Source organism: Monodon monoceros, unplaced genomic scaffold (assembly GCF_005190385.1).
Source record: "Monodon monoceros isolate NGI ecotype Baffin Bay Population unplaced genomic scaffold, NGI_Narwhal_1 Super_Scaffold_13, whole genome shotgun sequence".
Lineage (NCBI taxonomy): Eukaryota > Metazoa > Chordata > Mammalia > Artiodactyla > Monodontidae > Monodon > Monodon monoceros.
In genome coordinates, this window is record NW_021703769.1 from 80,221,203 (window position 1) to 80,289,968 (window position 68,766).

Consider the following 68,766-nt stretch of genomic DNA (forward strand, 5'->3'; position numbering starts at 1 on the left):
TTTTCAAGTGGCTCTTTGGTGACCACACCATCTTCCTGGATTATTAATACAACAAGAGAGCCTGGCTGCACCTCGGCCACCATCCCTGCACATTCAGGATGATCCATCAGGATTCTATTGACAAGAGGGCTCCTGAGGGAGAGACAGGATATGGAGGGGATGGTGATGGCGCACTAAGGAGTACTGATTCAGGCTGATTCCTGTCCTGCCCTCAGATAGTCCTGCATTAGACAGCAAGTTAGACAGATTCTAGACCAAGGAATGGCCCCCTATCTCTGGAGAGGCTGCAAGTCCAAGATCAATGGGTGTAAAGAGGAGAAAGCAGCCTGATAGCCAAGTGGGCCCCACCTCTTTATCCACCAGTGTTGTGGCACACACAGTACACAGGACTCCAAAAAGATGGTATGAGGTTTTTCTATGGGGCAAAGTGGGGTCGGAGCAGATGGCTTCCTGCTTTTTGACAAGTAGGGAATTTATAATGGGTACGAGGACCTGGCAAGGAGGAGGCTTATATTAGAGGTCAGTGTCATCTGTGAGCCCGCACCCCATTCCTTATGAGAGAAACCTGAGGATTGAGGGTCTGGAAATTACATGGCCTCATTGTCATTATTCTGACCCAGGTCCTGGGATTGCTTGGCCTGGAAAACCATGAATTACGTAAAAAACAAAATCTGAAAGATTCTTAAACTCAACAGAAACACAAGACATTTAAGCTGTGCTTGTGTTTCTCACTTTAAGTCCTTCTGCAGAAAGTGATACCCACCTTTCACCAACTCTTTCCCTCCCTCTGACTTGAAAGTCCCCAGGGCTCCTGGACAACAGCCTGAGAGGGTGGAAGTCTCATTGGTAAAATGCAATAAGTCCCAACTATGTCACCTGCCTTCTTTTGTTTCCTTGGGGACTTGTCATGCAGCATGAAACTTCTACCATCATAGTTCGTCATCTTTGGGTTCAGACTTTCTCCAGGAGACACCTGTTAAAATCCATAGCTGCCACTGGTAAGTAAAATGCATGAATACATCTATTCATTCGTGTCAAGTGGGTGAATGTCAGGTGCAGGTATTGTGCTGGGGTGTGGGCTAGAAGCCATACAGTCTCCTTCCTTGAGAGCAGCTTCCAAGTGGAGGGAGTGAGACACACAACCATGCTTAGTATGTGGCATACCTCTGGAATCTCTGAAAAAAAAATGGAGCCCTACAGAGAGGTAGTGAAGGAGGGAAGTGGCTGCAAGCTTGAATACCGACAAAGGACATACCTGGGAAACTGGAAGATGATCCCCAGGAAAAGTAGGATAGAAAGTCCCAGAAACTCTGATACATTTCTGCCCTCTTTCGGTACCTTCTCTGGGCGCTGTTAAGTAGGGTCGTGTTACAGCCCCCAGGTTACAGATGTAGAGACTGAGGCTTAGCGACTGCAGGTGGCTTCCCAACAGCTGTTGATCAAAACCTGTCACATGTATGCTAACATGAAGGTAGACTGGCAAGTCTTCTGCACTGAGATGCCAGTATGCAGTGTTTGCTGTTTCGTGATGAGGGTCACTATGGGAAATAGTGAGACCCGAGGCTGCAGCAGCGACTTGGTTACAATCTGGCTCCTATCTCCATGGCTACCCCTGCCCAGGAGCTCCCCCATGGGTCTCCAGAACCAAGGACTCTATCTCACCTCACCAGGAGTAAAGACAGGTGCAGGTCATGAGGACACTAAGGGTCTTGTGTGTAGGATCAGCCTATGTTCCCAACTGAGAGGAACATAAAATACATCCCACATGGGATGATTGGGGTGTTGTCTGATAACTACTGACAACTTAATTCACTCAACTAAACCCACAGCCTTTCTTATTCTTCTTGAGAACAAAACCATTTATAGAAACTATATGATTTCATCTTCCTCCAAAACACACACTTGGCTATGATGATTTTCTCACTAAGCCTTATATGACCATCACCTGCCCTATTCACCGCAGGGCCGGTCCAGCTGGTTGGAATCTATCCCAATGGCGATAGGCTAGTCATTTCCTGGGAATAAAATGTAGCCAGCACCACGTCCTAACCAATACAAATAGCCTTGCTCTGCAAGGGGAAGTAATAGAAGGCACGATCTTTGTGCCCCTTCATTCACAGCCAGGAAGACCTAACAGGAAGCGACGTATATACTAAGATTGTGAAGGAAGACATGTGTGCCTGAAGGTCACCCCACACCCCGTGTCTCTCATCTAGTCGTTTGTGTGCTAATGGGCTCGTCATGTACTTTCAAAGCTCTTTTCTCAATGCCTAGGGCACGAATATGACTAAAATCCAGACAGTGTTCAGGTTGAAGACAGAGACAAATAGGTAGTTATAGTACAGCCAAGGTAAACTAATTACACAAGTTTCAGAAACAGTGTCTTCATCAACTATAAATGGCTTATCTTCTCAGTCCTTAGCAATGAGCTGGAGTTGAAAATCAAATAACACTCAGGGAGGCGTTAGGCTCACTAATAGGTGAACAGGGTGTCAGGGACTCAGTGATGCAAGAGGCACTGTCAGTCTGCTATTCCTGTCCTTTTATATTGTTTGCCTAGGTGGCTCCTCTTCTGGGAAGCCTGTCCTGATGTCCACTGGCTGAAAGAATTGCCCACCATATGGGGAGGCGGTGTTGCTCTGGAGTGATTTGTGTGTTAGACTCAAATTTCACAGGTCACAACCTGGAGCGTACAAACAATGAAAGCAAGATTTTGTGTTTGTATTGTATCTCTGCTCCCATGCCCTCATTCTTCTCAGTAGGGCAATGGCATTGAGCATGCCATTTCAGGGTAACAGGTGATAGCTAAGTTTTGGTGGCTTGGGGAGGTGAGTAGACAACTTTTCAGGGTCTCCTAGTATCAAGGGTGGGGAGATAGTGACAGGATATTCTGTCCTGGCCTTAGAGGAGATGGGCACCTCACCCCAGTGTCACTGCATGTTGGTTGGGATCCATGCTTGCTGTGTTCAGGCCACATGCCAAGCCCTGATTATAAAAAAGTCAAAATCTTTGCTCTCATGAAGCCTACACTTAAAGGGGAGAGAGACATAAACAAATAACTTCTCAAATAAGTATTGAGTTACATATCAGGACATGTATTATGACGTAGAAGAACCCCTTGCTTAAGCTCCCTTACCATTGATATAGTTGACTTTTCTTTCTTTCCTTAAACTCTGTTCTCCTTGAAAGATATGAAGGCAACAGAATAAGCAGGACTTGATGCATTGGAAGTGTGTGACCTTGGGCATCCCTGGGTCTGTTTCCTCATCTGTCTGTGATGGAAATTGACCAGAATTCATCTAAAAGGAACTTATTTCAGCCACGTGGTCCCTTCACTGCCTGCCTCTCTCAGCCTCTGTGTCTGTGGAGGATTTTCTAAACATTCCCTCCATTATTCTTCCTCCCTTATAGGTCATTGAGGGTCCCCAAGTCCCCCAGCCCAGTCAGGAACCAAGGGTTCTTGAGGGCAAGATGGAGAGCCAAGATGGAATAGGATGGACCTGGGAGAAGACAACCAACCATTTAGGTCTTGAGCTCTAAATTCTAGAGTGGTTTCTCAACTGGGGCTGCAGAGAGGGGCATACACACACACACACACACACACACACACACACACACCACACACCCACGCATAGAGCAAGACCTAACCTCAGGCAAGGAGAGCTAACAATTCTTTTTTTTTTTAATTTTTATTTTTTAACATCTTTATTGGGGTATAATTGCTTTACAATGGTGTGTTAGTTTCTGCTTTATAACAAAGTGAATCAGTTATACATATACATATGTTCCCATATCTCTTCCCTCTTGAGTGTTGTAAGTACTCAGCCTTCATTAAGTGATTCAGTTCCCCCCCCCACCCCGACAAGCCCATGAGGTAGGTGTTGTTATGATCTCTCTTTTACAAATGAGCAAGCTGGGACATGACCACTCAAGGATGCATCACTAATTACTCACAGAGTTGGGGTTCAAATTTAGATTATCTAGCTTTAGAGCCCAAGGTCTTAAATTAAACCAGGCTCAGCCTTGCCCAAGAATTTAATGGGAGCCTATCACTAAAACCCGGATCTTCCAAGAGGGTGGTGACCAGTGCTCTGCCCCAAACCAGAGACAAGGTGATGTCCCCTTGCAAGCCCATCGATGAGAGCTGGGGTGAGGTAGGAGAATACTTTTTAAGACCCACACACACTGCACCATAGAGAAAGCCCCTCCCCCATGCCCCGAAGCAGAAGCACTTCCATAGACTTCACAGCAAAGGGAAGAAGAGGAGGACATCCTCAGGGCTGCTCACTTTCTACTCCATCCTGGAGGGTCTCTTTCCTGATAAACTAGCCACTAACATCTCTACCACCCTGTACACCGTATAAAGTTCTTTCATGTCTCTCTTAATTGATCTTCGTGAAGACTCTGTGAGATAAGCAGTATTGGGATTATTTAATTCCCCCTTGACAGATGTGGAAATAGAAGCTCAGGGTGGAGAAAAGTCCTGCCCAAGCAATTAAACCATGAATCCAGATCACAGAGCCAGATCTTGCGATTCTAAATTGTGCCTATGGCTTGTTTGCTTAGATTCAAGGGGCCTCCTGAAATAACTTTGCAGGTTATGTCATCTTCCCATGGGATAAATATTTCCTGCCACACATCCCATCATGCTTCCACTCTTGTTCCAAATGCTGCACAGCTGGTTGCGACTACAAAAACGATATGCACATCCTTCTACCTGTTACTAAGTTGGGTATTCACTGCACTTTTGGTGTCAGCAGTTAGAGGATGTAGCAAATGGTTCAGACATGTCACAATCAGAATCATTTGGGTTTCCAGGAGAGCAGAAAGTAAAAAGTGATGAAAAGGAGTAAAAGAGGAATCAGAGAACAGAGGCAAATATCGGACAACCATATGGAAAGGAATGAACGAAATAGGAAGTGTAAGATGAAGGAGAAAAACGAGGGTCTTGGGGCATGTTGGAAAAGAAAGGAAAAGCATTGGTCTCTCCTCATTGCTGCAGTAACTTCCTAACAAGTTTTGCTTGACTCTGTGCTGGCCTCATCCAGGGAATTCCCTTCTTAAGCCACCCGACAGAGCCTGGTAAAACACAGATCTTGTAACATTCCTCTGTGGTTCAAATCCCTACAAACACTCCCATCATCCCCAAGATAAAGTCTAAGTGCCTCAGGGTAGTATCTGAAGACTCTTCTTCATCTGGCCAAGAGTGGCTTCTTCAGACTTGTCTTGATCCCATCTCCTCATGCATTTGGCCAGAAGGAGAGAAGGGGAGAGGGCATCTCAGTATGTGAGAGTGGCCCACCTTACCATCATTATCATTGTTGAGTATGCTTCTCATTTCTTGGTTGAAAAAGACAGGGTCTAAATCAAGCCAACTTTCTTACTGCTAATAAAGGAGTGATCAGATCCCAGGCCAAGACAAGGATCCTCTGCTTCTAGGGTCAATGTCTCACCCTGGTCTGGTCAACAGGGGGCTGGAAAGCGTGCAAGGCCTCTGGAAAGAGCTTTTGGGCTTTGCAGGCACCATAGTGACCTGTCTTGTACTTGATAGGGTACAGTCCTGGGATTTGAAAATTTTAACTGAGGTAACACTCATATGGCACAAAATTAACCATTTTAAAGTGAACAATTTAGTGTCGTTTAGCACATGCAAAATGTTGTGCTACCTACACCACTATCTAGTTCCAGAATATTTCCATTTACACCAAAATCAAATTTGCGCCCATTAAGCACACACTCTCCACTCTCCTCCCCCCAGGCCCTGATAACCACCAATGTACGTTCTAGATGTTTCATATAAATGGATTCATGTAATATGTGGCCTTTTGTGTCTGGATTCTTTCATTCACGTTTTCAAAGTTCATCCCTCTTGCACCATGCATCAGTACTTCACTCCTTTGATGGCTGAATACTATTCTATTTGTTTATGAAAAAATTAATTAACAGTCAATCTAGGGCTTCCCTGGTGGCACAGTGGTTAAGAATCTGCCTGCCCATGCAGGGGACATGGGTTCGAGCCCTGGTCTGGAAGATCCCACATGCCACAGAGCAACTAAGCCCATGCGCCACAACTACTGAGCCTGCGCTCTAGAGCCCGTGCTCCGCAACAAGAGAAGCCTGCACACTGCAAGGAAGAGTAGCCCCTGCTCACTGCAACTAAAGAACACCAGTGCAGGAAGGAAGACCCAATGCAGCCAAAAATAAATAAATAAATAAATAAAAATTAAAAGTTCCCTTAAAAAAAATAGTCAATCTAAGAAAGAAATAGAAAATTTTATTCGAGCCAATCTGAGGATTATAACCTGGGAGACAATCTTTCAGACAGCTTTGAGGACCGTTCCAACCATTAGAAGTCAAAGCACAGTTATGTAAGTTTTTGAGTCAAAGGGTTATACATCAGGGCTTCCCTGGTGGCACAGTGGTTGAGAGTCCGCCTGCCGATGCAGGGGACACAGGTTCGTGCCCCGGTCCGGGAAGATCCCACATGCCGCGGAGCGGCTGGGCCCGTGAGCCATGGCCGCTGAGCCTGCGCTTCCGGAGCCTGTGCTCCGCAACGGGAGAGGCCACAGCAGTGAGAGGCCCACGTACCGCAAAAAAAAAAAAAAAAAAAAGGGGTTATACATCAAATGACATACTGACAGTTTACACAAGCCAGATCTGCACATTGCAACCCCTTACAAGACTAAAAGGATTGTTATCTCTAAGGAGTTATCTTGCTGGCACCAGAGAAAATTGCTCTTGACGATGAAGCAGGCATTCCTGTGTCTTCTAAGGAGGTCTGGTTAATGCACATGCACAATGCACTCTAAAGGGGGAGCGTGGCCCAAATGGCAGAGAGGGAATTTTTTAAGATTTTTTTTTCTTTTGATGTGGACCGCTTTTAAAGTCTTTATTGAATTTGTTACAATACTGCTTCTGTTTTCTGTTTTGGTTTTTTAGCCTCAAGGCATGTGGGATCTTAGCTCCCCAGCAGGGATCCAACCCACACCCCCTACATTGGAAGGCAAAGTCTTAACCACTGGACCACCAGGGAAGTCCCGGCAGACAGGGAATTTTTTTTTTTTTTTTTTTGGCGGTTCGTGGGCCTCTCACTGTCGTGGCCTCTCCCGTTGCGGAGCACAGGCTCCGGACGCGCAGGCTCAGCGGCCATGGCTCACGGGCCCAGCCGCTCCGCGGCATGTGGGATCTTCCCGGACCGGGGCACGAACCCGTGTCCCCTGCATCGGCTGGCAGACTCTCAACCACTGTGCCACCAGGGAAGCCCCCAGAGAGGGAAGTTAATGTATGAAAAATTTTTTTCTTGTCTTGCCTTAAAAATAAGTTTGTTTCATCATATTGTATACAACATATACAACCATTTGTTTATCCATTCATCCGTGGATTTTCCTTGTTTCCAACCTTTTGCTTTTGTGGATAGTGTGGCAACGAACATGAAGATACATGTACTGGTTTTGAGAAACTGTTTCCAATCCTGTCATCTCCCCAGGAGTGCAGTTGCTGGGTCATATGGTAATTCTATGCTTTCCTTGCTGAGGAGTGGCCAAACATTTTCCATGATTGTTGCACCACTTTACAACCCCACCAGCAATGAATGAGCCGTCCAATTTCTACACATTCTCACCAACACTTGCTTTTTACCTTATTTTTTATAGCCATCCTAGTGGCTGTGATGCAGTAACATTTCTGAAATTTTGACTTTTTGTAACCACAAAATCAAAACGTCCAAATGGTTAAGAATCTGTACGAATTTGCCAGGGATAGAGGGGGAAAGCGGGGAGGAAAGGGTATGGATGGGAACCTGCCCCAGGAGGTCCCTTAGCTTCCTATGGACTCCAGGGACATCTATGCTCCTATTGTGTAGACAGCTGGCTAGTAGGGATCCACAAAATGTGGCTGATATCAGGTGCTGGGTGAGTTATTTAAACCCTCTCAACCTCAGTTGCCTAATCTATAAAATGAGCATTCATAATTATGTCTTTCCCTCCTCAAGGAGCCCAGATCAGACCAGACCCTGGTCCCTGACCTGAAGGTTTTGGGGCCTGATCTGCAAGTCGGCTTCCTGGTGGCTTTGAGTGAAGAGAACATGTGACCTTGTCTGTCAGATACCTGACCCTCAGCAGACCCTCTAGAAACGGTCACTCTTGTGAGCTCGTAAACTGTTCAACTAGTGCTAAAAAGGACAAGAATTATAGCGTAATCACAAATTATGGAATGTATCTTCTGTCAGCAAGAGGAGGAGACATGAGCTGAAGCTGTAGTGAAAAATCATTAAAATGTTGGGAGTTTGCTGAACGTGAACTCTTCATTTCTTTCCTCCTTGTTGTGTTTAAATGGCTCCTCTTACCACCTGCTGTGTGTGGAGACACTGAGTCATAAATGTCCAGGACATTAGTTCCTGGATTCTAACTGGGGCTGGGGGTGTCTGTCCAGCTGTGTGAGCTCAGGGCCCAGAGCAGGACCTCCAGCCCCACTTCGCCCCACCTCTGTAGGACCTCAAAGTCCCCTGGGGTGATGTCCCTCCCACTCTCCTCCTCCTACCCTGGGGCAAAAATTGTTTCTGAAAAGTTTCCAAACTTGAGTCCATTGCTGGCCGAGCAAAGACAGATCCCAAGGGAAAAAATAAACAAACAAGAAGAATCAAGAGAGTTCATTCCCTCCTTACAGACACGGTGTATTCATGAAATTCAGCCAGGACTTCCAGGCAGTTACCAGATCCCGCACCCTGAGCTGCACGTTCCTCCCCCAGGTACTGGGAGTATCCGCTGCTACTGATTAAAGGCTGCCCTGCTCTCTAGAGAATCTCCCGGGGCCAAATTGAAGCCACTTCACCTGGGAGCTTGTGCCTCCTGGGGGATAAGAAGACCAGTCTATGATGGGGTACAAAAGGCTGGCCTGTGCCTCCAAGTGGGATCTGCTCTATTACAAATGTCTTTCAGGCTTCCTATGGAATCAATCTCCACAGAGAGCACATCTTCACCCAGCTTTTCCCCTTGCCCACCCAGATCCCCTCATTCCCTTCCCCTGAGATCACTCTCTCAGTAAACTATTTGTGCCAGAGCCCTCAGGCCCTGCTTTTACGGAACCAGACCTAAGACGGTGGCTGAGCCCGAGCTAATGTGTGCACAGTGGCATTCAGCTGAGGGGCATAGAAGCACTGAAATTCAGCCCAAACTCTGTGGGCCAAGCAATGCAAGGAATGGAGGGGCTTGTCTGATTTGCCCAAAGCCACCGATTAGTCTAGACTCAGTCCTGGACGGACGGTCCTGGGATTTTAAACTCAGGGGCTCCAGCTTCAGAGCCACTCCTCGGTCATGGTCACGGTCACAGTGTAGTGCTACCTCCTTAGAAAAAAAACAAGACAAAGAAAACTAAGGTGAGAGAGGGGGAGAGCTGTATAAGCCAAAAGGTACCCTTGTGACCACCACCCTAAACAAACTAACTTACCGAAGTGTCTGTTGAAAGAACCATTTTCCTGACCCATCTCAAAGCAAGTTGCCAACCTCATATTTCACACCCCCTGAGTCTCACGCAGACGACGACATCTCTACATGACCACAATATGACCTCCAAGTCAGGAGGTTAACGCTGACACATTACTGCCATCTAACCTCAGAGCCCCCAGTTCCCCACCTGTTCCAACAATGTCCTTGTAACAGAAGGATCCAGCCCTCGAGGTGTGTTTAGATGTCACCCCTCTGTGGTCTCCTTCTGGAACATTTTCAGTCTATCTTTGGTTTTCATGACATTGACTCTTTCGAAGATTCCAAACCAGTTACAGACAAGGAGGAGAATGTTCCTCCGTTTGGATTTGCCTGACTCTTTTCAGGATTTCCTTCAGGTTTGCCTTCTCCGCAGGAATATCACACAGGTGAGGTGAGCTGTTCTCACTGGGTCCCATCGGGTGAAGCACGATCAAGTCATCCCATCCCTGATGCTGCTCTCTGATGAGGAAAGGGCTGTCTGCCAGGTTCCTCCACTCTGAAGTTACCCCTTCTGCTCTACAATTAATGGGTATTCTGAGCAGCACTACTTTGAAGCTATGTAAGTTTCCTCGTCAAATTGCAATTTATCCATTAATTTATTTACATATATCTGTATGTACTCATGTTTTCCTATTTTCTTGAATGGCTTAACAGCTCTTACTATCCTTATTTATTATGATGCTCAAATGGTCTCTGATTTGGGCAGTGGAAGCCCCTCAGGCTGGCTTCTGGGTCCTTTGGACACATCCCCCTCAATGTTTACAGTTCCTTGCTTTCTAGCCCAAGACAGTCCATTGTCGTCATGTACTTTCCCAGCCCTGGAATCAGCCATTTCTCTAAGGAGCCCAATTCCTTTCAGTGGAAAATGATATTTATAATCCAAGATCTGGGCACAAGGTATGCTTATTGCTATTAGGGTGTTACTGTTTCTACACTATATCAGTGGAAAGCAATAGGTGTTATGTGTTTTTGTAGCTACACAAACACACACACATACCTATCTATCTATATCTGTAACTCTCTGTCATCTATCTATCATCTATTTATCTATCTAACTATCTATCTATCTGTCTATATCATCCAGCCTGCTATCATCTACCTACATAGAAAAGCATGGATTTAATATGACCCTGCAATCCCACTTCTAGGCATATATCTGGAGAAAAACATGGCCCAAAAGGATACATACACCCCAGTGCTCATTGCATCACTATTTACAATAGCCAGGACATGGAAGCAACCTATTTCCATTGACAGAGGAATGGATAAAAAAGATGTGGTACATATATACAACGGAATATTACTCAGTCATTAAAAAGAATGAAATAATGCCATTTGCAGCAACATGGATGGACCTAGAGATTGTCATACTGAGTGAAGTAAGTCAGACAGAGAAAGAGAAATATCGTATGATAACCCTTATATGCAGACTCTAAGAAGAAATGATACAAATGAACCTATTTACAAAACAGAAACAGACTCACAGACTTAGAGAACAAGCTTATCATTACGGGGCGGGGGGATAGTCAGGGAGTTTGGGATTGACATGTACACACTGCTGTGTTTAAAATGGATAACAAACAATGACCTACTGTATAGCACAGGGAACTCTGCTCACTGTTATGTGGCAGCCTGGATGGGAGGGCAGTTTGGGGGAGAATGGATACATTATATATACGGCTGAGTCCCTTTGCTGTGCACCTGAAACTATCACAACATTGTTTTGTTTTGCTTTGTTTTGTTTTTATATATTTATTTACTTAATTATTATTTTTATTTTTGGCTGTGTTGGGTCTTCGTTGCTGTGTGGGCTTTCTCTAGTTGTGGCAAGCGGGGGCTACTCTTTGTTGCCGTGTGTGGGCTCCTCACTGTGGTGGCTTCTCTTGTTGCAGAGCACGGGGTCTAGGTGCGCGGTCTTCAGTAGTTGTGGCTTGCGGGCTCTAGAGCTCAGGCTCAGTAGTTGTGGTGCACAGGCTTAGTTGTCCTGTGCATGTGGGATCTTCCCAGACTGGGGCTCGAACCCATGTCCCCTGCATTGGCAGGCGGATTCTTAACCACTGCATCACCAGGGAAGCCCTCACAACATTGTTGATCAGCTATACTCCAATATAAAATAAAAAGTTAAAAAAGAAAAGCATGGATTTACACTGATACATTCAGTTTCAATCGCTGACTCCACGGGGTTTATTCTGGTTTTCTCCCTCTCTGAATCAGTGACTCTCTTCTCCAACAGTGAGAATTCTGCCTTCCACCATCCTTTATATATTTACTTACTTGATCACCCCCTCCTTTATGTACCCAAATCCATGATCCATCCCTTTCCACTCATGATGCCCCCTCCCCTTACCCTACTTGGGTTCTCCACACCCTAGTTAGTCTCTGGCTGCTGTTACAGGCCACCCCTATGAGTGGGTATTTTGGGTTCCCACACCCATGCCGGGCTGCCATCCCTGTGGACACCCTCTATTCCCTACTTTGCCTCTGACTTGGAGTCACTGTGAACCCTTCTCTGCTCCTGCCCTGCAGTGTGAGGCTGCCCACATTCTGTCCCCCACTTACTGGTTTACGGCTGGATTATCCAGGAGGGCAAGGCAGGGGAAGGAAAAGGGAGGGAAGGGGGAGAAAAGGGAAAGGAAGAGCCCTGTACCCTTCTGATACCAAATGAAACTGACCAGTGCTTGTAGCCTTTCTGCCCAATCAACTGACCAATCAGCCACCTTTATTCCATGTTCATTGCATTAAGACAGTTGGGAGTCGAGGATGGAATACAAACAGGTATGAAAACATACATGCTCCGGGACTTCCCTGGTGGCGCAGTGGTTAAGAACCCGCCTGCCAATGCAGGGGACACGGGTTCAAGCCCTGGGTCCGGGAAGATCCCACATGACATGGAGCAACTAAGCCCGTGCGCCACAACTACTGAGCCTGCGCTCTAGAGCCCACGAGCCACAACTACTGAGCCTGCATTCTGCAACTACTGAGCCCGCGTTCTGCAGCTACTGAAGCCCGTTCACCTAGAGCCCATGCTCTGCAACAAGAGAAGCCAACGCAATGAGAAGCCCGCGCACCGCAAGGAAGAGTAGCCCCCGCTCGCCGCAACTAGAGAAAGCCCGCGCGCAGCAAAGAAGATCGAACACAACCAAAACTAACTAAATTAATTAATTAATTTTAAAAAAGAAACAAAACATATGTGCTCCAAAAAAGGTAGATTTAAACTATAAAGGTAGATTTAAAAGGCAGATTTCTAAGCACTGGGAAAAGTCACAGTCAATGAACTCTTACCTACTTAATATGTCAACCTGGAGTTTTTAAAAGGCCCCACCCACCAGGGATTGTGATGGTCAAAAGCATTTAGTCCCTGAGTCTCTCTGATTCTGCTGTATACATTCCCCCTAATGTGCACAAAGGCATCAGATTATACTTTTGTAAAGAGATATTTATTGACTTGCTCAATGTAATATTTAATTTAGAATATCCAAAATAAAGTCTGTGACATAAATGTCACTACTTCAGTCACCACAATCATTCTTATTTTCATTAGAATTTGTTGAGAAATTTTCATTCTGATCAGTGCTCAGGAGGAGTAGATGGTACTAACTACCATCAGGAAGTGGATGGAGATGGTCCTAGGAGAGCCCATGAAGTTGAGTATCCGGCACCTACTTGTCACCTCCTTTATATGACGCAATATATAACACTCCACATAGACAATGAGAAAGCTAAATGATTGGGCAGAATACCTAATCATCCATCAAGGGCAGTAGGTGAAGCCTATCTTCATTTAATGGTTTTATCACAAAGTAAGTAAAGTCTCAGGTGTTCCTGGATACAGCTTCCTTGAAGATCAAAGCCCATGTCCTTCGAGAAAGTCAGGCTCCGCTTACGGTCGCATCTCTTGACACAACCTTTAGAACAACAGGTTTTTCCAACTGCGTAAGTCCTTGAGTGAGCACTTTCAGGGGGATCTGCAACATTTAAACAAACACATGAGAACCGATTGATGGAGCCCCACCAACAAAAAAAAGCAAAGTAGACGAGATACATTATGGACAATAATGCTTTAAAAACATGTAAAAGCTACTTTTAGCATCATGTATATTTGATTTTTTTAAACTACCGATTCAGTATGTTCGATAGATAGCGGGACAGATATAGGGACAGCCAGGATGTCTATATTTTCTTGATTGAATGTTAATGGTTTGTGTCTTTCAGAGAACTGGTCTATTTAACGCATATTATAAAACATACGGGAATACAGTTGTTCACGGTATTCCCTTTTCATATCCCATCAGAATTCAACTTCCATTTTTATTGCAATATAGTTGACTTACAGCAGTGCATAAATTTAAGGTGTACAGCAAAATGATTTGACTTACATATATCATAAAATTATTACCACAGTTTTGTTAACATTCATCATCCCATATAGATAGGAAAGGAAAAAAATAAATATTATTTTCCCTTTGTGAGAACTCTTAGGACCCACTCTCTTATACCATACAGAAATATTAACAATAGTCATTATGTTTTGCATTATAGCCCTAGTACTTATTTATAACTGGAAGTTTGTACCTTTTGCACACCTTCATTCAATTTTCCCTACCTATCTTTGATTCTTTATATTTATTCTATAAGCTGTGTTAAGAGGGATGGTGAAAGAATTCATCCATCATTCATTCTGCAAAATATCTATTGAGCACCTATTCTGTACCAGGCTTGATACAAAATCAGGTTGGCCTGTGTTCTTTATTGATTTAAATTTTAAGCAAAAATACTGAGTTTTAAAAGCATAACAGATTCTTAGGCATTATGGCAAATTTCTCGGAAAAGGATATAGAGGTAATTTTGTGTATGTTGGAACTTACAAGGTAATCCTGAATAGGTATTACAATTTTAATTGTAAGCACGTTCCTCAACTTCTAAAGCGTCCAATCACCTCTCCCAGTAGAATCCACCCAGTTTCATGATGGGAAGAGGTCGTTGTGAAGCATTATGTCTGTTTCTTAACACCTCCTGGCTCCAAGTGTAGTGCAAATGGTGAACTTCTGATGACCACAGTGTTTGTTCCAGTACTTTTAGCCCCTTTCTCACCTTTAGCGCCTTTCAGAGTTGGGGGAACCAACAGTGACCTTCTAATCTCAGTTGACTGAAGGGCAAGCAAATTGTCGTGGAGGGAGAAGCCCCAGCCTGTGGATGCCTGGGTGGAGCTTCAGGGAGCATCTGCCCTTCCCAGGTGTGCCAGAGGCCCCCTTTCTCTCAGGGCTGAGTCCCCTGTCTGTACACACCTACAGTACGGACACACAGACTCCCACAAGTAAAATGGAAACATTCTCTATCCTCCTCTTCCCTGAGAAAGCCTACCCAAGGGGAGGAGCTGCTTACTAAATGTGTGACTCCTAGAAATAAGCCTTATTACAGGGCCGTGCTTGAGATGAATGAACAATGGCAACTGTTCTTTGTGTTCCTCAGAGGAGAGATTCCAGATCTTTCTATATATGTAACACCTTGTATTTTAAAATTTCATATGACATACATATATTTCCCCTGCAGACAAATAGACACACACACACTAAGCATGTACTTACATGTCATTTTTTTTATATTTTAAAAGTTCAAACTGAACATAATTTGTGTCCCAGAACTCTAACTCAACTGAAAGTCACTCTGCAAGCATTTACCGGATGACTGCAAGGCAGCATTGGGAGTTTATTAAAGAAATAAAATGAGGAGCTAGAGTTAAGGGTATTCTTAGGGGCAAAGAAAACATAAGAACCAAACTGGATGGTTCCATGGCAAAGTGTTAAGTTAGGTGGTAGGATCCATGATGCCAGCCTGTGGTAACTGATAACAGAGCAGAGGAGAGAGTGGGCTTTGGACTGGGTGGGGAAGGCTTCATGGAGGGGCTTGGGATTGAACTAGAGCTTGAAGGGGGAAGAATAGAATGGGGGTGGGGAAGAGCACACATAGAGTTATTATTAGAATGTAAAGGGAGCCCATCGTGATGGCAGCAGGACCCCTGGAAGGTGAGGGGGCTGTGGGAGTCCTTCACATCTGGCAGAAATGCTTTCCATCAGGGGGTCTCACTGTGGCTGCACAGGAGAATCAGTGGGGCCTCTTTGAATGCCACACTCCAGGTGAATTATTTTAGAAAGTCTGAGATGACTTAGGCATCAGGGCTTTTTTAAAGCTCCCCATCAATTTCATTATACAAGCAGAGGCTGAGAACCACTGCCAGGAGAGCTTCTGTAAGCTCTGGTGGAGAAGAGCATCACTGAAGAGCCATGACTTTTCAGTGTGTGCTCTCATGACTGTGCACACACTTCCCTTCATTCCAGTGGACTTGAATGTGGGCCACAGACTTAGCCCTCCATGGATATTGACAATTAAAGATTTCAGATGGCTCCAAACAGATTCTCTGGCTAATAGAATAAATTATTCTTTGAATTGATAACATGCTTAGATATATAGAGACCCATCAGTTAAAAAAAAGAACTCCCAATAAAATGTTATTCATGCAGAAAATTAACTACTGACCTGTGTTTCTTTACAAGGTTTGAAGGAGAAGTTCTGCAGGACTCTGACGAGAGCAAGTTTCATGTTCATGATAACAAATCTCATGCCAATGCAGTTTCGGGGTCCAATTCCAAAAGGCAGGTATGTATAAGGATTTATGCTCTCCTTGTTCTTCTTACTGAACCTGTAACCATAAAAGTAGATGAAACAAATTAATGAAACAGAAAAACCACAAGAGCTCCAGACCTGAGGTTTAAACTTAACTCTTGGACCAGCAGCATAAGAGATACCTGTGAGGTCTAGTCATTGAATCCTGCTGTGGTTATTTTGTGTGACAATGGATCCTTCCCATTCCTCTGACTCTACAGGAGCTTTCAGTCCTGTTGAGGAGGTGAGATAAATGCTGTTTAAAGAAAATTTATCTTTAAACACTAAAATTACATTCAGGGTGGTGAGATGTTCACGCTCTGAATCGCAGTTAGGAAATGAGACTGGCTGAAGGAAACATGGGTTCCCATCTCCACGCACACTTATGTGGGTCACATGCTCATGGGGGAAGGAAGCTGGAGAAACGTCTCTGAGTATTTAAATTGTTATTTTTCAATTGTTTTCCTCTCCTTGCCCTTCCAATTCCCTTGTGCCATTCTCTGTCTCTCTGTCTTTCTCTCCCACACAGGGGATGCTTAGGTCAGAATATGTACATGGGCATATGACTCTACTCCAGAATAATCACTGACATCCTTGTCTATCTGTTCCACTAGCCTATAAATTCCTTGATGGTTAGACCTCTGTTCTATTCAAATTTGACTCCTCGATATTTGAATATGTCAAGGAAAAAATGTATATTTGGGGAAAGTGATAATGGCATTGCAGTTATGTATATTTTAAAGAGGCCCTATTTTGCAAAACATTTTGTAATATTTACAGACAATGTGACTTAAAATAACATGGAGAAGGGCAGCAGTGGCATGTGGATGGGACAGAGACATGGGCTGATGGTTGTTAAGCAGGGAATGTGCACATACAGGTACACTGAAAGCATTTCAGGTGGCTCCACCCCCGTTTCTCGCGCTTCAGCTAGGCCCGCGCTTTCTGTGCATCACCTCAGGGAGCGCTCGCCTAGTGAAGAAGCTCAGGGTAAGGCAGGACTGACAGCAAGTTGACGCCGGGAAGGAGACCCCAAAGAGGCCACAGCTGCAGGAGGGCAGGGTCTGGGCTGCCGTTGGCCTTCCCCGAGGGCTTCAACTGGGCCCTTCAGGCCGCCCGCCTAACGGACCCCACCCTGCCTCACTGACCCAGTTGCCCTCTTGCCAGAATGAGCTGAAGTCTGAAAATTGCTCAGCAGGACCAGGCATAGCACGGGGCTCTTCTCTTGTGGTTTCACTTGCCAGTGACCACTATCTTGATAATTCTGTGTGGCTAACAGGGTCTTGGTGCTCCGGCCAGGTGTCAGGCCTGTGCCTCTGAGGTGGGACGGCCGAGTTCAGGACACTGGTCCACCGGAGACCTCCCGGCTCCACGTAATATCAAATGGTGAAAGCTCTCCCAGAGATCTCCATCTCAATGCTAAGACCCAGCTCCACTCAACGACCAGCAAGCTACAGCACTGGACACCCTATGCCAAACAACTAGCAAGACAGGAACACAACCCCACCCATTAGCAGAGAGGCTGCCTAAAATCATAATAAGGTCACAGACACCCCAAAACACACCACCAGATGCAGTCCTGCTCACCAGAAAGACAAGATCCAGCCTCATCCACCAGAACACAGGCACTAGTCCCCTCCACCAGGAAGCCTACACAAACCACTGAACCAACCATAGCCACTGGGGGCAGACACCAAAAACAATGGGAACTATGAACCTGCAGCCTGCGAAAGGGGACTCCAAACACAGTAAGTTAAGCAAAATGAGAAGACAGAGAAACACACAGTAGATGAAGGAGCAAGGGAAAACCCCACCAGACCAAACAAATGAAGAGGAAATAGGCAGTCTACCTGAAAAATAATTCGAGTAATGACAGTAAAGACGATACAAAATCTTGGAAATAGAATGGAGAAAATACAAGAAATGTTTAACAAGGACCTGGAAGACCTAAAGAGCAAACAAACAATGATGAACAGCACAATAAACGAAATTAAAAATTCTCTAGAAGGAATCAATAGCAGAATAACTGAGGCAGAAGAACGGATAAGTGACCTGGAAGATAAAATAGTGGAAATAACTACTGCAGAGCAGAATAAAGAAAAAAGAATGAAAAGAATTGAGGACAGTCTCAGAGACCTCTGGGACAATATTAAACACACCAACATTCGAATTATAGGGGTCCCAGAAGAAGAAGAGAAAAAGAAAGGGACTGAGAAAATATTTGAAGAGATTATAGTTGAAAACTTCCCTAATATGGGAAAGGAAATACTTAATCAAGTCCAGGAAGCACAGAGAGTCCCATATAGGATAAATCCAAGGAGAAACACGCCAAGACATAAATTAATCTAACTATCAAGTATTAAATACAAAGAAAAGATATTAAAAGCAGGAAGGGAAACACAACAAATAACATACAAGGGAATCCCCATAAGGTTAACAGTTGATCTTTCAGCAGAAACTCTACAAACCAGAAGGGAGTGGCAGACATATTTAAAGTGATGAAAGGGAAAAACCTACAACCAAGATTACTCTACCCAGCAAGGATCTCATTCACATTCGATGGAGAAATTAAAAGCTTTACAGACAAGCAAAAGCTAAGAGAATTCAGCACCACAAAACCAGCTTTACAACAAATGCTAAAGGAACTTCTCCAGGCAGGAAACACAAGAGAAGGAAAAGACCTACAATAACAAACCCAAAACAATTAAGAAAATGGTAATAGGAACATACATATTGATAATTTACCTTAAATGTAAATGGATTAAATGCTCCCACCAAAAGACATAGACTGGCTGAATGGATACAAAAACAAGAACCATATATATGTTGTCTACAAGGGACCCATTTCAGACCTAGGGACACATACAGACTGAAAGTGAGGGGATGGAAAAAGATATTGCATGGAAATGGAAATCAAAAGAAAGCTGGAGTAGCAATTCTCATATTAGACAAAATAGACTTTAAAATAAAGACTATAATAAGAGACAAAGAAGGACACTACATAATGATCAAGGGATCAATCCAAGAGGAAGATATAACAATTGTAAATATTTATGCACCCAACATAGGAGCACCTCAATACATAAAGCAAATGCTAACAGCCATAAAAGGGGAAATCGACAGTAACACAATCAGAGTAGGGGACTCTAACACCCACTTTCACCAATGGACAGATCATCCAAAATGAAAATAAACAAGCTTTAAATGATACATTAAACAAGACGGACTGAATTGATATTTAAAGGACATTCCATCCAAAAACAACAGAATACATGTTCTTCTCAAGTGCTCATGGAACATTCTCCAGGATAGATCATATCTTGGGTCACAAATCAAGCCCTGGTAAATTTAAGAAAATTGAAATTGTATCAAGTATCTTTTCTGACCACAACACTATGAGACTAGATATCAATTACAGGAAAAAAATCTGTAAAAAATACAAACACATGGAGGCTAAACAATACACTACTTAATAACCAAGAGATCACAGAAGAAATCAAAGAGGAAATCAAAAAATACCTAGAAACAAATGAAAATGAAAACACGACGACCCAAAACCTATGGGATGCAGCAAAAGCAGTTCTAAGAGGGAAGTTTACAGCTATACAATCCTTCCTCAAGAAACAAGAAAAATCTCAAATAAACAACCTAATCTTACACCTAAAGCAATTAGAGAAAGAAGAACAAAAAAACCCCAAAGTTAGCAGAAGGAAAGAAATCATAAAGATCAGATCAGAAATAAATGAAAAAGAGCTGAAGGAAACAATAGCAAAGAGCAATAAAACTAAAAGCTGGGGCTTCCCTGGTGGCGTAGTGGTTGAGAATCTGCCTGCTAATACAGGGGACAGGGGTTCGAGCCCTGGTCTGGGAGGATATCATATGCTGCGGAGCAGCTAGGCCCGTGAGCCACAACTACTGAGCCTGCGCATCTGGAGCCTATGCTCCGCAACAAGAGAGGCCGCGATAGTGAGAGGCCCATGCACCGCGATGAAGAGTGGTCCCTGCTTGCCACAACTAGAGAAAGCCCTCGCACAGAAACGAAGACCCAACACAGCAAAAATAAATAAGTAAATTACTAAAAAAAAACCCTCCTACCCCCAATATCTTCTTAAAACAAAAAAACAAACTAAAAGCTGGTTCTTTGAGAAGATAAACAAAATTGATAAACCATTAGCCAGACTCATCAAGAATAAAAGGGAGAAGACTCAAATCAATAGAATTAGAAATGAAAAAGGAGAAGTAACAACTGACAGTGCAAAAATACAAAGGATCATGAGAGATTACTACAAGCAACTATATGCCAATAAAACGGACAACCTGGAAGAAATGGACAAATTCTTAGAAAAGCACAACTCTCCGAGACTGAACCAGGAAGAAATAGAAAATATAAACATACCAATCACAAGCACTGAAATTGAGACTGTGATTAAAAATCTTCCAACAAACAAAAGCCCAGGACCAGATGGCTTCACAGGTGAATTCTATCAAACATTTAGAGAAGAGCTAACACCTATCCTTCTCAAACTCTTCCAAAATATAGCAGAGGGGGGGTTCACTCCCAAACTCATTCTACAAGGCCACCATCACCCTGATACCAAAACCAGACAAAGATGTCACAAAGAAAGAAAACTATAGGCCAATATCACTGATGCACATAGATGCAAAAATGCTCAACAAAATACTAGCAAACAGAATCCAACAGCACATTAAAAAGATCATACATCATGCTCAAGTGGGGTTTATCTCAGGGATGCAAGGATTCTTCAGTATATGCAAATCAATCAATGTGATACACTATATTAACAAATTGAAGGATAAAAACCATATGATCATCTCAATAGATGCAGAAAAAGCTTTTGACAAAATTCAACATCCATTTATGATAAAAACCCTCCAGAAGGTAGGCATAGAGGGAACTTACCTCAACATAATCAAGGCCATACATGACAAACCCACAGCCAACATCATTCTCAATGGTGAAAAACTGAAACCATTTCCACTAAGATCAGGAACAAGACAAGGCTGCCACTCTCACCACTATTATTCAACATAGTTTTCAAAGTTTTAGCCACAGCAATCAGAGAAGAAAAAGAAATAAAAAGAGTCCAAATCGGAAAAGAAGAAGTAAAGCTGTCACCATTTGCAGATGACATGATACTATACATAGACAATCCTAAAGACTTTATCAGAAAACTACTATAGCCAGTCAATGAATTTGGTAAAGTTGCAGGATACAAAATTAATGAACAGAAATCTCTTGCATTCCTATACACTAATGATGAAAAATCTGAAAGAGAAATTAAGGAAACACTCCTGTTTACCATTGCAACAAAAAGAATAAAATACCTAGGAATAAGCCTACCTAAGGAGACAAAAGACCTGTATGCAGAAAACTATAAGACACTGATGAAAGAAATTAAAGACGATACAAACAGATGGAGAGGTATACCATGTTCTTGGATTAGTAGAATCAACATTGTGAAAATGACTATACTACCCAAAGCAATCTACAGATTCAATGCAATCCCTATCAAACTACCAATGGCATCCTTCACAGAACTAGAACAAAAATTTTCACAATTTGTATGGAAATACAAAAGACCCCAAATAGCCAAAGCAATCTTGAGAACGAAAAACGGAGCTGGAGGAATCAGGCTCCCTGACTTCAGACTATACTACAAAGCTACAGTAATCAAGTCGGTATGGTACTGGCACAAAAACAGAAACATAGATCAATGGAACAGGTTAGAAACCCCAGAGATAAACCCACGCACCTATGGTCAACTAATCTATGACAAAGGAGGCAAGGATATACAATGGAGAAAAGACAGCCTCTTCAATAGGTGGGGCTGGGAAAACTGGACAGCTACATGTAAAAGAATGAAATTAGAACACTCCCTAACACTATACACAAAAATAAACTCAAAATGGATTAAAGACCTAAATGTAAGGCCAGACACGATCAAACTCTTAGAGGAAAACATAGGCAGAATACTCTATGACATCAATCACAGCAAGATCCTTTTTGACCCACTTCCTAGAGTAATGGAAATAAAAACAAAAATAAACAAATGGGACCTAATGAAACTTAAAAGCTTTTGCACAGCAAAGGAAACCATAAACAAGACGAAAAGACAACCCTCAGAATGGGAGAAAATATTTGCAAATGAAGCAAGTGACAAAGGATTAATCTCCAAAATTTACAAGCAGCTCATGCAGCTCAATGTCAAAAAAACAAACAACCCAATCCAAAAATGGGCAGAAGACCTAAATAGACATTTCTCCAAAGAAGATATACAGATTACCAAGAGACACATGAAAGAATGCTCAACATCACTAATCATTAGAGAAATGCAAATCAAAATTACAATGAGGTATCACCTCACACCAGTCAGAATGGCCATCATCAAAAAATCTAGAAACCATAAATGCTGGAGAGGGTGTGGAGAAAAGGGAACCCTCTTGCACTGCTGGTGGGAATGTGAATTGATACAGCCACTATGGAGAACAGTACGGAGGCTCCTTAAAAAACTAAAAATAGAACTCCCATACGACCCAGCAATCCCACTACTGGGCATATACCCAGAGAAAACCATAATTCAAAAAGAGTCATGTACCACAATGTTCATTGCAGCTCTATTTACAATATCCAGGACATGGAAGCAACCTAAGCATGCATCAATAGATGAATGGATAAAGAAGATGTGGCACATATATACAATGGAATATTACTCAGCCATAAAAAGAAACAACATTGAGTCATTTGTAGTGAGGTGGATGGACCTAGAGTCTGTCATACAGAGTGAAGTAAGTCAGGAAGAGAAAAACAAATACCGTATGCTAACACATATATATGGAATCTAAAAAAAAACAATAATGGTTATGAAGAACCTAGGGGCAGGACAGGAATAAAGACGCAGATGTAGAGAATGGACCTGAGGACACGGGGAGGGGGAAGGGTAAGCTGGGACAAAGTGAGAGAGTGGCATGGACTTATACACACTACCAAATGTAAAATAGATAGCTAGTGGGAAGCAGCCGCATAGCACAGGGAGATCAGCTCGGTGCTTTGTGACCACGAAGAGGGGTGGGATAGGGAGGATGGGAGGGAGATGCAAGAGGGGGGAGATATGGGGATATGTGTATACGTAGAGCTGATTCACTTTGTTATAAAACAGAAACTAACATACGATTGTAAAGCAATTATACTCCAATAAAGATGTTAAAAAATTTTTTAAAATAAAGGATTTAAAAGGCTTGTGCCTATAGAATATTCCTGTGTACGTGTCAAATCACACATACTTGTGAATATTTTTAAAATTCTCCATAATGGGCTTTTTTCCTAACCTTTGGATTTCTCACTGGCTGGCCCAGCCCCTCACCCACAGGTGAGCATTTATTCTCTGCTTGATGACTGAATGAATCAAAGGGAAGTACAGTGAGTGGTCTCTGGTTCCAGGTTCGTGAAGCTGCAGGACAGGGAGCTACTGAGCTTGGAGGAACTGCAGAGGTTCCCTGGCCCAGAAAACAGAGGACTTGGTCCACTCTGACTCTTCTGTCAATAAGTGCTATGTGTCACCATTGTGCTAGCACTCGGGACTCCATGGCAAACGAAACAACTCTTGGCCATCAGGGAGCTGATAGGGTGTAATAAAGGTCTAGATCTCAGCTACTGGCCTAAAAAGTTCATTCCAAATTTTGCTTACCATACACTAAATAGGAGAGCATTAACTCTTTCCACGGTCCAAGCTGTGCCCAAACCAGATCTTGGCTCTGAATTCCCAGAAGAGGATGCTCAAGACCCATCCAAGGAGGAAATCTCAGACATGTAGAGAACAGATGACTTCACTTTGAAAAGTCATCAAATACTGAGGTAGAAGGGACCTGACCCAGGTGTGCAGCCACAGACAGAACCAGGGCACCTGTGTGCACCTCCGTCCTCAGTGAGGCTGCTTGAACCATCAGGGATGAGACCTCTAGGTCCCAGCCTGCACTCTCACAATAATGCTAGAGGAAATGTAGCCAATGTTTAAAAATATGGAATGTGGGAACATGGGGTGAATTCAGAGAGCTAAGAGAGAACAGAGAGAAAGGCTTAAAGGGAATAAAAAGACAGTGGTTAGGTAAATTATGGCATATGCATATAAACATATACACATAGAATGTTGTTTATACTTTACTGTTAAATAAAGAAGTTCAAAACCAAATAAAGTATAATACCATCCTGTTTTTAAAATCTATATATGCATAGAAAAATGTCCATAAGGACATATATGACATTATAAATGAGGCCTATCTTAAGGTATTAGGAATGTAGACAGCTATAATTTTCTTTTTCTAGTCTATACTTTGTATAATTTTGACTCACATAATGAACACCCTTAAACAGAAAAATCTTCCAACAATAAAAAGATATACAAATAAATTATTGCATGATCACCCACTTGTCAACTATAATAAGAGTTGTCAAAATACGCAAGCACCAAAAAGAATCAGGGCGGGTGTCCTTTCCTCAGGGTCTTGTACCTTTCAGGACGGAACTCCTCAGGCTCTGGCCAGAGCTCTGCGTCATTGTGAAGAACGAAGAGTGGCACCACCACTGCTGTCCCTTTGGGAATGAACACTCCATTGACTTCCACATCCTTCTTACAGACCCTCTCAATTCTACCAGCAATTGGGAATATTCTGAGAGTTTCATTCAACACCATGTCAAGATACTCCATCTGTACCAGAGCCTCATAGGTGGGAGGCGCCTGGGAAGAGAAAAAGAGATTTTGATAAATTAAGATTTCGGATCAACCTTCAACTCCATCTGTGTAGTCCTATTGAAATGTTAGGAGCTCCGGGGAATCATTTAAATTGGTAGAGGACCTTAGCATTTATAGACATTTTAATATCTATCATGTGCTTTGACCTGCTCAATGGCCCACAGAGGTGTGTAGAGTAGTTATGACTATGGGCGATGTTAGGACAATGCCCTAAACAGGGCCTGAAATCCCGCACGTTATCATCTAGTGTATTTTCTTTCTCATGAGAACAAACGTGACCAATAGACTATGACCCTTAGTCTTAAGTGAAATAGGCCAAAGTCACTGTTTCCTTTTGAAAGTGAGGCCACACATCTGTACCAAGGAAAGAAATGTATAAAAGAGCAAATCCCCTGCTCAATATAAAGGTTTTTAGTTGAAAACTCCTGACTGCTAATTCTTTTCATTATACATATAAAGTTTGGAATCACTATATTATATGAAAACTCTATAAATAATTTGGGGAGAAACGAGTTCCTTTCTAAACCAAATACAAAAACAAAGAGCAAGATTGGGTGCTACAAGGAACACAATTTCAGATCCAGGGAAAGTTACAAGAGGATGAGAACCCTACCCTCAGCCACAGCCTCTGTTGCTGGAACAGTCTCCTATTGTCCCTTCAGGGGTGACTGTAAGGTCTGAAGGTCTAAACAAGCCACTCCAGCCCCAGAGGCCAGCTCTCCTCACACCACAAAGAATTCCACTTTTGGCAGAGATCTGAGACCAGTGGGGGTGACACGTGGCTGTCACGTGGGGTTATGTTTAAGGGGCAACATTGTAGAGGGTAAGAGTTGGCTCAGGAGACAGACACCCTGGCACATAGGTTGGCGTTTTCACCACTAGGTACACGACTAGTATGTGAAAGTATTTCATCTCTCTGTCGCTCAGGTTTCTGAAACGTTACATGGAGATAATTAGAGTTGACACTTCATAGGCTTGTGTGGCAGACACACACACTGCTCACCCAGTATCCACGTAGTCCCTGTATTTCCCAGCCCACTTGAAGTTACAGGAAACCAGCTTTGCCAATGGACTGTGAACTGAGGCGATTATGTCAGTTCGGGGACAAATCATTTGAAAAGCCAGTGAGCAACGCTCGAGTCCCTTATTCCCCAGACAACAGGAAGTCCTCATGTTCCAGATAAGGTAGCTACAGGAAGGTGGAGCCTCTTAGCCTGTATCCCCGAGTAACGCTGTGGAGCAGAGCTGCCCTCTCCCATCCTCCACTAACAATCCATGTTGGTCATGTAGATATGGGTTAGAAGTAAACCTCTGCTCTGTAAAGCCACTGAGATTTGAGGGCTAACCTGTTACTGAGGCATAACCTAGCTTCTCCTGACTTATACAGAATCTTATGAAGGTTAGATTCATTTATAACTAGAAAGTACTTAGATAGACATATGTCGTAAGAAGCAAATGTTAGCCAATAGTGTTGTTATTATAAGTATTATTATAAAAAGGGGAGGACACAATGCTTTAGCTAGCCTGTCTCTTAGTGACCTTTTCACCTTATTGCATCAAAAGAATCCCAATATGAGATTTACCAGAGAAGACAGATCATCTCTAACTTAGGTAGGCACTACAATCTATCCTTATCTTGTATTTGAAGGACTCAGGATTCTGAACGGTGATAAAACTTGTCTAAAACCACAGCCAGGACTCAAACTCACGTCCTCTGTTTCCTACTTTAAGCCCTTTGTTGTCACAAGGCTCCTCCTAGTCTGCAGTGTACCCAGGGCGGTAGACTGAATTAATGGTCCCAGTTCTCCAGTCCTTCCTGGGTCCATGCCCTTTGTCATCTAACGCAGTGGTGCCTCCCATTCTGACTCAGGTTGACCAGGTGACTCACTCTGAACCAGTGGAAAGTTGGCTAAGTGTGGTGCTTGCAGAAATTTGAAAGTCACCCACATGATTGGGCTTCCTGCTCGTGCCATCTGCCATTGCCCTGAGAAGCAGACATGTGGAGTATGAGACACATGTGGAGCACGTGTGGAGCTGAGTCACCCTAACTGCATAGCCAAGGCCAGCCTACATCAGCCAACACCCAGAACCAAGGAAGTCCAGCCATATCAACAGATAACTATGCAGACACTGGAGCAATAAATGCTTACTGTTAGGTGCCACTGAGGTACTGTGATTTTTACATGGCATACTGTAATGTATGATATGCCAGTACCAGCATTTTTTCCACAGTACCTATATTCCTGTGTGTACCACACATAACCTATGTTTTCCCCTTTGTTTTGTACGCTTTAGATCCTTCCTAAATAGCACAGGTTAAAGATTTGAGGCTCATGCTTTCTGCAAATATATTCTAAGAAGTGATGAGGAGGCATTCTTGCTAAGGCTTCACCTTCCCCCTCTCTCTCCAGGTATCATCACTCACGTTATTGGGGAAAGTTGCATCAACCTCCTCCTGCAGCTTTTGTTGGACGTCAGGGTGAGTGGCCAATTCATATATAGCGAAGGAAAGACAACTGCTAGTGGTCTCGTAGCCAGCAAAAATAAAGATGATACTTTGGGCCATGAGTTCTGTGTCAGACAGAGCTAAAAGGAGAGGAGAGACATTTTAGATAAACCACATCAATATAAAACATCACAGTTTAGATGAAATCCAAATGAAGCTGCCACATCCCTAGCGGGAAAATGTAAAAGCAGCTGAAAATTAAACTGGCAGTGCTTTGTGTTCTCATGTCTTCCTTAAAGAGCCAGAAAAAAGCAAGAATTGTCTGAATCCAGCTTTCCCCAGTGCCTATACTCTCCTCGGCCCCTGCTGCTGACTACGCCACCTCCCTCACGGCACAGCTGGGTAATTTCAAGAGACAGCAATTTTGTCTAACTTACACAGTACTATTAGTATGTCCCTTGGAGAATCCTACAAGTGCTTTAGCTGTAATTAATATGGGGTAACATTCTCTTCCAGAATAATTTAAATTATTCTAGCTAAAGTAAAACTTGATTCTTTGGCAGATTTTACAAGACTAAGGCTATATTATAGGGAAAATGAAGTTATCTTTTATCTAAACATGTTTGTGGGAACTTAAGAGAACAATATAAGGCTGTTTCTACTCAAAGTGTGTTGATGGACCTCGAGCATCACGAACATCTGGGAACTTATGAGAAATTCAGAGTCTTCAATCCTAAACTAGAACTACAGAATCAGAACTTTCACGATATGTGATGACTTGCGAGCAAAACCTGGCCTGAGAAGCATGGATTATACATTTGACAGGCATCAGGCAATGGAAGACCTGGGGCATAAGTCTTCTCTGGGGGATCTCAGATATGTACAGAAACTACAGAGATTGACTAAAAGCTAAAAGAGTTGTGATTGACCCTAGTCTAATCAATGGCATTAAAGTAGCAGAAGGAAGAATGTGTCCCTAGAAGGGTATTAGTCAGCATGCAATATAGAAAAATAGGGTCCAGGGAGTGGAATTAGCAATGCTTATTCAATCATGGCCTGAATGTCATCTTCTCAGTACACGCCCCCTCTCTTTGCTCTCCTTTAGCCTCACTAAACAGCCCATGTAATTATAAATAGGTCTCTCTTTTTATTTTCTCCCAAGAGACCAAGCGTGATCAGGCTCTTATCTATTTGATGGGACTGAAGTAGGACCTTTAGTTACTTAGAGCGCTCAGATCAATGTGGTACCTGCCCCAACCAAGCAATTCACACACACACACACACACACACACACACACACACAAACAATACAAAATGTGTGTGAAAAAGATCTACACATAGTTTTAGATATATTTATAGTGGTGTGCTGGCGTCAGCTCGTCCCTGCTCAAGAACAATTTTTTTAAAATTCAAGAATTTTGCGAGATGGTTGTCAAACCATTCATAGCTTGAAATTAACCACATGGGAGTATTCATGTCATGGAATAAACTAAAGATCAGGGCCTTCTTGTTTGAAAGAACAAGGCTGTTTATATCACTGTTTATGGGTGATACAGAAATCCTTATGTTCATCAGTCTTGTAGAAATATATTTGATGTTCTTAACTTTGTCCATTGAGAGGATCTAGAAGCAAAGAAACCCTAGTAGCTATGAGCATTCCTAAGATCCCAGATTTTGATTTCTAAATACCATTTCTCACTAAAGGGAACCAGAGTTCCTTGGGAAAAAATGGCTGATTCCAGGGCTACTCAGGGGAAATAAAAGAGAAACCTGGACTGTCTTACATCAGAAAGTGAGGAAGTTCCCAAAAAATGATAGATTAAAGAATAATGGATACTCTGTGTGCTGTAATGGTGGATATAGCTCATTATACCTTTGTCAAAAACCCATGGAATGTACAAAACCAAGAATGAACCCTAAGGTCAACTATAGACATTGGGTGATAATAATGTATTAATGTACGTTCATTGATTGTAACAAGTGCACAACTCTGGTATCATCTTTTGATAGTGGGGAAGCTGTGTGTAGTTGGGGTAGGATGTATATACTGGAAATCTCTGTACTTTCCACTCAATTTCGCTGTGAACCTAGCTGCTCTAAACAATAGTCCGTTAAAAAAAAAAAAAAGATTTAAAAAGAAGAAAGAAGAAAAGAAAAGAAAATACAAGATCGCACTTGAAAAAGCTCCAGTGGACAAAACTGAAAGAACCTGAAAATCAAAATGAAGAATGATGTAAGAGAGTAACTTAGTTATACATGAGATCATGCTGATATAAATAAACAAATAAATGATTGGGGGAGAATGGAGAGCTCTCCCTACAAAAGAACATCAATTCATAAATACAGAAGAATGATGGAATTAGAAAGTCATCATATTGCAACCACCATAGTAACAATGGTTTCAGTCAAAAACCATCCATGGATGGTAAAACTAGTGGGTGACAATTTGAAGAGGAACACTATATTTCCAGTCTCAAAGGTTTCTCCCACCAGCTGCTTGTTAATGACAAAGGAAAAAATGGAACTTTACAGTAGACTAAGCTAGTGAACACAACTTTAACCAAGTGTTCCAAGTTAAGGTCATCAACACTGGGGCAATGTTCCTCCTGATGGGATGAAGCCTTGATGCAAATTTCCAGGCAGAGGTTCTGACTCACTGGGTCCAGAGGAGCCTGAGAATTGACATTGGAAACAAGCTCCCCAGAGGTTCGGCTGTAGGTGATCCACAGACCATGACTGACTGATGGGCATGACATCCTTGTTATACTTGCCCTTCGAGCTCTGAACAAGGTTGTGCCTGCGTACTTCTAGAAAGTACCTCTGGCTACCATTTCTGTCTGACCACGTGTCTTCCTTCAACTTGGCAGAAATCCCCAGCTGCCTGGAAAACTTCCTGCACATTTTCAGAACCACCCCCTAGCTCTGCGCCCCACCGACAGCGGCCCCTCGGAAGCTCTCCCTGGTTACCTTTACGGGTGTCCACATCTTTGGAATTCTGAGAGTTAATCATCAGCTGAAGAAGATCCACTCGGTGCTGGAAACAGAAAGAGAAATGTCAATGGCGGAAAGTCACCTGTGAAGCCAGAAATAAATCAGGAGTGCACATTTCACACCTCTTTCCTGAGAATATGGCCCCTTAAAGAGCAGAAGGCTGACGAGTACTGACTAAGTCCTCAGTGACCAAAACATCCACCTACAAATCTTAGAGAGCATGATGTTTCCCTGAGAGAAACCCAGCCATCACGCCCATCTGCTTTTTGGTCCTCACTCTCTCTGATCTTTGGTTTCTCTGGCTTTTGAAACAGCTTCTTAACTAAAGAGTTATCTGCTCTCTCTCCTGTCATACCTGTTTGCTTAGGAAAAGATCCATGACATCAGTCCCTGTTTTCCCTCCAACTTTAATCCTTTTTATTTATTTATTTATTTATACAGCAGGTTCTTTTTAGTTATCAGTTATCCATTTTATAGATATTAGTGTATATATGTCAATCCCAATCTCCCAATTCATCACACCACACCTGTGAAGCCATCTGGTCCTGGGCTTTTGTTTGTTGGAAGATTTTTAATCACAGTCTCGATTTCAGTGCTTGTGATTGGTATGTTTATATTTTCTATTTCTTCCTGGTTCAGTCTCGGAAAGTTGTGCTTTTCTAAGAATTTGTCCATTCCTTTCAGGTTGTCCATTTTATTGGCTACAGTTGCTTGTAGTAATCTCTCATGATCCTTTGTGTTTCTGCAGTGTCAGTTGTTACTTCTCCTTTTTCATTTCTAATTCTATTGATTTGAGTCTTCTCCCCTTTTTTTTTTTTTTTTGCGGTACGCGGGCCTCTGACCGTTGCCGCCTCTCCCCTTGCGGAGCACAGGCTCCAGACGTGCAGGCTCAGCAGCCATGGCTCACGGGCCTAGCCGCTCCGCGGCATGTGGGATCTTCCTGCACTGAGGCAGGAACCCATGTCCCCTGCATTGGCAGGCAGACTCTCAACCACTGTGCCACCAGGGAAGCCCGAGTCTCCTCCCTTTTTTTCTTGATGAGTCTGGCTAATGGTTTATCAATTTTGTTTATCTTCTCAAAGAACCAGCTTTTAGTTTTATTGGTCTTTGCTATTGTTTCCTTCATCTCTTTTTCATTTATTTCTGATCTGATCTTTATGATTTCTTTCCTTCTGCTAACTTTGGGGTTTTTTTTGTTCTTCTTTCTCTAATTGCTTTAGGTGTAAGGTTAGGTTGTTTATTTGAGACATTTCTTGTTTTTGAGGTAGGCTTGTATAGCTATAAACTTCCCTCTTAGAACTGCTTTTGCTGCATCCCGTAGGTTTTGGATTGTCGTGTTTTCGTAGTCATTTGTCTCTAGGTATTTTTTGATTTCCCTTTGATTTCTTCAGTGATCTCTTGGTTATTAAGTAGTGTATTGTTTAGCCTCCATGTGTTTATGTTTTTTACGTTATTTTCCCTATAATTGATTTCTAATCTCATAGCATTGTGGTCAGAAAAGATGCTTGATATGATTTCAATTTTCTTAAATTTACTGAGGCTTGATTTCTGACCCAAGATGTAATCTATCCTGGAGAATGTTCCATGTGCACTTGAGAAGAAAGTGTAATCTGCTGGTTTTGGATGGAATGTCCTACAAATATCAATTAAATCTATCTGGTCTATTGTGTCATTTAAATCTTGTGTTTCCTTATTAATTTTCTGTTTGGATGATCTGTCCATTGGTGTAAGTGAGGTGTTAAAGTCCCCCACTATTATTGTGTTACTGTCGATTTCCTCTTTTATAACTGTTAGCAGTTGCCTTATGTATGGAGGTGCTCCTATGTTGGGTGCATATATATTTATAATTGTTATATCTTCTTCTTGGATTGATCCCTTGATCATTATGTAGTATCTTTCCTTGTCTCTTGTAACATTCTTTATTTTAAAGTCCATTTTATCTGATATGAGTATTGCTACTCCAGCTTTCTTTTGATTTCCATTTGCATGGAATATCTTTTTCCATCCCCTCACTTTCAGTTTGTATGTGTCCCTAGGTCTGAAGTGGGTCTCTTGTAGACAGCATGTATATGGGTCTTGTTTTTGTATCCATTCACTGAGCCTGTGTCTTTTGGTTGGAGCATTTAATCCATTCACGTTTAAGGTAAATTATCAATATGTATGTTCCTATTACCATTTTCTTAATTGTTATGGGTTTGTTTTTGTAGGTCCTTTTCTTCTCTTGTGTTTCCCACTTAGAGAAGTTCCTGTAGCATTTGTTGTAGAGCTGGTTTGGTGGTGCTGAATTTTCTTAGCTTTTGCTTGTCTGTAAAGCTTTTGATTTCTCCATCGAATCTGAATGAGATCTTTGCCAGGTAGAGTAATCTTGGTTGTAGGTTCTTCCCTTTCATCACTTTAAATATATCATGCCACTCCCTTCTGGCTTATAGAGTTTTTGCTGAGAAATCAGCTGTTAACCTTATGCAGTTCCCTTGTATGTTATTTGTCATTTTTCCCTTGTTGCTTTCAATAATTTTTCTTTGTCTTTAATTTTTGTCAACTTGATTACTATGTGTCTCAGCATGTTTCTCCTTGGGTTATCCTGTATGGGACTCTGCACTTCCTGGACTTGGGGGCTAATTCCTTTCCCATGTTAGGGAAGTTTTCAACTTATAATCTCTTCAAATATTTTCTCAGGTCATTTCTCTCTCTCTTCTCCTTCTGGGACCCCTATAATGCAAATGTTGTCCCACAGGTCTCTTAGGCTGTCTTCATTTCTTTTCATTCTTTTTTCTTTATTCTGTTCCGTGGCAGTGAATTCCACCATTCTGTCTTCCAGACCACTTATCTGTTCTTCTGCCTCAATTATTCTGCTATTGATTCCTTCTAGTGTAGTTTTTATTTCAGTTATTGTATTGTTCATCTCTGTTTGTTTGTTCTTTAATTCTTCTAGGTGTTTGTTCTTTAATTCTTCTAGGTTTTTGTTAAACATTTCTTGCATCTTCTTGATCTTTGCCTCCATTCTTTTTCCGAGGCCCTGGATCATCTTCACTATCATTATTCTGAATTCTTTTTCTGGAAGGTTGCCTATCTCCACTTCATTTGGTTGTTTTTCTGGGGTTTTATCTTGTTCCTTCATCTGGTACACAGCACTCTGCCTTTTCATCTTGTCTATCTTTTTGTGAATGTAGTTTTTGTTCCACAGGCTGCAGGATTGTAGTTCTTCTTGCTTCTGCTGTCTGCCCTCTGGTGGATGAGGCTGTCTAAGAGGCTTGTCTCCAACTTTAATTCTTAATGAATGATCACATAAATTAATCCCCTGATATCTGCAGAGTTCATCGGCAGCTTTTGTAGAAGCATCTTCAAGCCCTTCACCCTTCCAGAATGCTACACATTCTTCAGTGACATCCTGAGTACCCAGCCCTGTCCCCTGACCTGCAGACATACTTGTGCTGACCTCCAGCCCTCATGAAGGCAGAGCTGGGTTAACCCACTTGTGGCTTCATTGGCCAGAGAAGACTCCTGCCCACTCCAACTATGAGTGAGCTCAACTTTTAAAATGACTACACTGCATCAGGTGGCTGACAGGGCCTTCCATTGGACAACCTGTGAAATAGGAAGCTTGGAACTGAAGTGATTCTTTGCCAAGCTAATATTTGGTGAAATACCAGTGAAATCATTTTTAATCAGTAACTTTTATCCCTTAACCATTTATTGAAGAAAAGTGGTAAACTCCTTATCTCATTAATATTTATGCAGTGACATACTAATTGGCATGCCTATTATTATATTTAAATATTGCTCTCTGGCTCATACTCTTATTTCCTTCCCCAACTTCCTCCTTATTCATTCCCCCCAAATTTTATAGTCCTCCTATTCTAAACTCTTTAGTTTTCTACCTATCTTTAAAAAATGTAGAGATATGCATAAGAAATATGCGTACAGCTCAATAAATTATCAAAAAGTGAGCCCCCTCATGTAACCACCACCAGACTTTACCGTTTGTTTATCTTTGAGGCGACTCTCTTTCATCCTTTTTACAGACTTCGCCAAAAAATTCACAGAATTTTTTGGAAACAGAGTAATATTTAATACTTCAAAGACTGGGGTGAGGAATGGAAATAATACTGTAGGGAAAAAGATAAAAGGAAGCACAGCGAAAATGCAAAGTTTACTTGGCGCAATCATAATTTGCTCTACCAATCAAAAAAGTAAAACCACCAGGATACTCAATCATGACCCACTGCCTCTATGACCTTTGCTCAGACTTCGAAGCCAATGACTGAGCAAGGCCAAGTCCACATATAGGGGCTATCGCTGCAGCAGTGAGATCAGTGGCCTCTTCTGCATCTTTGGATTGACTAAAGGAACTGGATTACATTCTGGGACCTCATGGCCTTTAATTCTTGGACTAGCATCTCTTTGGATAAACCAGACTGTAATCTGTTGCTTCAATTAATTGTGCAGTTTAAAAAATAATAATCATGATAGAAATAATATGGTGCGTGTCTTTCCACCATAATGGAATGTAATTAGAAATCAATAACAGAAAGAAAATTGGGGAACACACAAATATGTGGAAATTAAATAACACACACTTAAATACCCAATAGGTTGTAGAAGATATCAAAAGGCAATCAGAAATTACTTTTAGATGAATAAAAATGAAGATACAATATACCAAAACTGATGGGATGGAACAAAAGTGGTGTTCAGAGAGATATTTATGGCTATATGTTTAGATATTAAAAGAACAGAGATCTCAAATCAAGAAGCTAAATTTCCACCTTAATACACTGAAAAGAGAAGAGCAAACAAAACACAAAGTGAGCAGAAGGTAGAAAATAGTAAAGATAAGTGAAGAAACTATAATGAACACGAGAATAAAAAACAATGGAGAAAATCAGTGAAAACAAAAGCTGATGTTTTGAAAAGGTTTTTTAGATAGATTGGCCAAGAAAATAAGAGAAAACACTCAAATTTTTAGCATCAGAAATTGCTACTGACATTTTAAAAATGAAAATGACTATAAAGAAATCTACATATACTCAATAACTTGTAATAACCTATAGGAAAAGAATCTGAAAAAGAATACATATACAGGGACTTCCCTGGTGGCGCAGTGGTTAAGAAACTGCCTGCCAATGCAGGGGACACGGGTTTGATCCCTGGTCTGGGAAGATCCCACATGCCTCAGAGCAACTAAGCCCCTGTGCCACAACTACTGAGCCTGCGCTCTAGAGCCCGCGAGCCACAACTACTGAAGCCCGTGCGCCTAGAGCCTGTGCTCCACAACAAAAGAAACCACCACAGTGAGAAGCCCGCACACCACAGTGAAGAGTAGCCCCCACTCGCCACAGCTAGAGAAAGCCCGCGCGTGGCAACGAAGACCCATTGCAGCCAAAAATTAATTAATTAATTAATTAATTTTAAAAAAAGAATACATATACGTGTGTGTGTCTGCATAGCTGAATCACTTTGCTGTACACTTGAAACTAACACAACATTGTAAATTAACTTTATTTCAATACGAAAAAGTAATCTATGAACAACAGTATGGCAATAAATTAGACAATTTAGATAAAATGGATGGATTCTTAGAAAGACACAAACTATAGAAACTGACTTAAAAAGAAACAGACAATCTGATATACCTATAAGAAGTACAAAGTTTTAGTTAGTAATCAAGAAACCACCCACAGTTTGGCAAAGAAAAGCTCATGTCTAGATGGTTTCAATGGTGAATACTACCAAATATTTAAAGAATTAACACCATTTTTTTAAACAAACTCTTCCAGAAATTGGAAGATGTTGGAACACTTCCAAATTGTATGAATCTGTACTAAAACCAGGCAAATCGGATAAGATGGTTCCTTGAGACACCAGTCCACCATCTTCCTGGTCTACTGGCTTTCCTAATAAAGTCACTATACCTTGCTTCAATCAGTCAATCAATCAATCAATCAATCAAACCAGCACAAGCAAAGAAAGCTACAGACCAACATACCTTATACCATGGGTGCACAAATCCTCAACAGAATACTAGCAAACTGAATCTAGCAACATATAAAATGTGATACACACCATAACCAAGTGGGGTTTATCCCAGGAATACAAAGTGTTATAATAAACCATGTCCAAGGAATAAAAAACAATGACCACATGATCATCTAATAGATGCATAAAAAGCATGTGACAAAACCCAACACTCTCTTGTGATAAAAATACTCAACAAACAGGAACAGAAGGGAATTTCCTCAACTTTAGAAAAGGCATCTATGAAAAACTAAGCTAACACTATACTTAATAATGAAAGACTGCATGCTTCCCCTAAGCTTAAACTTTCCCTAAGTTTAAGAACAAGACTAGGAAAATCATAAAGACAGAAAGTAGGCTGGTGGTTACCAGGGGCTGGGGGCAAGCAATAACAGGGAGTTATTGTTTAATGGGTATAGAGCTTCAGTTTCACAAGATGAAAACAGTTATGGGGATGGACAGAGGTGATTTTTATACAACGATGTGAACGTATTTGATACCGCTGAACTGCACACTTAAAAAATGGTTAAGGTGGAAAAAAAATGTTTATCATGAAATATATCAAATACAAAGTGTAAATAAAATACATATGTATAATTTAAAGAAGAAAAAAAAAGAACAAGACTAGGAAGCCTCTCTCATCACTTCCACTCCACACTGTACTAGAGGTTCTAGCCAGGGTAATTAGGCAACAAAAGGAAATAAAATGCATATGTATAGGAAATGAAGTAAAACTCCTCCACCATCAGATAACATGATCTTGTATATAAAAAATCCTAAATAATCCACTAACATCCTATTAGAACTAATACACAATTTCAACAGGGTTTCAGGAAACAAGGTCAACATACAAAATCAATTCTATTTCTATACACTGTAATAAATAACCCAAAAGTGAAATTAAGAAAATAACTCTATTTATAATAACATAAAAAAAGAATATTTAGGGCTTCCCTGGTGGTGCAGTGGTTGAGAGTCCGCCTGCCGATGCAGGGGACACAGGTTCGTGCCCCGGTCCAGGAAGATCCCACATGCCGCGGAGCGGCTGGGCCCATGAGCCATGGCCGCTAAGCCTGCGCGTCTGGAGCCTGTGCTCCACAATGGGAGAGGCCACAACAGTGAGAAGCCCGCGTACCGCAAAAAAAATAAATAATAATAATATTTAGGAATAAGTCAACAAAAGAAGTGCAAAACATCTACCCTGAAAACTGCAATACTGTTGAAATAAAGAAAATCTAAGTAAATGAAAAACATCCCATGTACATGTATAAGAATACTAAACATTGTCAAGACAGCAACTCTACAGATTTAACTCATTCCCTATCAGAATTCTGGCTGGCTTCTTTGTAGAAACTGAAAAGCTGAATTTAAAATTCATATGCAATTGCCAGGGGCACAGAAGAGCCAAAACAATCTCGAAAAAAAAAAAAAAAAGAATAAAGTTGTAGGACTCCTACTGCTGATTTCAAAACTTATCATAAATCTATAATAATCAAGGCAATGTCATACTGGCATAAGAATGGACATATAGATAAATAGAATAAAATTTAGACTCTGGAAATAAATCCACTTGTCTATGGTAAACTGCATGTTGAGAAGGGTTACAAGACCATTCAATGGAGACAAAATAGTCTTTAATAAAAGGTTCTGGGATAACTGGATAGCTACATGCAAAAGAATGAAATAGACCCTTACCTTACACCATATACAAAAATAAACTCAAAATAAATCAAAGACCTAAACATATGAGCTAAAACTGTACAACTCTTAGAAGAAAACCAATGAATGGGTAGCTCTTCATGACTTCAGATTTGGCAATGGATTCTTAGACATGACACCAAAAGCACAGGGAAAAAAAGGAAAATAAAGAATTTGTGCATGATGAAAATAAAAAATTTTTCACTTTAAAGCAAACTAGCAAGAAAGTGAAGAGACGCCTACAGAAAGGAAAAAAAAAAACTTTCCAAATCATGTCTGATAAGGGACTCTTACCTAGAATATATAAAGAACACTTACAACTCAACAACGGAAGTATTGAATATAATCCAACTATAAATGGGCAAAATATTTGGATAGACATTTATCTAAAAAAGACTGTGGGGTAACAGTTTGGCAGTTACTTATAAGTTAAACACAGTTACTATATAACTCAGCAATTTCACCTCTGACTACATACCCAAAGAATTGAAAACAGGTATTTAAACGAAAACTTGTACATGAATGGGCATAGCAGCACTGTTCGTAATAGCCGAAAGCTGGAAATGACCCAAGTGTCTGTCAACTGATGAATGGATAAACAAAATGCAGAATGTCCATATAATGGGATATTATTTGGCCATACAAAGAAATGAAGTACTGATATATGCTACAATTTAGATTACCCTTGAAAACATCATGATAAGTGAAAGAAGCCAGCCACAAAAGCCCACATATATGATTCCATCTATACGAAGTGTCCAGAATAAGCAAATCTATAGAGGTAGGAAGTAGATTAGTGGTTGCTTAGGGCTAAGAGGAGTGAGAGGTTATAGTTAGGTACAGGGCTTGTGAGTTGACAAAAATGTACAACAATTGACTGTAGTGATGGTTGCACATATCTCTGAATGTACTAAAACCCTTTTTTTTTCAACCTTGCTGAGTTATAGTTGAGATACAGTACTGTATTAGTTTGGGTACAGCATAATGACTTAACATACGTATATTGTGAAATTAACCCCATAAGTTTAGTTAACATTCCTCACCTCATATAGTTACAAAAAAATATCTTCCCTTGTGATGAGAACTTTTACGATCTACTTTCTTAGTAATGTACAAATATATCATACAGCAGTGTTAACTATACTCACATTGTACATTACACTTTCAGTACTTTTTATGTTACAACTGAATATTTACACCTTTTGACCACTTTTATCCAATTCTCTCACCACTCAACCCACACCTCTGGTAACCAAAAATCTGATCTTGTTTTTCTATGAGTTTGGTTTCCTTCTTCTTCTTCTTCCTTTTTTTAGTTTAGTTTTTTTTTTATTCTACATATAAGTATTTGCCTTTCTCTGTTTGACTTATTTCACTTAACGTAATACCCTCTAGGTCCTTCCACTTTGTTGCAAATGGCAGGATTTTCTTCCTCTTCTGGGTGAATAATATTCAATTGTGTATGTGTGTGTGTGTATATGTGTGTGTGTATATATATATGTATATATATATATATATATATATATATATATATATATATGGAGACTCAAGTCCTAGAAGAACCTGGCTTTCTCATATATACATATAAGTATATATACCTATATATACACACATATATATGTGTGTATATGTACACACACGCACATACAATATCCAGTTGTGTATACTGAATGTTGTATATATTTTGCCTGTCCATTTCATCTGTTGATGGATAGGTAGGATGTAAAAACCAATGAATTATACATTTTACAGTGGTGCATTATATGGCATGTGAATTGTATCTCAATAAAGCTATTATTTAAAAAAGAAAGATAGAGCTTCCCTGGTGGCACAGTGGTTAAGAATGCACCTGCCAATGCAGGGGACATGGGTTTGAGCCCTGGTCCAGGAAGATCCCACATGCTGTGGAGCAACTAAGTCCGTGTGCCACAACTACTGAGCCCACGAGCCACAACTACTGAGCCCATGTGCTACAACTACTGAAGCCCACACACCTAGAGCCCGTGCTCCACAACAAGAGAAGACACCACAATGAGAAGCCAGCGCACCACAACAAAGAGTAGCCCCCGCTTGCCACAACTAGAGAAAGCCTGTGTGCAGCAATGAAGACCCAATTCAGCCAAAAATAAATAAATAAATAAATAAATAGTTTAAAAAAAAAAAAGAAAGATAAAGGAAGAACGGTGGAGAGGGAGGAAAGGAGGGAGAGAAGGAGGGATGGAAGAAGGAATAAAGAAAAAGGAATAAAGTAGTCTACATACTTATTGAGAAAATTAATGGAGAGAGGAGATTAAATTTTAAGATCTTCTTGCTATATTCCACAAAGGGATCTTGTGGGTTGTTGAGGGAATCAATGTTCACTCCAAATGCTGTGCCAGTAATCACATCCATGCTGTAGGCCCCAAAGAAGCTGAGTAGAGAAAGATATGAACAACTAAAATCAACACCTCTTTACTCTCCTTACCCAACACATATAACAAGAAGTGCATGTAAAATCAGATGCCCAGACAAGGCAGGTAGAGAGCCTCACTCTTTCAGAACCACCTGTTGGTCCATGGAAGAGTCTATGCTACTATCACTCACACATGAGGTGTGTCTGAGGTGCCAGTGATGCAGATGGCCCTGTGCCAGGAGGGCTGGGGACACTGAGGCAAGTTAGACGTCCCCCCACAAACTCGAGGAGCTCAGTCATAGAGGGATAGACACCCGTAATCAGACAAAGTACAGTAGTGTGTTTTGACTACAGGCAATAATAGGTGTATAAGGACTGTGTCTGAGCATAACCAAGTGTATAAATTTAACACATCCTGGGGGAGTCAAGAAAGGGGACGTTGATCTGGGTCTTGCCTCACCATAGAGTGTGCACTCAGAGCTGATTCCTCTTCAATGAATCACAGAACAGCAGCATCCTGTTCTGAGTTGCCAGGAACATCATCCCTCACTGCCTTACACCCCTGCTAAGGATCCTGAAAGACCCACACTTCCTCAACTCCAGTGGTCTGTGGTTGACCTGAGGGCAGACTCATTTCTGTGAAATGTAAGAACTAAAAATATTTCTAGTTAAAAAAATAATAAATTACTCCAAATTTGACTTAGGGAATCCCATAGCTAAGTGATCTTATGTCCTCAGTTTTCCCGGGACATTCTCAGTTTATACCTGTTGTTACAGCAGAATTTTTAAAAAATATCTCAGTTTAGACAACAAATGCTATGATCACTCTACCCATAGCCTGTACAGGGCCTTCTCTCTTTTGAGGCTGAAGGAAGAACAAATGGTGGTTAAGAATTAATATTTAGCATTTTCCTCAGGAAAACTGTGAAGAGATTTAATTTGTTTCAAGTTCCATACCGTAACATTCCTGCCCAGTGCACTTCCTGCCAATATGTACCAAGAGCCTTCCCCACCTCCGCTCCACACCCTCTACACGCAATACTGTGCACAACAATGTTTCTCCTTTCTAAACTATGTGTTTTTGTCATCCAGAATATCCAAAGTGACAGTTAAGCAGATAAGTTCATCCTGGCTCATGTACACAGGAGAAGACCCTTTCTCTCCCAGCTGCCCTGCTTTCTTTGGCGAGCCACCACTCATTCTGGGGTGGCCCACTGGAGTGGTACCACCACACACTTACTTCTGTCTGGTCACTACAGTAACTCAGCAGTGGGAATCTGGCTCCATGGCAGGCATCTGGAGGGTCTCAATGGAGCTCAGGTACCAGCAGCTTCACCCCTACTTACTCTTTCATGTTGATTGGCTTGCCTTTCCCTGCTTCCTTCTTCAGGTTCCTCACCAACACGTCTCCAATCTGGCTAATGATGGGGAACATCTAGATACAAAGTACAACATCACCTGAAGTTAAATGCAGACTCAAGTCCTAGAAATACCTGGCTTTCCCAAGCATGGAGCAGGAAGTGGCATTTTATAAGGAATCTTAAAATGTCTCTTCTAGGAAGTAAAGATAAAAGACCATCATTAGAAAACTCAAAATCAGCAGACTTCTCTTTGGAAAGGGACTATGATCTTATTTTCTACCTGTCCCTAGAGTCATTCCTTAAGTTTCTAGTTGAAAGTCTTCTTCTTTTCTTACCTCCTTGAGCTTTCCGCTGGTGAAGGCTGGAGACAGCAACGATCGTAATCTCTTCCATTGTTCATCCTCAGACATAGAGATGGCATTTTTCAAAATTCCCACTGGACCAAAAGACTAGAGTCAAAAGCAAAACACAGAGTCTTATTGGCACTGTCCCAAGGTGATTGACCAGATCTGGGAGCCTATTCTTGAAGCTCCAAAGAAATAGCTATCTGGAGAGGGCAGAAAGCAGAAGCAAGAAGAACTACAATCCTGCAGCCTGTAGAAAAAAAACTACATTCACAGAAAGATAGACAAGATGAAAAGGCAGAGGGCTGTGTACCAGATGAAGGAACAAGATAAAACCCCAGAAAAACAACTAAAAGAAGTGGAGATAGGCAACCTTCCAGAAAAAGAATTCAGAATAATGATAGTGAAGATGATCCAGGACCTCGGGAAAAAAATGGAGGTAAAGATCGAGAAGATGCAAGACATGTTTAACAAAGACCTAGAAGAATTAAAGAACAAACAAACAGAGATGAACAATAAAATAACTGAAATGAAAACTACACTAGAAGGAATCAATAGCAGAATAACTGACGCAGAAGAACAGATAAGTGGTCTGGAAGGCAGAATGGTGGAATTCACTGCTGCGGAACAGAATAAAGAAAAAAGAATGAAAAGAAATGAAGACAGCCTAAGAGACCTCTGGGACAACATTAAACGCAACAACATTCGCATTATAGGGGTCCCAGAAGGAGAAGAGAGAGAGAAAGGACCTAAGAAACTATTTAAAGAGATTATAAGTCGAAAACTTCCCTAATATGGGAAAGGAAACAGCCACCCAAGTCCAGGAAATGCAGAGAGTCCCATACAGGATAAACCCAAGGAGAAACATGCTGAGACACATAGTAATCAAATTGGCAAAAATTAAAGACAAAGAAAAATTATTGAAAGCAACAAGGGAAAAATGACAAATAACATACAAGGGAACTCCCATAAGGTTAACAGCTGATTTCTCAGCAGAAACTCTATAAGCCAGAAGGGAGTGGCATGATATACTTAGTGATGAAAGGGAAGAACCTACAACCAAGATTACTCTACCCGGCAAAGATCTCATTCAGATTCGATGGAGAAATCAAAAGCTTTACAGACAAGCAAAAGCTAAGAAAATTCAGCACCACCAAACCAGCTCTACAACAAATGCTACAGGAACTTCTCTAAGTGGGAAACACAAGAGAAGAAAAGGACCTACAAAAACAAACCCATAACAATTAAGAAAATGGTAATAGGAACATACATATCAATAATTACCTTAAACATGAATGGATTAAATGCTCCAACCAAAAGACACAGACTTGCTGAATGGATACACAAACAAGACCCATATATATGCCGCCTACAAGAGACCCACTTCAGACCTAGGGACACATACAGACTGAAAGTGAGGGGTGGAAAAAGATATTCCATGCAAATGGAAATCAAAAGAAAGCTGGAGTAGCAATACTCATATCAGATAAAATAGACTTTAAAATAAAGAATGTTACAAGAGACAAGGAAAGACACTACATAATGATCAAGGGATCAATCCAAGAAGAAGATATAACAATTATAAATATATATGCACCCAACATAGGAGCACCTCCATACATAAGGCAACTGCTAACAGTTATAAAAGAGGAAATCGACAGTAACACAATAATAGTGGGGGACTTTAACACCTCACTTACACCAATGGACAAATCATCCAAACAGAAAATTAATAAGGAAACACAAGCCTTAAATGACACAACAGACCAGATAGATTTAATTGATATTTACAGGACATTCCATCCAAAAACAGCAGATTACACTTTCTTCTCAAGTGTGCATGGAACATTCTCTAGGGTAGATCACATCTGGGGTCAGAAATCAAGCCTCAGTAAATTTAAGAAAATTGAAATCATATCAAGTACCTTTTCTGACCACAACGCTATGAGATTAGAAATCAATCACAGGGAAAAAACCGTAAAAATCCCAAACACATGGAGGCTAAACAATACATTACTAAATAACCAAGAGATCACTGAAGAAATCAAAGAGGAAATCAGAAAATACCAGAGATAAATGACAACGAAAATAGGATGATCCAAAACCTATGGGATGCAGCAAAAGCAGCTCTAAGAGGGAAGTTTATAGCTATACAAGCCTACCTCAAGAAAGAAGAAAAATCTCAAATAAACAATCTAACCTTACACCTAAAGGAACTAGAGAAAGAAGAACAAATAAAACCCAAAGTTAGCAAAAGGAAAGAAATCATAAAGATCAGAGCAGAAATAAATGAAATAGAAACAAAGAAAACAATAGCAAAGACCAATAAAACTAAAAGCTGGTTCTTTGAGAAGATAAACAAAATTGATAAACCATTAGCCAGACTCATCAAGAAAAAGAGGGAGAGGACTCAAATCAATAAAATTGGAAATGAAAAAGGAGAAGTTACAACAGACACCACAGAAATACAAAGCATCCTAAGAGATTACTACAAGCAACTCTATGCCAATAAAATGGACAACCTGGAAGAAATGGACAAATTCTTAGAAAGGTATAACCTTCCAAGACTGAACCAGGAAGAAATAGAAAACATGAACAGACCAATCACAAGTAATGAAATTGAAACTGTGATTAAAAATCTTCCAACAGGGCTTCCCTGGTGGCGCAGTGGTTGAGAGTCTGCCTGCCGATGCAGGGGACACGGGTTCGTGGCCCGGTCTGGGAGGATCCCACATGCCGCGGAGCGGCGGGGCCCGTGAGCCATGGCCTCTGAGCCTGCGTGTCCGGAGACTGTGCTCCGCAACAGGAGAGGCCACAACAGTGAGAGGCCCACGTACAGCAAAGAAAAAAAAAAACCTTCCAACAAACGAAAGTCCAGGACCAGATGGCTTCTTAGGTGAATTCTATCAAACATTTAGAGAAGAGCTAACACCCATCCTTCTCAAACTCTTCCAAAATATTGCAGAGGAGGGAATGCCCCCAAACTCATTCTATGAGGCCACCATCACCCTCACACCAAAACCAAACAAAGATACTACAAAAAAAGAAAATTACAGACCAATATTACTGATGAATACAGATGCAAAAATCCTCCACAAAATACTAGCAAACAGAATCCAACAACATATTAAAAGGGTCATACACCATGATCAAGTGGGGTTTATTCCAGGGATGCAAGGATTCTTCAGTATATGCAAATCAATCAATGTGATACACCATATTAACAAATTGAAGGATAAAAACCATATGATCATCTCAATAGATGCAGAAAAAGCTTTTGACAAAATTCAACACCCATTTATGATAAAAACTCTCCAGAAAGTTGGCATAGAGGGAACCTACCTCAACATAACAAAGGCCATATACGACAAACCCACAGCAAACATCATTCTCAATGGTGAAAAACTGAAAGCATTTCCTCTAAGATCAGGAACAAGACAAGGATGTCCACTCTCAGCGCTATTATTCAACATAGTTTTGGAAGCCCTAGCCACGGCAATCAGAGAAGAAAAAGATATAAGAGGTATACAAATTGGAAAAGAAGAAGTAAAACTGTCACTATTTGCAGATGACATGATACTATACATAGATGACATGATACTATACTAAATATGCCACCAGAAAACTACTAGAGCTAATCAATGAATTTGGTAAAGTTGCAGGATACAAAATTAATGCACAGAAATCTCTTGCATTCCTATACACTAATGATGAAAACTCTGAAAGAGAAATTAAGGAAACACTCCCATTTACCATTGCTACAAAAAGAATAAAATACCTAGGAATAAACCTACCTAGGGAGACAAAAGACCTGTATGTAGAAAACTGTAAGACACTGATGAAAGATATTAAAAATGATACCAACAGATGGAGAGATATACCATGTTCTTGGATTGGAAGAATCAATATTGTGAAAATGACTATACTACCCAAAGCAATCTACAGATTCAATGCAATCCCTATCAAATTATCAATGGCATTTTTAATGGAACTAGAACAAAATAATCTTAATTTGTATGGAGACACAAAAGACCCCAAATAGCCAAAAAAGTCTTGAGGGGAAAAAAATGGAGCTGGAGGAATCAGACTCCCTGACTTCAGACTATACTACAAAAGCTACAGTAATCAAGACAATATGGTACTGGCACAAAAACAGAAACATAGACAAATGGAACAAGATAGAAAGCCCAGAGATAAATCCATGCACCTATGGTCAACTAATCTATGACAAAGGAGGCAAGGATATACAAGGGAGAAAAGACAGTCTCTTCAATAAGTGGTGCTGGGAAAACTGGACAGCTACGTGTAAAAGAATGAAATTAGAACACTCCCTAACACCATACACAGAAATAAACTCAAAATGGATTAAAGATCTAAATGTAAGGCCAGACACCATCAAACTCTTAGAGGAAAACATGGGCAGAACACTCTATGACATCAATCACAGCAAGATCCTTTTTGACCCACCTCCTAGAGAAATGGAAATAAAAACAAAAATAAACAAATGGGACCTCATGAAACTTCAAAGCTTTTGCACAGCAAAGGAAACCAGAAACAAGACGAAAAGACAACCCTCAGAATGGGAGAAAATATTTGCAAATGAAGCAACTGACAAAGGATTAATCTCCAAAATTTACAAGCATCTCATGCAGCTCAACATTAAAAAAACAAACAACCCAATCCAAAAATGGGCAGAAGACCTAAACAGACATTTCTCCAAAGAAGATATACAGCTTGTCAACAAACACATGAAAGAATGCTCAACATCGTTAATCATTAGAGAAATGCAAATCAAAACTACAATGAGATATCATCTCACACCGGTCAGAATGGCCGTCATCAAAAAATCTACAAACAATAAATGCTGGAGAGGGTATGGAGAAAAGGGAACCTTCTTGCAGTGTTGGTGGGAATGTAAATTGATACAGCCACTATGGAGAGCAGTATGGAGGTTCCTTAAAAACTAAAAATAGAACTCCCATACAACCCAGCAATCCCACTAATGGGCATATGCCCTGAGAAAACCATAATTCAAAAAGAGTCATGTACCAAAATGTTCATTGCAGCTCTTTTTACAATAGCCAGGACATGGAAGCAACCAAACCGTCCATCAACAGATGAATGGATAAAGAAGATGTGGCACATATATACAATGGAATATTACTCAGCCATAAAAAGGAACAAAACTGAGTTATTTGTAGTGAGGTGGATGGACCTAGAGACTGTCATACAGAGTGAAGTAAGTCAGAAAGAGAAAAACAAATACTGTATGCTAACACATATATATGGAATCTAAAAAAAAAAAATGGCCATGAAGAACCTAGGGGCAAGATGGGAATAAAGATGCAGACTTACTACAGAATGGACTTGAGGATACAGGGAGGGGGAAGGGTAAGCTGGGACAAAGTGAGAGAGTGGCATGGACATATATACACTACCAAACGTAAAATAGATACCTAGTGGGAAGCAGCCACATAGCACAGGGAGATCAGCTCGGTGCTTTGTGAGCACCTAGAGGGGTGGGATAGGAAGAGTGGGAGGGAGGGAGATGCAAGAGGGAAGAGATATGGGGACATATGTATATGTATAACTGATTCACTTTGTTATAAAGCAGAAACTAACACACCATTGTAAAGCAATTATACTCCAATAAAGATGTTAAAAAGAAACAGTAAGTGATTTCACGAAGTGTTTTAGTATGGATAAAATAATAAACTATAAAAATACAAAAAAAACTGCTCTACTAAGACCCTGATAAGAGGAAATGACAAGCTACTCACTGTGACTATAAAAGAATGGTTAGAGGGAGATTGATGGGGAAGTAACATTTCTATACATTGATTGTGGTGGTAGTTACACAAATCTACATCTATGATAAATTTTCATAGAGTAACACACACGCACTCACAGCAAATGAATGCACATAAAACTGATAAAATCTGAATAAGCTATGTGGATAGTATCAATGTCAATTTCCTACTTTGATACTGTACTATAATTATGCAAGGTATTAACCTTTGGGGGAAACAGGATGAAGGGTTTCCTTCACAGCACCTTCCTGTATTTTTCTTTTTTGACAATATCCTGTGAATTTATAATTATTACAGAATAAATATTTAATAAATAAATAATATTTAAACTTAAAAAATGGATGCTTACCCTCCGGTTTGTGAAGACAGAATAACATTCTTTCACTAGCACTGTTTTGATTATGTCTGGATCTGTGACAACCAACAGAGGCTGTTGACCTTCATAACACCTGTGTAGGGAAAAGAGATGTGATTAAATTTAATGATCTGGTTTCTGCAGCTGGACTCACAGCTTAAGTCCAGACTCTCATCCTGACATTACATAATCCTTACTCCTAGAGATCATGGTTAGAAATAACATTAGAACATTTGTTAAGTCTAGGTGTTGTTTACATGGGTTATTTCCTATGCCATTCTCCACAACTTTTATAGGTTTAAAATATTTCATTATCAAAAAGGAAGTTAGCTTAGTAAATAATTGAAGGCAAGTAAATTGTTTAAGAATGAAAAAACTAATTAATTAAGGAGAGTCCACCCACTCATTTTTGAAGATATATCAAAAGCATGAAAAAGGCCTATGAAACTTATAGACACATTGATCATAAATATGTAAAATGTGGCTGCAAATGGAAGAAGATTTGGAATACTCCACAAGTGAGAGTGGGATTATGAAAGATTTTCTCTGCTCTATTTTCTAAAATTTGCTTTCTAGTTCATAATTTTTAAAAGGAAATATTATATTAACTAATAAGGAGATATCCTTGGTAGCATCAAGGTTAGAAAAATTTGAAACAAAAGGACAAAGAGAATAAAGAAATTCAGAGGAGCATGTATAATTCATTTTTAAAATATGTTCTTTTCATTACTTATATTTATTCTTCGACATGGGTCCCAAGTGGGCCTCAGGCTCCGTGTAGGTGACAGCCATTAGCAGCAGGGCAGGCCTATGTTTGACCCACCTAACCACATAAAGCCAACTCCTCAGATGTGATACACCCCAATTTGGCCTGATCTCCTGACTGTCAGGATGCCCGTTCATGGGAATGGGTCACTGGCATGAGGTTGACTCTAAGTTAATCACACTGTCTTCCGGCATTTTGTTTCCTCTATCAATCGCTTGCGATGGCTAGAACACAATGGAAGGTTTTCTACATGTTACCTATTATTCCTCTGACTTCACACAGGAATTTCAGATGGTTTTGTGATCACATATAAAAATGGATGAGAACCAGTGCATTATTTCCCCCCCCAAAAAATTCTAAAACTCAGAGGGTTTAAGTGGGTGTCACGTGCATTTAGTGTTGAAGCAGTGACGGAAGGGATTGAAGAGGTACTTAATCTGCTCTTCCATCTGATTGACCATATTACTTGGATGATTCCCTTCTTCCCATCATGTTTTTTCAAAAACACCTGGTGGAGAAGAGATCGTGTTTGGGGTGACACTTTATATTCAGATGTCACTCCAGCCTTAGTATTTCTTATATTACCAGTTAAAATTCAGATTTTTGGCCCTATCCCAGATCATATTGATTTGGTATGCTGATGGGTGGGGTCAAAGTTCTGTATTTATAACAAGTTCTCCCAGGTGGTTCTCATTTACACCCAAGCATGAGAACCATTTTCTAATGAGAGAACTGGGATCCACCATGAAAAAGTGACTCTATCCAGAGCTCACAAGTATTAAATGTTGGAGGGGCAGTTGGAGCTGGTCCAGTAGTGATCCACGGCTATGTGCTCTGTCCACTCAATCACATTGACTTTTGGGGCCATGGCAACTCAGCAGGGCCCTATGGTTTCCGAGGACTTGATCAGAGAAGATGAAGAGGTACAGAGAGGCAGAGCCTTCTCCCATTTCCGTTTGGCAAACAGTCACTACATTACACCTCTCCTGCTGCTCTCATCAAACCTACAAAACTCCTAAAGTCTGTGAGCCCACATGACACACTCTGGGTTAGATATATCCCACATCTCTTCAAAGTCAGAGAAAAATAGTAGATAAAACAATAACTGAATACAATTACATTGGAAAGTCTTGGCTGAAAATGAAAAACAATAACAAAAAAACCTCCATACTTGTAGAGAATGTAAAAAGCTGAGCAGAAATTGTTTCCTATTTTCTTTACCTGTAACCCCCAGCTCTTTTTCCAAAAGGACATATTAAATGCAAAACTTAAATAAAGGATTCTTGGCTTTTAATTAAGTGAATCATGTGGAAAAGGGTCAAAAATGCATTTATGGGCACATATTAGAATGTTCTGGAATAATGCATTTTATGCAATTAAATGCAACCTAAGGAAAGAAAAATGGAGAAGGGGGGAAGAGTGACACTGGACAGAAAGCGATGTTAGGAGTCCCTGGGCCTCAAAGTCTGGAGAAAAGTGATGACCTGCAGATCTCCAGGCCTAATTCAGACTGTAGACCTGGACACCTGGCTGACACCTGGGATCCCTGGTAGAAAGAACAAGACTCCAAAGTTTTACAATAGACTTCATCCCAAGAAGCTCTGGACTGAGACTGTCTTCCATACCACAGGGGGCGCCACATCATAACAAGTCTATCCGATGGAACTTTCCAGAATACTCACCCCCACATTTTTCCATACTTTTTAAAACATCCATTGTCAAACTCCCAAAGACCCTGCAAGAGAAACAAAATTAGATTATTAAACTAAATGTATTGAACCCTACCTCTTTTGGGGACAAAAATACCTTGAAACCCATGAAATCAGGCTTACTATTTTCCACTGGCAGGTGGAAGGAAGTTCATATTCAGAGACTTCTTAGGGGAAATGAAGGGAAAAAAAGGAGATATCGGAACAGAGAATTTTAAATCACTCTTGCATTTTCTCTATTACAGATACTAAATGTTCACCTTTGCCTGTGAATACTAAGTACCTCCTTGTCTTTCGTGAGAAAACTGAAGCGAAGGGTAAGTTAGATTGGCCTGTACACACTTTCATCTCCTTGTTAAGCAGCCTTTTCATTTATCTCATGAGCCCTCTCTAGATTTCTAGAAGAATTAGGAAGTTAAAGACACCAGCGACCTTTTTAGTCCAGCAGATTTAAGTAAGTCTAAGGGGTGTGTGTTGAGTGAGAAAATAAATGAGTGAATGAATGACAAAGTAGATCACCTTCTAGTTTTCCAGCTCAACACAGAAAAGATGGGGAGTTACCACAACTACAAACAACAACACCAATTAAAACGCTTGCCCTGAATTTTCCCTCTGTTGCTTAAAGGAAAACAAACTTCCTGTTACTAAGTTTCTACTGTGATATTTGATGGTTTACCTATGAAAATGAAGGTCTCAGAAACATGGGTCTCGGAGTGCATCTACTAAGGAGTTCATCCGGGAAAGGTGGAAAATAAATTATTGCTTTTTCAGAGAGAAAACAGTTCATGAAGTTCACAGGCAGTAATGAGACAATGAAGACCTCAGTTGGGAGAATCAGGATCTGAGAAACAAGGCTTATGTCTGCAGGAAAGGAAATCTGAGCCAGCGAGCAGCCTACACACAAGGCTCTGCCCCCTGGACACATGGACGTAGCTCATGACCTTCATTTCAGGGGCCAGGCCCTGGGCAAGGCATCAGAGCTGGATTAATATCAAGGCTCAGCCAGAATTCATAGTCCATATGCCACCTAGTACATTCTATTGAGTTCAGTTCAATTTTTAATAATTTTGTCAAATCATATCCTTTCTAGTGATTTTGTATATGTGATTCTGCCTTTTTTTTTTTTTTTTTTGCGGTATGTGGGCCTCTCACTGTTGTGGCCTCTCCCATTGCGGAGCACAGGCTCCGGACGCGCAGGTTCAGTGGCCATGGCTCACGGGCCCAGCCGCTCCGCGGCATGTGGGATCTTCCCGGACCGGGGCACAAACCTGCGTCCCCTGCATCGGCAGGCGGACTCTCAACCACTGCGCCACCAGGGAAGCCCGATTCTGCCTTTTTTTTTTTTTTTTAAAACCCCACAACTTATTTAGTGGTTAAATACCTGAAGTAACTAGACAACCACCATCTTGTCTCCGTTACACCTACTCACTGCTCAGATGCATCCATAAGGTGCTTTCTTTGGAGGCACAGAAGTAAAGCAAAAAGCTCTTGCTCCACCCCTCGAAACACAGAAGATGTCAGGGTTATAGCAAAAATGGAGTAGAGCCACAGAAATAACTGCAGGCATTAGTAGTTCTTGAGATAATTCAAGTAGGTGCAAATTACCCGACATTGAATACTCAGGCTGCGTTAGAAACTGAAGTTACCAAGCAATCCAGGAGGAAGAAAAAAATGCTACCCAGAGCTTATGCTACCAACAGGAAAGCCTGACTGTAGTGTAGGCAGCTTAATAAGTCACGACCAGGCACCCTCTTCATGCTTTTCTCCTAATACTAAGGGGATGGTGCCTTCCTGGGAATCTGCACCTGGCAGAAAGAAAACCCTCTTCACAATACTCACCAGATGGAAAATCAAGTTCTGTGCTGAATCAGCTAGAGAGCTGGGCTGCCTGAGGCCGCAAAACCTGAGGCTCCTAACAGCTAAAAATAGAGGTGTGTTGTAAAATTGGCCATGTGCTGGGTGGGGCCCATGATATTTCTGGAAAGTGTGAAACCTCAGAACTTCCTCCTGAGGAGGGGCAGTTTTACTATATTATTCAGCTGAGATTTGCCACCATAAGAAGCAAAGCTGGAGCTCAAACAACACACACCTTTTGGTAGGACAGAATATTTCCAAAATAAGGCAGAGGTCTCGGCCCAGGAATCCCCAGCTTCTTAAAAAGTCCATGTGAATAAGTCCCATATCTGTAAAGTGAAAGAGGAAACCAGGTCACAGGAATTGTGGAATAGTGGTGCTGGAGCTGGCCAGTCACTGACTCGGAACTGGAACAGTCAACCTAAGGAGATAGCATGTAGGCAATAAAAAATACCAGCAGCTCCAAAAGCAATCATTACATTCACTCATCATCTCCTTGCCCACCACCAATACAAGACCCAGTAAAGGTCATGGTGATTAGCTAAAGGCAGCTGAAGTCTTCACAGTTCCAATCTTAGAGTGAATACTTGATAAATGTTTCTAATTGGAGTGGTCCTGAGAGGTTCAGGCTGGAATTCTTCCAGGGAATTCACTCATCTTTATTTGGTAACTTGACTCTTAGATGATTTGGAGATTCTCATTCTAGGTAGAAAGGGAAAATTTCTTTTTCTGTTCCAATAATGAGATTTTGCTTAACTTCGTCTGCAAAACAACAGTTATTGAGAGCCTACTGTGACATTGTTCTTACAATTTGCATGGAGATTTTTATGCTTTTCTTTCCCTCTGTATCCTGACCCCATTTTAGGATTTAATTCTTCTAAAGTCCAACTTCATAATCAAGCCTTAGAGAATAACAGCGTCCTAATTTCTATAAAATACAAACTGTGTTCAAGGCTTCCATTGGCATCATAGAAATGTGAGCACCTTTCAGCTACACTCAAGTCTCTGTTGTCAGGCAATTTGCTTGATTTGCCCTACAGAGAAGGGCGACTGACCATATGTTCCCTGAATATAACTGTATAAGTGAACCAATGACTAGAGGATCCATTTCCAGACCGTTCTTTCTCAAATGGTATCTGGTCCTCCAACCTGTGATACTCACCTGCTAAACACAGTACCAGGCACACTCATTTTTTTTCAAGATCCTCAATCACAGATTAGTTTGTTTACTGCCTCTGTGCGCCAACTACCTCAAAAAGCCATTAAGGCTGGTGCTTCCTACAGCTGGTGTACGTGAAACTCATCTTCATGTGTTCTGTGTGGAATCCCACAAATGGGGGGTTTGAAATCTTGCAGGTCTTCTCAGTCTGGTGTTTCTGAGAATTGACAGAGTGGAGGAAAAGAGAGGTTGAGGGGAAGAGGTTGCTGGCAATGGTTTTAGTGATGAAGTTGCTAGGCCGCCAAAACTAACTCTGTAGGGGCAAATTAGAAAGGTATGGCTGAAAAGTGTGCTATGTAGAAATGCTTCAACATGCTCTGCAAGCCCTTTTGGCTAAAAGTGGGCCTTGCAAACTTCAGGTACCTCCCCGAAGACAGCAAAAGAGGCATTGTGCAACACAGAATGAATAACCATAAAATGTTCCAGAATGTTTAAGACTTTTTTCTTCTTTGAAGCTTAGTTTTTAAGGTCTTACAGGTTCCAAATATTCTGTACAAATCCATCAAATCTTATGTGATAAAATAAACCCAAAAATTGCCTGAAAGAAACTGTGCTTGAAGAGGCAGCAGAGGCACTTCGGCCAAGCCCAGCTGGGTGTTTAGATCCTTCCCCCAGAAAAGTTGGAGGTGTGAGCACCAACTTCCAAAATGGGAGTGACTTGGGCTATTCCAACCCCAGTTTCTTCCTTCGCCTTCACAACCAGGGCAAATCAATTTCCCTTTCTGAACTTTCAACGTGTTACGTGAACTCTCAGATTCCTATGCTGATGCTAAAGCTCTCAGAGGCGAGAGGAAAAGCTGAAAGAAATGAATATAATTTCAAGATTTCTGCCAAGTGTCCTCTCCTCTAAAGATTTCTCATTTGGGGGTAGATAGTTCTGCATAGTACAGGGTGGGGGAATTGAGCCTTGGAAGAGGGTGCCATAGGAGGGACACAGGAAAGGGGGAAGAGCTGATATGAAGTGAAGGGCAATCAATTTCCAGCCCCTGGGTGACAAGGTGCCCTGTGTAAATGACATCTGGGGAGGGAGGGAAGGAAGCAGGAACCCCCTGAGTGACACAGGGGCCAATCCTTCTACACGGCTCTTGCAGCAGATACTGAACCCAGAAGGTGAAGATCATGAGACAAATCCCAAGTTACTTCATGCCTCCAGGATCCCCAGAGCTTGGGAAGGGGACAGCACCCCACTGCGCAGGGACCAGTTGTTTTAAATCTTCCCCTGGTGGATTCTGGCTGATTAGTCTGGGTCCATGGAAACTGGTAGTCAATCATCCCCAGGAGCAAATAACGTCACTAAACCCTCCTAGCTACAGAAGATAAAAACTTGGCGGGGTGGTGGTAGGGGGGGTGTTTGTTGATTACTCATTCAACAGAACTGGGTTAAGATCGATAATAACCCCTTTGGTGTTTGTAGCACCCACAGCTTAAGCAACTTTCCCTCCACTAACTGATCCTCAAAACAGTAAAGGGAAAGTGGGACCTGATGAGCACCCCAAGTCCAAGGTTACAGAGGAGATCAGAATCACAGATACTCACAGATAGAGGAGTACCAGGCTGGTAGCCAGGAGAACCCAGGTTTCCACGGAAAAGCTCGGGATCAGGTCCATGGCCACTCTCCTCGGTGATTCTCTCCCTGAGTTTCTTCTCAGCTGCGTGTGTTACTCTTTGCCTGCCTGCTTCCTTTCACACCCAGGGATGATTCATTGAGGCTGAAATGTTTATGTCCTGGGAAGGCGGTGGAGCTGGAGCTGCAGCCAATAGAAGGGCTACCTGTGCTCCACCTGCATGAGCCCTCCCTGCCTTGATAGTTGGCATCACGGACAGTCCAGTTTGACCTCCCTTGACTTCATATTCTGTGGCCATTCAATAACAACTCAATCAGTGTTATCAGTAATTTCAAAGGTTACAGAAACTCAAATAAAACCACTAGCCACAAATATCCTCTAAACTGCCCTTTTCTCTGTAACTGCCTGAACTCCAAAACTTGAAATCCTTCAGACATGCTAGGTCCACTAATCTTTACCATGCAGTTTCCTCTGCCTAGATATCCTGGTTTCCCCATAAGGCACCTACTCATCCTTCAAATCCCAGCTCAGAAAGCACATTGTTTTAGAGACTTCCCTAAAGAATAGGAATAACCACTTCCTCTTCTGGATGACTTCTGTCGTGCCCCCCCCAACACACACACACACACACACACACACACACACACAATCCTATTATTGTCCTTCTATCCTCCAGAACCATTGTTGGTTTCCACACCTATTTCCCTTAAGAGATTGAGAGTTTGGGCTACAGTCTGAGTATTAGTCACCCTTATGCCCCTGGTACCTTGCAGAATGCTTTCTGCAGCATGGACATCGGAAAGGTTGGTGGACTTGAGTTGGTAGTAGTGAGAACTCTGGGCCCCTGTGTGTCTGTTTCCTGTAGCTATTTGGTGACCACATGATCTTCCTGTATCGTTAATACAACAAGAGGGCCTGGCTGTGCCTTGGCCACCATCACTGCACGTTCAGGATGATCCATCAGGGTTCTGTTGACAAGAGGGCCCCCAAAGGAGAGACAAGACATGGATCATGTGGTGATGGCTGCACCAAGGGGTATCCATTCAGTCTTCCTGTCCCGCCCCTCAGAGGGTCCTTCAGTGGACAGCAGTTACACAGATTCTTAACGAAAGAATGACCCCCTCTCTCTGGAAAGGCCACAAGTGCAAAATCAATGAGGGTGAAGGGAGTGAAGCGGAGAAAGCAGCCCAGTGACCAAGTGGACCTCCAACCTCCTTATCCACCGGTGATGTGGCACATACAGCAAACAAGACTCCATAAAGAAAACATGAGGTTTTTCTATGGGGCAAAGTGGGGGGAGGGGGGCAGTCAGAGCAGATGCTTCCTTATCATTGACTAGATGGAAAATATTAAGGGGTAGCAAGGTGTTACTAAGGAGGAGGTCTGTAGTAGAAGTCAGTGGCATCTGTGAGCCCCCACCCCATTCCTCATGGGAGAAATTAGAGGACTGAGGGTCTGAAATTTACACTGGTTCATTGTCTTCCCTCTGACCAAAATGCTGTATCTCCTTGACTGAGAAACTGTGAATCATATGAAAAACAAAACCTCAAAAGTTCTTAAACTCAATAGGAACACAGGACGTTTAAGCTGTGTTTGTGCACTTCCTTCTCCCTTTATCCTTCTCATTTTCAGTCCTTCTGGAGCAAGCGATACTCACCTCTTGCCAATACATTCCATCCCTCTGGCCTGAAAGTCCCCAGAGTTGCCCAACACTGGCCTGAGTGGGTGGAGGTCTCATTGGTAAATTATAGTAAGTCCCAACTATGTCACCTGCCTTTTTTATTTCCTTGGGACCTTGTCATGCAACATGAAATTTCTACCATCATAGCTTGTCAACTTTGGGTTCAGACTTTCTCCAGGAGGCACCTGTTAAAATCCATAGCTGCCACTGGAAATACAATGCCTGAATATATGTTCATCCACGCATTGATTCAAGGCCAAGTGGGTGAATGTCAGGTGCAGGTATTGCGCTGGGCTGGGGGCTAGAAGCCCATACAGTCCCCTACCTTGAGAGCAGCTTCCCAGAGGAGGGAGTGAGACACACAACCAAGGTTAGTATGTAGCATACCTCTGGAACCTCTAGGATAATGGAGCCCTACAGAGAGGTCATGAAGGAGAGAAGTGGATACAAGCTTGAGTACCAACAAAGGACAGGCCTGGGAAGCTGGAAGATGATCCTGAGGAAAAGTAGCATAGAAAGTCCCACAAATTCTTATGCATTTCTGCCCTCTTTCGGTACCTTCTCTGGGCGCTCTTAAGTAGGGTCATGATACAATCCCCAGTTTATAGATACAGAAACTGAGGCTCAGGGACTACAGGTGGCTTCTCAACAGCTATTGATCACAACATGTCACATGTAAGCTAACATGAAGATAGATTGGCAAGTCTTCTGCACTGAAATGCCAGTATTCAATGTTTGCTGTTTCACGATGAGGGTCACTATGTGAAACAGTGAGACCCAAGACTACAACAGCAAATTGGTTACAATTCTGGCTCCTATCTCCATAGCTACCCCTGCCCAGGAGCTCCCCCATGGGTCTCCAGAACCAAGGACTCTATCTCACCTCACCAAGAATAAAGACAGGTGCAGGTTATGAGGACACTAGGGTCTTGTGTGTAGGATCCACCTCTCTATGTTCCCAACTGAGAGGAACACAAAATACATCCCACATGGGATGACTGGGGTGTCATCTGATAACTTCTGACAACTTAGTTCACTCAACTAAACCCACAGCCTTTCTTATTCTTCTTGGAAACAAAACCATTGTGGAAACTATATGCCTTCATCTTCCTCCAAAACACATACTGGGCTACGATGATTTTTCTCACTAAACCCACAGGACCATCTGCTGCCCTATTCGCCTCAGGGCCTGGTCCAGCTGGTTGGAATCTATCCCAGAGGCGATAGGCTAGTCATTGTTTAGGACTGAAATTCTGCAAGTACCCTGTTCTAATCAATGCAAATGGCCTTGCTCTGCAAGGGGAAATAATAGAAGGCATGATCTTCGTGCCCCTTCATTCCACAGCAGGGTACACCTAACTTAAAAGTCTGACAGACTAAGATTGTGAAGGAAGACGTGTGCCTGAATATCACCCCCCACCCCAACATCTCTCATCTACCCATTTGTGCACTAATGGGCTTGGCATGTACTTTCAAAGCTCTGTTCTCAGCGCTTAGGGTACAGATACGACTAAGACCCAGACAATAATCAGGTTGAAGATAGAGACAAATAAACAGGTAATTATAGTACAGTACAACCCAGTTAAAGTAATGATATAGATATAAGAAACACAGTGTCCTCATCAACTGTAAATGGCTTATCTGCTTTTTCAGTCCTGAGTAATCAAAGTTGAGTTAACAATTGTGTATTATAGTCTTGAAGGTTACTAAGAGAGTAGATCTTAAATGTCCTCACCACACACACAAAAACTGTAATTATGTGAGGTGATGAATATGTTAGCTGACCTTAATTTGGTAATCATTTTGCAATATACACATGTATCAAATCAGCATGTTGTACACCTTAAACTTACAAAATATGTGTCCCTTTTTTACAAATAAGCAAACTGCAGCACAGAAAGGTTAAGTGACCAGCCAAGGACGCATAACTAACTACTAGCAGAGCTGGGATTCAAACCTAGATCTTCTAGTTTTATAACCCAAGGTCTTAACTTTACCAGGCCCTTCCTTGCCCAAGAATTAGTGGAACGACTGGGTCTAGAGCCCAGGTCCTCTGAGAGGGTAGTGACCCAGCGCTCTGACCCAACCTAGAGACAAGGCAAGGCCCCCTAGCAAGCCTGTCAGTGGGGAGTGGGGTAAGGCAGGGCTATGCTCTTTCTGACCCACACATACCTCACCATGCAGAAAGCCCCGCTACACACCCCCTCCCCTATGCCCAGAAGCAGAAGCACTTTCATAGACTTTACAGCAAAGGGAAGAAGAGGAGGAAGACTTCCTCTGGCTGCTCACTTTCTCCACAATCCCAGAATTTTTATCATTATAAACTAACCACTAACATCTCTACTGCAAAGTACAGTTTATAAAGTTCTTTCATGTCTCTCTTAATTGATCCTCATGAAATCTCTGTGAGATAAGCAGTGCTGGGATTATTTAATTCCCACTTTACAGATGTGGAAACAGAAGCTCAGGGTGGGGAAAGGTCTTGCCCGAGCAATTAAATCATGAATCCAGGAAATAGAGCCGCATCTTGTGATTCAAAATTGTGCCAGTGGTATATATGGTTGGGCTCCAAAGGGCCTCCTGAAATAAGTTGGCAGGTTATAGCTTATCACATGGGATAAATATTTCCTTCCACTCCTCCCACCATGCTTCCACTGTTGTGCAAATGCTACAGAGGTGATTTTGGCCACAAAAATGACAGCACACCCTTCTGCCTACTAAATTTTATGTATTCACTGAACTCATGGTGTCAGCAGATAGGGGATGTTGCAAACAGTTATGACATGTAGCAATCAGAATCATTTGGGTTTCCAAGAAGCAGGAAGTAAAAAATGATGAAATGAATGAGTGGGGCTTCCCTGGTGGCGCAGTGGTTAAGAATCCGCCTGCCAGTGCAGGGGATGTGGGTTCAAGCCCTGGTCTGGGAAGATCCCACATGCCACAGAGCAACTAAGCCCGTGCGCCACAACTAGTGAGCCTGCCCTCTAGAGCCTGCGAGCCACAACTACTGAGCCTGCGTGCCACAACTACTGAAGCCCACACACCTAGAGCCCCTGCTCCACAACAAGAGAAGCCACCGCAATGAGAAGCCCGCGCACCAACATGAAGAGGAGCCCCTGCTGGACGCAACTAGAGAAAGCCTGCGTGCAGCAACGAAGACCCAACGCGGCCAAAAATAAAATAAATAAATTTATAAAAGAAAGAAAAAAGAAATCAATGAGTGAAAGGGGACTCACAGGCCAGGAGGCAAATTTCAGAAGACCACGAGGAAGGTAATTAATGAAACAGCAAGTGTAAGATGAAGGGAAAGATGAACATCGCAGGTTATTTTGCAAAAGAGGGGGTGAAGGGCTGGCAGTCTCTCCTAATTTTTGCAGTAACCACCTAATGAGTTTTGCTTGACCCTACGCTGGCCTCATCCTGAGAACCCCCTACTCTGCCACCAGACAGAACCTGTTAAAACCCATTAAAATGTTACACTTATAACATTCTTCTGTTGTTCAAATCTCTCCAACCACTCCCATCATCCACAGGATAAAATCCAAACGCCTTGTGGTGGCAACTCAAGAACCTTGTTGGACACTTAGGTTGCTTCCATAGCTTGGCTACTGTAAACAGTGCTGCAGTGTGCAAATTTATGTTTTCATATTCTTGGGATAAATGTCCAGAAGTGGAATTGCTGGGTTATATGGTAGTGCTACTCTTAGTTTTTTGAGGAACCTCCATCCTAGTTTGCATAGTGGCTGGACCAACTTATATTCCCACCAACTGCAGGAGAGCCCCCTTTCTCCATTTCACTGCCAACACTTGTTGTTTCTTGCCTTTTTTTTTGCGGTACGCGGGCCTCTCACTGTTGTGGCCCCTCCCGTTGTGGAGCACAGGCTCCGGACGCGCAGGCTCAGCGGCCATGGCTCACGGGCCCAGCCGCTCCGCGGCATGTGGGATCTTCCAGGACAGGGACACGAACCCGTGTCCCCTTCATCGGCAGGCGGACTCCCAACCACTGCGCCACCAGGGAAGCCCTTTCCTTCTTATTGATCGTGTTTAAATGGCTCCTTTTACCACCTGCTGTGTGTGGAGACACTGAGTCATAAATGTTCAGGACATTATTTCCTGGATTCTAATTGGGGCTGGGGGTGTCTGTCCAGCTGTGTGAGCCCAGGGCCCTGAGCAGGCCCTCCAGCCTCAGGTCTCCCCACCCCTGTAGGATGTCAAAGACCCTGGGTTGAAATCCCTCCCACTCTCCTCCTCCTACCCTGGAGCAGAAATTATTTCTAAAAATTCCCAAAGTGAGTGCATTGTTGACACAGAAAAAACAAATCCCAAAGGAACCAAAAACAGGAGTAAGGAGAGCTCATTCCCTCCTTACAGACACAGTGTATTTATAAAATTCAGTCAGGACTTCCAGGCAGGGCAGGGAATAGGGCGAGGAAAGTAAGGCATTCCACTTGAGCAGAAATTTGCCAAAAATCTGTGATCAAGACAAATTATATTCTAACCTACTATTTAAAAAAATCAATATTAATGCAAAAAAATCTAGGAAGAACAAAATATCAAAATTTTAAAGAAAGATAGTATCAGTAGATCAGTTTTATTTAGTCATCACGGTTCATCTAGTTAATGACACTCATGCTGCAGTGTTCACGGGTAAAGTATTCTCATTCTGCACGTACATTGAATTGAGTCAGAAAGTGAAATGGGCTGATGGATGGATAGAGGGATGGGAAGATGGGTGATGAAACAGAGAAAGCAAAATGCGAATTATTCAGTCCAGAAGGTAGTAGATAGGTGTTTACTATAAGATTTTTTCCATCTTTCTGTTCAAATTTTCTGTATTTGAATTTTTTAAATAAAATTTTAGGAAGGAATAACTAACAATATTTTTAAGAGTTTCAATACCTTTCAAAAATTTCCTCTCTTCTCACTCCCCTCCCCCATACAGACCCTCACCATTTCTGACCTAGACAATGACCACAGCCTCCTGTCTGATCACCTATCACAGGGCAGCCTTTGCACATCTAATCAGGGCGTCCCCGATTGACCCCTCCCACAGTCCCACACGGCCTGTGCCTCATCTAGGTGATAGGTGACACCCCAGCTGTGTCCCTGACCCCCCACCTCAGACCTTATGCTGCATTGGACTGGAGTTTTTGCAGGTCCCTGCACAGCCCATGCGACCTCACACCTCCCCACCTTTGCTCAGGCTGCTCCACCTGCTTATTCCCTCCTGAATGCCTCTTCAACATTCCTCTCAGAAGCTTAAACATGGTGGGTTTAACACAAGCATTTACTTCTGAAGCTGCCTGAAGCCCCCATAAAATGCACTAAAGAGCTTTCTTTTTTTAATAATTTTTAAAATATTTATTTATTTTTATTGGGTTGCACCAGGTCTTAGTTGCAGCTCGCAGGCTCCTTAGTTGTGGTTCGCTGGCTCCTTAGTTGTGGCACACAAACTCTTAGTTGCAGCATGCATGTGGGATCTAGTTCCCTGACCAGTGATCGAACCCAGGCCCCCGCAGAGTCTTCACCACTGGGCCACCAGGGAAGTCCCTAAAGAGCTTTCTTAAAAGGCATAAATCCATAGGGACAAAGACAACCAGATAGGAGACCACAGCCACCAACTGTTTGAACCTACAAGTAGATGTAGCCAAGCGTCATCAAGAGCTCTTCATGCAAGACACCTTCCTAAGTTCTCCCCTTAGTCCTCAGAATAACAGTACATAGAAGGTTCTCTCATTATCACCCCCTTTTTACAGGCACAGGGGAGTTAGGTCACTTGGACGAGGTCACACAGCCACAGAGCCAAGCTTTAAGCCCAGGTGGTCTGGCCCCAGAGTCTATGCCCATGACCACTGTGTATCTGCCATGAAAGCACTCACTTGGCAGAGCAGAGAAAACTGAAGCTGAGCCCACAGCACTCGGGAGACCAGGAGTAAACAGAACCACGCCGCTGGAGGCCAGAAAGACTCAGGAACTGCATGCACCAGGTACCTCTGTAACTGGAAGTGTTAAGTGAGGGTGAAAACAGAGGACTGTTTAAAGTCTATGTAATAAAGTATTAGACTTCCCTCTTGTACTTGGTTGAATAATGTTCCCCCAAAATTCATGTCCACCAGCAATTTCAGAATATGACCCTATTTGGAAATAGGACTTTCAGATGTAATTAGGTAAGTAAGATGAGGTTATACTGGAGTAGAGTGGGCCCTAATTTAATGATTGAACAGACACACAGACACACACAGAGAGAAGGAAGCAATATGAAGATGGAGGCAGACACTGAAGTGATGCTGCCACGAGCCAAGGACACCAAGGATTTCCAGCAATCACCAGAAGCTAGGAAAAGGCATCAAGCAGATCCTCCCTCAGAGCCTCCAGGAAGAACCAACCCGGCTGACAACCTGACCCCAAGCTTCTGGCCTGCAGAACGGTGAGACAATACATTTCTATTGTTTTAAGCCACCCAGGTTGTGTTACTTTATTATGGCCACCTCCCCTAGCCTGTAGAAGACTGGGGGATATTCTCTGCACATGTTGAACTGGACGTACTCTGGACTTGGAGACACCTGGCAGAGAGGATGTCAGGATGCATTACTGAAAGCAGAAGGAGTCATGAGATTTCCAGCACCCTCCGTCTCCTGGGCAGAAGACTAGGGAATTCCTTCTTGGGAAGCAGAACAGCCCAAAGGATCTACAGACCCTGATATTCAGGGATTCTCCAGCCAGATAGCTCTACACCGAAGCCCACCATTGACAACTCCCACACATCCTCAAACACAAGCAGACAGGCAAGGACTAGCCAGCATTAAAGGGAAAGATCCAAACGAACAGAAAAAGGAGCTCAGAGGAACAGAAGCAATGTGGGAGGAGGAAGGGAGCTTTGGAAAACAGTCACAGTGGCCTGAGTCCTGTGCTGATGTGAAATCAGAACAGAGAGCAAAAAGGCGCTCATAGAAATAAAAATAACACAAGATGTAGCATCCCATTGAAAGGTATGAAAGTTAAATGATTCACTCCAAAAGAAAAATAGAGACAAAGATGGAAAATGGGAGAGAAAAAAATAAGAAAAATAAAGAACCGTTGCAGGAGTTTCATCATCTGACCAATAGGGGTTTCAGAACAGATAATTTTTAAAACTTAAAGAAATAATTCAAGAAAACTTCCCAGAACCAAAGGGCAAGAGTCTCCATACTGAAAGGTCATTGAAGTGCAATGACCAATCCAACATGGTAGACCCTAGTCACATATGGCTAATTAAATTTAAATATAAATTACTTAAAATTAGATAAAACCAGACAAGCAGTTCCTCGGTCACATCAGCCAGATTTCAAGTGCTCAGTAGCCTCAAGCAGCTGGAGGCCACAGTATTGAACAACACAGGTAGAGAGCGTTTTTATCAGCGCAGAAAGGTGGATGGACAGCTCTGGCCTAGAACAATGCACGAAAGCAGATCCACCAGGACACAGAGTCATGACATTTCAGGAGACCAGGGACAAAAAGAAAATCCCAAAAGCTTCCAAAAGGGAGTGGGGACAAGAAACAGGTCACACACAAAGGAACAGAAATCAGAAGGGTATTAAACTTCTCAACAGCAATACCAGAAGCAAGACTCTGTGTCTTCAAATTCAGACAGAAAATTCTGCCCCACATAGAATTCTACGCCCAAACAAGCATGAATGCAAAACAGAACATTATTCAGACACGCAAGTTCTCAAAAAAAAAAATTTACTCCTAGGCATCATTCCTCAGAATGTGACAAGATGATGCCCTCTACCAAAACAAGGGACAGAACCAAGAAAGAGACAGATCCAGGTAACTCAGTGCAGCAGAGAGGCAAGGGGAATGCCCAGCATGACGGCCATGTAGAAGCAGGAGCAAGCAGCCTAGGCCCAAGCAAGGAGAGAGCCTGGGGAGGGCTTGAACGTCCTGAGAGGGGAGTTACACTTCTGGCGGAAAACAGGTGATAGATTGGGACACAGAAAACTCATCATTACTAGAGGAATTATTGGTTCCAAGGAAAATGAAAAGATGTCAAGACAGAAACAGAAGCATAGACGTGTGCATGGCTTCAGTGTGAATAATGAGAACTTAGGTCATAATGAGGCAAACAGCAAATAAGAATTCCATTCCTTTCCCTGTTTTGGGTAGGCGGGAAGTGGGTGTGAGGCAAGAAGGATACCGGAAACCTAAACTCTCATCTCCCAGAGTAAGCAAGAAACAGTAGGATAAGCATGTCATTTAATGACATGGCAACAAATGCCAGAAGAAACTTCTAAGTGGGGTGAAAATGGACACTGGAGGGAAAAACCAGAGTGGGGATCAGGTAGAGCAAGGCAGCTCTAATTTTGTTGTAAACTGGGTAGGACTGTTCCACTTTTGAAAGCATGTATGTCTATGAATTTGGTTTTTCACAATAAATTTTAAAAGCGCCAGCTCAGCGGTCACTTCCTCCCAAACCCCTTTGGGACGAAGTGCTCTGTCTCTTGCTCCCAAAGCCCCAGGACCAACCTCTCACCACATTGAATTGGTCTGTTCATGGGTCTGACATTTCCCCACCAAACTGGAAGCATTTCATGCCTGACCCAGAGAGGTACCCAGGAAATCTCTGTAAATCCAAACAGAAGCCCGGACAAGAACCCCCTGCTGACCTCCCAGGCATGTTTGAGGTTCAGATGAAACTCCTGATAGCGGATGCTTGGAAATCCCCAAATGGCGTAAGGATGAGCGGTGCCCCTGGGCATCCACAGGGTGTTTCACAAACAACCAGGAGATGTTTGCGCAAACGGCCTGCAATGTGCTTAGCAGCGGGCTGGGCCCTAAAAGGACACCCATGGGGCCAACATTAGCCTCAAAGCCCCCATGCCCGTTGGGTGGTTCATCCCAGCACGGGGACTGATGAGGTTGTTTGGAACGAGCACAGCTTAATGATTAAGGTCACAGGGCTGATTCTATCTGGTCTAAGAGTCACCCCTGCTGACCTGGGCCCTTCTCACTGGCCCGGGTCCCAACCCCTCACTCCAACCAGCCTTGGTGACAGTGCACACGCACTGCTGCAGGTCCCTTTTGCCCTCCTGTGACAGCTATGTGCAGGCCCACGGGCTCTCTCCTGAGATCCTGTTATGGGCTGAATTGTGTCCCCTCCAAATTCATAGGTTGAGGTCCTAACCCCCAGTACCTCAGAATGTGACCGTGGTTGGAGATGGGGCCTTTCAAAAGGTAATTAAGGCTTAAACAGGTCATATGGGTGAGTACTACCCAATACGACTAGTGTCTCTTTGTTTTAAATTAATTTTTATTGGAGTATAGTTGCTTTTACAATGTTGTGTTAGTTTGCACTGTAAAGTGAATCAGCTACACGTATAGATATATCCCCTCTTTTTTTGCCTTCCTTTCCATTTAAGTCACCACAGAGCACTGATCAGAGTTCACAGTAGGCTCTCACCAGTTATCTATTTTCGACATAGTTTCAAGAGTGTATATATGTCAATTCCCATCTCACAATTGACTGGTGTCTTTATAAGATGAGGAATAGGACAGACAAGCACAAAGGGGAGACCATGTGAAGACACAGGGAGAAGACTGAAGGAACCAACCCTACTGACACCTTGATCTTGGACTTCCAGCCTCCAGAACTGTGAAAGAACACATTTCAGTTGTTTAAGCTGCCCAGTCTGTCGCACATTGTTACGGCAGCCCTGGCAAACTAATACAGTCCCTTCTCCTTCCCTCATGGAGGACTTCTGGGACCCTGTCACCACACTTGGAGCAGAGGTTCCTGGGGGCAAGCAGGGGAGGGAGACCCGTGGGCTTTCTGCAGACTAGGCTCTGCGTGCAGGGCCACACTCCAGACGTCTTGGTGCAGCCAGGGCTCATCCTGCCCAGCAGCCTCCTCCCCCACCGAGACATCTAAGTGAGGAACCTCAGTGTCCCACCGCCCCTTCAGCCTGGAGGACCCTCCTTCCAGGTTGGAAGCCACAGAGCAGAGCTCAAGTGAACCCCACCCCTGACCATGGAGGCCTGCGAGGCCCACTTTCTTATTCCCAAAAGTCCTAACCCCTCCCTACACACCAGACATCATCTTGGAGGATTTGGGAAACGAGTCAGTTGCCAAGACTAAACTCAAGGAGCTCGGGTTACCCAACTGAGACTGAGAAGCCACTAACTAAGCACTTCAAGGCATGAAGTGGGCAATCCAGTTCCCCTGTCTGGCCTCTTGTTCCGCTTTTCTGGGCTTTAACCTCTCATAATGGAGCCCCAAAGAGTCAGACCTGAGTCCCCAAAGCACAGCAGGTATGTATGGCACAGGCCGGAAGGGAAGCCACTGTGAGTGACGACAGGCTGCTCAGGCCAGGACCCTGGGTTCCTCTCTCGCTCACCCCTACCTCCAGTCCATCCTCAAGGCCTGTCTATTCCTCCCACAATATGCATTTCTGCTGTGTCTGCTCTGAACCACCTCCACTTCCTGAATCTTTCACCTGAATACCTGGGCAGCTCCCAGCCAGCCCCCCACTTCCACTCTACCCCCTCCTGGCCAGTCTCCCCACTGCCCCTGCAGGGGAAGCACCCTGTGTTGCTCTCCTGCTAAAGACCCACAGGTGGGTTCCAGATGCACTTATTAAAAGTCAGCCTCCTGCCACTGGCCCCTGAGGTCCCTGCCCACCCCTCCAGCCTCATCTCCTTTTACTACCTGCCTCACTCATGGCCCTCCAGACACATGGTCTTCTGTTATTGTCAGACAAAGCCAAGACGTTTCCTGCCTCAGGGCCTTTGCACTTGCCGTTTCCACCACCTGGAATGCTCCTCCCCTAATTCTTCATGTCTCAGCTCAGAATACTGCCTCCTCAGAGAGGCTTCCCCTGACCATCCGGGCTAATTGGGTCCCCCGTTACTTGCCATCTCAGCACCATGTTCATTTCCGTCTTGGCACTTAGGTGATATGTAATTGCTGTATTTGTCTCCTCATTGTCTCTCTCCCCACTGGGATGTGAGCCCCTTGAGGGCAGGGACCCCGTCTGTCTAGTTTGCCCTCACATCTTCAACACTGAAAAAGTACCTGGCACACAATAAGAGTTCAACAAACACTGATTGAAGAAACTAAAACTCTGGAATGCTATGGAACATATGCAAGGTATGTCCACATGGCTCCAGTCTCCTTTGACAGAACCGATGGCTTCTGACAGTGACTGACGCCTGGCATGACCAGGGCCCCTGCGAGGGCGTTTCCTCTCTTTACTCTGAATGAGTGAGCCGCCCAGCTGTCCCCAAGGTCTCATGCCTCTGCAGGAAATGGAACTGGTTTTCTGCTGATTCAGCACCCGTCAGTCCCTTAGGAGGGAAACTTAACAGACTAGTCACTGGCAAAGGGGATGACGGCAATATGAGGCTTTGACCAGCGATCCATCCCCTATTGACCTTGCCACTCAAATGAAATTTCTGTTGTTTTAAGCCATCCAGCTTATGGTACTTTGCTAGGGCAGCCCTAAGGCATTAATACAAGTGTCATTCAAACCTGCCTCTAATAAGATTGGCTTCCACTGGGCATCTTATGAACTTCCTGCTGGAGTGAAGTCATCAAGCGTCACAGTTCTGAAGGGAGAGACATACTTGTCATCTCAGGAAGTGCCAAATCATTACCAAAGAGCCCCGAATCACA

At 42.4% G+C, this 68,766-nt stretch overlaps 1 protein-coding gene across 2 annotated transcripts; it reads right to left on the reverse strand.

The window, feature by feature from the left end:
* Window positions 1–12,900: 12,900 nt before the first annotated feature.
* On the reverse strand, window positions 12,901–56,371 carry LOC114894197 (cytochrome P450 3A29-like). 2 transcript variants are annotated; one of them, XR_003793165.1, is made up of 15 exons: window positions 56,202–56,371; window positions 55,407–55,723; window positions 52,887–52,980; window positions 50,771–50,823; window positions 48,317–48,416; window positions 42,149–42,262; window positions 41,799–41,887; window positions 40,322–40,470; window positions 34,326–34,453; window positions 30,324–30,390; window positions 27,336–27,496; window positions 24,669–24,895; window positions 16,286–16,375; window positions 16,017–16,179; window positions 12,901–13,447 (listed from the first exon to the last, which is right to left on the reverse strand). XR_003793165.1 is itself a non-coding variant. In XM_029220684.1 (13 exons), the coding sequence occupies exons 1-13, from the start codon at window positions 55,475–55,477 to the stop codon at window positions 13,352–13,354; spliced, it is 1,512 nt and encodes a 503-aa protein (XP_029076517.1). In that variant the 5' UTR covers window positions 55,478–55,685; the 3' UTR covers window positions 12,901–13,351. The 2 variants fall into 2 exon arrangements, 1 of the variants encoding a protein (XP_029076517.1); XM_029220684.1 differs by lacking the exons at window positions 16,286–16,375; window positions 56,202–56,371 and having other exon boundaries at window positions 55,407–55,685.
* Between the last annotated feature and the right edge of the window lie 12,395 nt (window positions 56,372–68,766).

Excerpts from the sequence above, each read along its gene's own strand:
- LOC114894197 (XM_029220684.1), bottom strand. The coding sequence starts at position 55,477 with ATGGACCTGATCCCGAGCTTTTCCGTGGAAACCTGGGTTCTCCTGGCT. Across the intron at positions 24,896-27,335 it reads ATGCAACTTTCCCCAATAAC|GCGCCTCCCACCTATGAGGC; the intron begins GTGAGTGATGAT and ends TTCTCTTCCCAG. Across the intron at positions 16,180-24,668 it reads GAGGAGTTCCGTCCTGAAAG|GTTCAGTAAGAAGAACAAGG; the intron begins GTACAAGACCCT and ends TTATGGTTACAG.